The sequence below is a fragment of the Triticum urartu genome, chromosome 4A (assembly GCF_056163025.1).
Source record: "Triticum urartu cultivar PI428250 chromosome 4A, HENAU_Tu73, whole genome shotgun sequence".
NCBI lineage: Eukaryota > Viridiplantae > Streptophyta > Magnoliopsida > Poales > Poaceae > Triticum > Triticum urartu.
The window spans coordinates 616,514,411-616,567,352 of record NC_141876.1 but is presented as its reverse complement, the minus strand read 5'-3'; the positions used below and the strand labels follow the sequence as shown (position 1 = coordinate 616,567,352).

The following is a 52,942-nucleotide window of genomic DNA, read 5'->3' as shown; positions in this document are numbered from 1 at the left end:
GTTGCGTCCAGGTTTGCGCTTTTTGTTTGTTATGTATGTTTGATTACATACGCCGTCCAGGTAAGTTATATATTCTCTTTGTGGCGGTTGATCCATGCGTCGTGTTTGTATTCATGCTTTCTTGCTACGAATCTTTATATTTGGTTGTTGGATGGTGTGCGCGTGCTGGGGTTTCTTTTGTGGTTCCTGTTTTCGGTAGAGTGGTCAGAACCTCTTCGTAAGTGTTGGCCGTGCGAGGAGTAGGCCGGGCTCACCTGTGAAGCTAGTGAATACGCTGACGTGCTTGCCGAACCGGTAGAGCCGAACCAGGTAGGTCGTTTCAGGCAGACGGCCTGTTTTTGGTCGGACAGTCTCGTGTGGAGATGATGGTTAGTGCTTGCCTACTAACCTAAGACAGTCACAGACGTTTGGACATGTAGGCTACTTGTTTTTTGGGGGGTCAAAACTTTTGGTGACGGTGTGTTCGGTAATCGCTTGGATGGTAGGACGACCTGTGGTGGGCGGATGCTGAGTACAGGTCAAGCATATTGTGCCAACTGCATGTTAAACCTAGAATCATACTAAGTGCATTTGATTCAAGTTGAATGTTGCCATTTCAAGAAACAAATTGGTGTGATGTGTGCTGAATGGTTAACCTAGAAACATGGAAGACACACTTGACAAAAAAACCCAATAGAACTGGTGTCTCTTATAGATATTTTGCTTATTCCAGCATATTCTATCGATACTTTTACTTACACTAAAATAGTGCACTAGAAACCCATATCAAGTTTAGTGCTCTCTGACATGATATTTTAAAATACACACATGTATAGTTCATCGATGAGCCATAAATAATTATGTAAAGACAAATGATTTTGTTATTTTCCATGTTAACATGATCTAAACAATGCGGTTGAAAAAATAAATAATAAAAGGCAATGTCTCAAATATAAAACAATCAACATTACTTTCTTTAACGTATAAGTTTTAAATGCAGTGCAACGACATCTTCCCAGATTAATGTTAAAACTACATATAAAACAAATAATGTATCATAAAATTGAACAACATTGTTATGTGGTTAATTTCATAATTGAATAGAAAATTATGCTACTTACAATTGTACGTCAAAGTAATGAGTTCTAAATAAGTACAAAACAGTAATATAAATAAGTAATAAATGATTTCATTTAAATTGGTCTGGCCCCACTAATTTAGTATAGTTTCGGTAAAAAAAGTAGAGTCCAAAAATGGCCCTAAGGTTGTGATTGTTGCCTTAAGCTGGGCCGTCATGTCTACGTTTGCGTGAGACGATTATGATCGAGGACCTATGCCACGATTCTAAGGATATAAGTGCAGTACATGGCATTCAATTCATTCATAAATTTTGCTCTAAGGATATAAGTGAAGTACAAGAGTGTATAATAAACTATTCCAAAAAGATATAAGTGAAGATTAAAGAATACTTAAGAAAATTAAGTATGTATGAAAAGACTCTTCAGATAAAAAAAATCAGATTTAAGGATTATATCAAACAACAACAAAACAAAAAGACGCTCCAAGAAAAACACATATTATGTGACGAATAAAAATATGACTCCAATTGAAGTTACCGATAAATAAAGAGAGAATGCCTTCCGGGGCATCCCAAAGCTTACGTTTACCTTGGGGTGCCTTGGACATCCCCCAAGCTTAGGGTATTGCCACGCCTTATTCTCCTTCTATCATCATCTCACCTAGAACTTGAAAACTTCAATCACACAAAACTTAACGGAACTCATGAGATAGTTTAGTATGATAAAAAATAAATCATTCACTTTGGTACTGTCAAGACACGTTTCATAATTTTCCCCACATAATGCCTACGGTATTCTATAATTACCACAGATTATATCACTTAATATAAGCTATATGTAAACTCAAAAACAAGCAAACAAAGAAAACTAGACAAATCTGTCAAAAACAAAACAACACATAAAGGTCTAATTTCTTGTTATATTTTTGTAACTCCAAAACTACTGAAAAATTAAGGCAACGCAGACAAAAAATCAGCAATTGATAACATTGCAGTAGAAAAAGACTTAACTTCACATTATCGAAAGAAAAGATACAAAACATGATTACTACAGTAACATTAATCATGTAAAAACACAAAAACAATAAGGGTAAATATTGGTTTGCATCCCAACAAGCGCTTTTATTTAAGGCCTTTAAGATAGGCATTATAATTTTAATGATACTCACATAAAAGTAAAGAATTGATACATAAAGGAGAGCAGCGATTCGGTGCCCAACCTCATTCGCACCCGTGATGAAGAAAACATTCCAACAAATACTAGAAAAATTCAAAAAATTCCAATTTCTTACATGGTAGATAATTTGGTGCGTGAGGTGCACTCCAAATTTCAGATCATCTGGACATCTGGGAAGATCTCGGCAAAAAAGACAAATTTGGGGTCTGTAAAAAAGTTTACCATTCTGACCCAATTTGTCTTTTTTTGCTGAGAGCTACTGGCATGTCCAAATGATCTGAAATTTGGGGAGCACCTCATGCGCCAAATTATCTACCATGCAAAAAAGTTTGGATATTTTTGTTTTTTTGTGTGAATTTTTTCTTGACCGAGTGCAGTAGAGCCTGAGCTTAGAAATGAATATACACACATAAACAAAGCATTATGAAGCATATATCAAACACATTTAAGCCTAACCCACCTTCCTATGCGTAGGAATCTTATAAACAAACAATTTGTTGGAGAAAGAATTAACTAGCATAGAAAGGTAAAACAAGTGTAACTTCGAGCCCAGCCAGCGTGCTCAGGCTAGCAGCCCAAGCATGGCCCAGGGGTTTCAATCAAGCCCTTATTTTTTTGATTTATATTTCAATCATAGCCCCAAGCCCTCTTCATTCAGTTCCTTCCATTTGCCCATGAAACAAGGCGCACAAGTCCTATTGATGGTGACAGGTGGTCGAAATCATATGGTCAACAATGACAGTGATTGATTGATAAGGTTTGGGGATGGACATGGCGCCCCTATTCCCCTTATATTTGGGGATCAAAGGGAAATGTGGTTGCATAGAGGTCCTACAATAGGGAGGTGGACGAAGGGGGCGACTGGAGATGTCTTTCTGCTCTGAACCCCAAAAGGAATGTCAAAAATATGGGGGCATGGTTGTGTTGGGGAACGTAGCAGAAATTCAAAATTTTCCTACATGTCACCAAGATCTATCTATGGAGTCATCTAGCAACGAGGGAGGAGTGGATCTACATACCCTTGTAGATCGCGCGCGGAAGCGTTCAAGAGAACGGGGTTGATGGAGTCGTACTCGTCGTGATCCAAATCACCGATGATCCTAGCGCCGAACGGACGGCACCTCCGCGTTCAACACACGTACGGAGCAGCGACGTCTCCTCCTTCTTGATACAGCAAGGGGGAGGAGAGGTTGATGGAGATCCAACAGCACGACGGCGTGGTGGTGGAAGTAGCGGGATTCCAACAGGGCTTCGCCAAGCGCTGTGGGAGGAGGGAGATGTGTCATGGGAGGGAGAGGGAGGCGCCAGGGCTTAGGTTAGGTTGCCCTCCCTTTCCTCCACTATATATAGGGCCAAGGGAGAGGGGGGCGCAGCCTTGGCCCTTCCTCCAAGGAAGGGTGCGGCCAGGGAGGAGTCCCTCCTCCCCAAGGCACCTCGGAGGTGCCTTCCCCCTTTAGGACTCTTCCTTTTCCTCTTCTCTTGGCGCATGGGCCTCTTGGGGCTGGTGCCCTTGGCCCATATAGGCCAAGGCGCACCCCCTACAGCCCATGTGGCCCCCCGGGGCAGGTGGCCCCACCCGGTGGACCCCCGGGACCCTTCCGGTGGTCCCGGTACAATACCGGTGACCCCGAAACTTGTCCCGATAGCTGAAATAGCACTTCCTATATATAATTCTTTACCTCCGGACCATTCCGGAACTCCTCGTGACATCCGGGATCTCATCCGGGACTCCGAACAACTTTCGGGTTACCGCATACTAATATCTCTATAACCCTAGCGTCACCGAACCTTAAGTGTGTAGACCCTACGGGTTCGGGAGACATGCAGACATGACCGAGATGACTCTCCGGTCAATAACCAACAGCGGGATCTGGATACCCATGTTGGCTCCCACATGTTCCACGATGATCTCATCGGATGAAACATGATGCCAAGGACTTAATCAATCCCGTATACAATTCCCTTTGTCTAGCGGTACGATACTTTCCCGAGATTCGATCGTCGGTATCCCGATACCTTGTTCAATCTCGTTACCGGCAAGTCTCTTTACTCGTTACGTAACACATCATCCCGTCATAAACTCCTTGATCACATTGTGCACATTATGATGATGTCCTACCGAGTGGGCCCAGAGATACCTCTCCGTTTACACGGAGTGACAAATCCCAGTCTCGATTCGTGCCAACCCAACAGACACTTTCGGAGATACCTGTAGTGTACCTTTATAGCCACCCAGTTACGTTGTGACGTTTGGCACACCCAAATCACTCCTACGGTATCCGGGAATTGCACAATCTCATGGTCTAAGGAAATGATACTTGACATTAGAAAAGCTTTAGCATACGAACTACACGATCTTTGTGCTAGGCTTAGGATTGGGTCTTGTCCATCACATCATTCTCCTAATGATGTGATCCCGTTATCAATGACATCCAATGTCCATGGTCAGGAAACCGTAACCATCTATTGATCAACAAGCTAGTCAACTAGAGGCTTACTAGGGACATGGTGTTGTCTATGTATCCACACATGTATCTGAGTTTCCTATCAATACAATTCCAGCATGGATAATAAACGATTATCATGAACAAGGAAATATAATAATAACTAATTTATTATTGCCTCTAGGGCATATTCCCAATAGTCTCCCACTTGCACTAGAGTCAATAATCCAGTTCACATCGATATGTGATTAACACTCAAGGTCACATCCCCATGTGACTAACACCCAAAGAGTTTACTAGAGTCAATAATCTAGTTCACATTACCATGTGATTAACACTCGATGAGTTCTGGGTTTGATCATGTTATGCTTGTGAGAGATGTTATAGTCAACGGGTCTGAATCTTCCAGATCCGTATGTACTTCGCAAATCTCTATGTCATCTTGTAGATGCAGCTACTACGCTACATTTGGAGCTATTCCAAATAACTGTTCTACTATAGGAATCCATTTTACTACTCAGAATAATCTGGATTAGTGTCAAAGTTTGCATCGGCGTAACCTTTTACGACGAACTCTTTTACCACCTCCATAATCGAGAAAATTCCTTAGTCCACTAGTTACTAAGGATAACTTTGGCCGCTGTCCTATGATCCATTCTTAGATCACTCTTGTACCCCTTGACTGACTCATGGCAAGGCACATTTCAGGTGCGGTACACAGTATAGCATACTGTAGAGCCTATGTCTTAAGCATAGGGGACGACCTTCGTCCTTTCTCTCTATTCTGCCGTGGTCGAGCTTTAAGTCTTAACTTCATACCTTACAACTCAGGCAAGAACTCCTTCTTTGACTGATCCATCTTGAACACCTTCAAGATCATGTCAAGGTATGTGCTCATTTGAAAGTACCATTAAGCGTTTTGATCTATCCTTATAGATCTTGATGCTCAATGTTCAAGTAGCTTAATCCAGGCTTTCCATCGAAAAATACTTTCCAAATAACCCTATATGCTTTCCAGAAATTCTACGTCATTTCTGATCAACAATATGTCAACAACATATATTCATCAGAAATTCTATAGTGCTCCCACTCACTTCTTTGGAAATACAAGTTTCTCATAAACTTTGTATAAACCCAAAATCTTTGATCATCTCATCAAAGCATACATTCCAACTCCGAGATGCTTACTCCAGTCCTTAGAGGGATTGCTGGAGCTTTGCATACTTATTAGCATCTTTCAGGATTGACAAAACCTTCCGGTTGTATCACATACAACCTTTCCTCAAGAAAATCGTCGAGGAAACAATGTTTTTTTTGACATCCTATCTGCAAGATTTCATAAATAATGCAGTAATCGCTAATATAATTCCAACAGAATCTTAGCATCGCTACGAGTGAGAAAGTCTCATCATAGTCAACTCCTTGAACTTGTCGGAAAAAATCTTAACGACAAGTCGAGCTTTCTTAATGGTGATACTTACCATCATTGTCCGTCTTCCTTTTAAAATCCATCTGTACTCAATAGCCTTACGACCATCGAGTAGTTCTTCCAAAGTCTACACTTTCTTTTCATACATGGATCCTCTCTCGGATTTTATGGCCTCGAGCCATTTATCGGAATCCGGGCCCACCATCGCTTCTCCATAGCTCGTAGGTTCATTGTTGTCTAGCAACATGATTTCCAAGACAGGATTACGTACCACTCTGAAGTAGTACGCATCCTTGTCATCCCACGAGGTTTGGTAGTGACTTGATCTGAAGTTTCATGATCACTATCATAAGCTTCCACTTCAATTGGTGTAGGTGCCACAGGAACAACTTCCTGTGCCCTGCCACACACTAGTTGAAGAGACGGTTTATTAACCTCATCAAGTCTCCACCATCCTCCCACTCAATTCTTTCGAGAGAAACTTTTCCTCGAGAAAGGACCCGATTCTAGAAACAATCCCTTATTGCTTTCGGATCTGAGACAGGAGGTATACCCAACTATTTTGGGTGTCCTATGAAGATGCATTTATCCGCTTTGGGTTCGAGCTTATCAGCCTGAAACTTTTTCACATAAGCGTCGCAGCCCCAAACTTTTAAGAAATGACAGCTTAGGTTTCTCTAAACCATAGATCATACGGTGTCATCTCATCGGAATTACGTGGTGCCCTATTTAAAGTGAATGTGGTTGTCTCTAATGCCTAACCCATAAACTATCGTGGTAATTCGATAAGAGACATCATGGTATGCATCATATCCAATAGGGTGCAGTTATGATGTTCGGACACACCATCACACTATGGTGTTCCAGGCTGTATTAGTTGTGAAACAATTTCCACAATGTCTTAATTCTGTGCCAAACTCGTAATTCAGATATTCATTTCTATGATCATATCATAGATCTTTTATCCTCTTGTCACGACGATCTTTCAACTTCACCCTGAAATTACTCGAACCTTTCAATAATTCAGACTCGTGATTCATCAAGTAAATGTACTCAACATCTACTCAAACCATCTGTGAAGTAAGAACATAACGATGTCCACTACACGCCTCAGCACTCATTGGACTGCACACATCAAAATGTATTACTTCCAACAAGTTGCTTTCTAGTTCCATTTTACTGAAAAACGAGGCTTTCAGTCATCTTGCCCATGTGGTATGATTTGCATGTCTCAAGTGATTCAAAATCAAGTGAGTCCAAACGATCCATCTGCATGGAGTTTCTTCATGCATATACACCAATAGACATCGTTCGCATGTCTCAAACCTTTCAAAAACGAGTGAGCCCAAAGATCCATCAACATGGAGCTTCTTCATGCGTTTTATACCGATATGACTTAAGTGGCAGTGCCACAAGTAGGTGGTACTATCATTACTATCTTTTGGCATGAACATGTGTATCACTACGATCGAGATTCAATAAACCATTCATTTCAGGTGTAAGACCATTTGAAGGTATTATTCAAATAAACAGAGTAACCATTATTCTCTTTAAATGAATAACCGTATTGCGATAGACATAAGCCAATCATGTCTATGCTCAACGCAAACACCAAATAACAATTATTTAGGTTTTAATACCAATCTCGATGGTAGAGGGAGCGTGCGATGCTTGATCATATCAACCCTGGAAACACTTCCAACACATATCGTCAGCTCACCTTTAGCTAGTCTCCGTTTATTCCGTAGCCTTTTGTTTCGAGTTACTAACACTTAGCAACCGAACCGGTATCTAATACCCTGGTGCTACTAGGAGTACTAGTAAAGTACACATCAACACAATGTATATCCAATATACTTCTATCGACCTTGCCAGCCTTCTCATCTACCAAGTATCTAGGGTAATTCTGCTCCAGTGGCTGTTCCCCTTATTACAGAAGCACTCAGTCTCGGGTTTGGGTTCAACCTTGGGTTTCTTCACTAGAGCAGCAGCTGAATTGTCGTTTCATGAAGTATCTCTTTGTTCCCTTGCCCTTCTTGAAACTAGTGGTTTCACCAACCATCAACAATTGATGCTCCTTCTTGATTTCTACTTTCGCGGTGTCAAACATCGCGAATATCTCAAGGATCATCATATATGTCCCTGATATATCATAGTTCATCACGAAGCTCTAGCAGCTTGGTGGTAATGACTTCGGAGAACCATCACAATTTCATCTGGAAGATCAACTCCCACTCGATTCAAGTGATTGTTGTACTCAGACAATCTGAGCACAAGCACAACAATTGAGCTTTTCTCCTTAGTTTGTAGGCTAAGAAAATCAGCGGAGGTCTTATACCTCTTGACGTGGGCACGAGCCTGAAATCCCAATTTCAGCCCTCGAAACATCTCATATGTTTCGCAACGTTTCAAAACGTGCCTCAACTCTAAACCGTTTAACTGAACTATCACGTAGTTATCAAAATGTGTATGTCAGATGTTCGCAACATCCACAGACAACGTTCGAGGTTCAGCACACTGAGCGGTGCATTAAGGACATAAGCCTTCTATGAAGCAATGAGGACAATCCTCAGTTTACGGACCTAGTCCGCATAATTGCTACTATCAACTTTCAACTAAATTTTCTCTAGGAACATATCTAAACAGTAGAACTGAAGCGCGAGCTACGACATAATTTGCGAAGACCTTTTGACTATGTTCAGGATAATTAAGTTCATCTTATGAACTCCCACTTAGATAGACATCCCTCTAGTCATCTAAGTGATTACATGATCCGAGTCAACTAGGCCGTGTCCGATCATCACGTGAGACGGACTAGTCAACATCGGTGAACATCTTCATGTTGATCGTATCTTCTATACGACTCATGCTCGACCTTTCGGTCTCTTGTGTTCCGAGGCCATGTCTGTACACATGCTAGGCTCGTCAAGTCAACCTAAGTGTTTCGCGTGTGTAAATCTGTCTTACACCCGTTGTATGTGAACGTTAGAATCTATCACACCCGATCATCACGTGGTGCTTCGAAACAACGAACTGTCGCAACGGTGCACAGTTAGGGGGAACAATTTCTTAAAATTATTATGAGGGATCATCTTATTTACTACCGTCGTTCTAAGTAAACAAGATGCAAAAACATTATAAACATCACATGCAATCAAATAGTGACATGATATGGCCAATATCATATTGCTCCTTTTGATCTCCATCTTCGGGGCTCCATGATCATCAACGTCACCGGCATGACACCATGATCTGCATCATCGTGTCTCCATGAAGTTGTCACGTCATCTATTACTTCTACTACTACAGCTAACGGTTAGCAATAAAGTAAAGTAATTACATGACGTTTATGTTGACACGCAGGTCATAAATAAATTAAGACAACTCCTATGGCTCCTGCCGGTTGTCATACTCATCGACATGCAAGTCGTGATTCCTATTACAAGAACATGATCAATCTCATACATCACATATATCATTCATCACATCCTTTTGGCCATATCACATCACATAGCATACCCTGCAAAAACAAGTTAGACGTCCTCTAATTGTTGTTTGCATGTTTTACGTGGCTGCTATGGGTTTCTAGCAAGAACGTTTCTTACCTACGCAAAAACCACAACGTGATATGCCAATTGCTATTTACCCTTCATAAGGACCCTTTTCATCGAATCCGATCCGACTAAAGTGGGAGAGACAGACACCCGCTAGCCACCTTATGCAACTAGTGCATGTTCGTCGGTGGAACCAGTCTCACGTAAGAGTACGTGTAAGGTCGGTCCGAGCCGCTTCATCCCACAATGCCACCAAATCAAGATTGGACTAGTAACGGTAAGCATATTGAACAAAATCAACGCCCACAACTACTTTGTGTTCTACTCGTGCATAGAAACTACGCATAGACCTAGCTCATGATGCCACTGTTGGGGAACGTAGCAGAAATTCAAAATTTTCCTACGTGTCACCAAGATCTATCTATGGAGTCATCTAGCAACGAGGGAGGAGTGGATCTACATACCCTTGTAGATCGCGCGCGGAAGCGTTCAAGAGAACGGGGTTGATGGAGTCGTACTCGTCGTGATCCAAATCACCGATGATCCTAGCGCTGAACGGACGGCACCTCCGCGTTCAACACACGTACGGAGCAGCAACGTCTCCTCCTTCTTGATCCAGCAAGGGGGGAGGAGAGGTTGATGGAGATCCAACAGCACGACGGCGTGGTGGTGAAAGTAGCGGGATTCCAACAGGGCTTCGCCAAGCGCTGTGGGAGGAGGGAGATGTGTCATGGGAGGGAGAGGGAGGCGCCAGGGCTTAGGTTAGGTTGCCCTCCCTTTCCTCCACTATATATAGGGCCAAGGGAGAGGGGGGCGCAGCCTTGGCCCTTCCTCCAAGGAAGGGTGCGGCCAGGGAGGAGTCCCTCCTCCCCAAGGCACCTCGGAGGTGCCTTCCCCCTTTAGGACTCTTCCTTTTCCTCTTCTCTTGGCGCACGGGCCTCTTGGGGCTGGTGCCCTTGGCCCATATAGGCCAAGGCGCACCCCCTACAGCCCATGTGGCCCCCCGGGGCAGGTGGCCCCACCCGGTGGACCCCCGGGACCCTTCCGGTGGTCCCGGTACAATACCGGTGACCCCGAAACTTGTCCCGATAGCTGAAATAGCACTTCCTATATATAATTCTTTACCTCCGGACCATTCCGGAACTCCTCGTGACGTCTGGGATCTCATCCGGGACTCCGAACAACTTTTGGGTTACCGCATACTAATATCTCTATAACCCTAGCGTCACCGAACCTTAAGTGTGTAGACCCTACGGGTTCGGGAGACATGCAGACATGACCGAGATGACTCTCCGGTCAATAACCAACAGCGGGATCTGGATACCCATGTTGGCTCCCACATGTTCCACGATGATCTCATCGGATGAACCATGATGCCAAGGACTTAATCAATCCCGTATACAATTCCCTTTGTCTAGCGGTACGATACTTGCCCGAGATTCGATCGTCGGTATCCCGATACCTTGTTCAATCTCGTTACCGGCAAGTCTCTTTACTCGTTCCGTAACACATCATCCCGTGATAAACTCCTTGATCACATTGTGCACATTATGATGATGTCCTACCGAGTGGGCCCAGAGATACCTCTCCGTTTACACGGAGTGACAAATCCCAGTCTCGATTCGTGCCAACCCAACAGACACTTTCGGAGATACCTGTAGTGTACCTTTATAGCCACCCAGTTACGTTGTGACGTTTGGCACACCCAAAGCACTCCTACGGTATCCGGGAGTTGCACAATCTCATGGTCTAAGGAAATGATACTTGACATTAGAAAAGATTTAGCATACGAAGTACACGATCTTTGTGCTAGGCTTAGGATTGGGTCTTGTCCATCACATCATTCTCCTAATGATGTGATCCCGTTATCAATGACATGCAATGTCCATGGTCTGGAAACCGTAACCATCTATTGATCAACGAGCTAGTCAACTAGAGGCTTACTAGGGACATGGTGTTGTCTATGTATCCACACATGTATCTGAGTTTCCTATCAATACAATTCCAGCATGGATAATAAACGATTATCATGAACAAGGAAATATAATAATAACTAATTTATTATTGCTTCTAGGACATATTTCCAACAGGTTGGAGTTGCTCTTAAAGGACGACTTAACGACAAAAATTCTAGAGAACAACCACTGTGACCATGTCCTGTGTTTTATAATCCAAAAATCATAATTAATTATATGGATCTCCTTACAGAATCACACACATCAATCTAGATTAAAAAAAATGAGGTCATGGAAAAGTAAGTGAGCTAGAACCTACAAAATGCCCCCACCTAGAACCTACAGAATGTGTTAGGACATCTTCAAGGCGGACCCGCAAATCGCCTTCATCCGTCTGGACCACGGAAGCCACACGGGCCTGTATCGGTCCGCCGGACGGCGGGATGCGATTTCTCCAACGTGCGAGCATCTGTCTCTATGTACTAGCTGGGACGCAGCGAACACAGCGCGACAGGAACGTGGGCTTGAATGCAATCCGACGACCGAAAATGCTTAAATCTGAAGATCCAGTGGCCGGTGGCCGCGAACGATAGTATAGTACGATGGCTGGAAAGATGCGTGAGGTTGGCGCAGATTGCTCGGCGAAGATAGCTTGGTGCAGGAGTCGGTCGTCCGGTGTAGTTTGTCGGCGCGCTGGGTCATGGCGTCGTGCGCGACCTGTGATGCTTGAATTTTCTCCGCGACGTGGCTCGGCTGGTGATCTAGAGGCTCGGTGTAGATTCCTGCTCTTGTTCCCGGCGTGATGATGCATGCATGCATCTGCTGGCGCATGGGGGTTCGTGTCCTAGTGGATGATTGCATGGCTGGGAGACTCACCTGCAGTTCTCTGGTGATGGTGCTGGTTCAGCGATGAGTGCCTGCTCGATGCAAGGCGGCGGCGGCGGCTCGGAAAGTTGGAAGTCGACCGGTTCGGAGTAGATCGCCGGGAGCTCTGTCTCCTGTTTAATTTGCCGGCTTGTACGGCTGGCCGGCGTCGAGGCGTGGGCATGTACATGCATGGAGTCGACATAGTTGCAGGCAAGCAGCGTTGGAGCATAGTCCGATCGTGTAGATTGGATGGAGTCGGTGCCCATGCGTTCGTACGCACGGATGGAGGCGAAGCTGCCGATTGCATGGGTCGAAATCGTACGCGGTCGCTGCCGCTTGCACCAATTCCTGCTGGATTTACCGGATTTATTGGTGGCTAAGAAAAAACTAATCAGACGGAATTCTGATTATTATTACTTTGCGAGGTGGAATTCTGATTTTTTGATCTATAATCTAAGGAATCATTCAATTCTCTGATTGATCGGGCTATCACCAAAATGGCATACCCTTCTTAATTTAGGCATCCACGACTGGTGTTCTTCCCAGAGGCTACTCATTCTTCTCCCATTTGCGAAGCAGTGGCAGAGCTATGTGTGCTTAAGGCCATGTTCGGTTCCATAATATTTCAAGGGGTTTGAAGGGGATTAATTCCCTAGCAAGTTAAAATCCACCTTAAGGGATGTAAGCCCTGGCTCAATGGTAGACAGCACTATGGTTGATGTCTCTGGCCAGGGTTCGACGTCCCACTCTCTGAGTTTTCTCCTGTAAAGCGAAGCGGGGGGTGGCTTCTAATTCCCCTCCCCATCTCGTTTAAAATCCACCTTAAACCCCTCCAACATCCCCTTGTGGCGGGGATTATCCGAACAAGCCCTTAGGGGAGGGGTGGGGGGGGGGTCTTTGCCCCCCATCCTTGAGAAAAAAAAGTATTTGGGCCCCTCAAGTCTGCATGTTTTACTATTTACCCGGACAGATTACTATTTTGCCCCTCATCCTAGGAAGCGAATTTTTACTAACTCGTTGCGCGTGCAACTTATATTTGATCCACCCATCCATCCTAAACATCAAATCATCATGCAGCTGGTCCCATGCATGCATGTTAACATCAATAGGCCCTATACTAGAAATCTGACACAAGGTACGGAAGGCATCAGTGGTGGGCTACTTCACCATATTTGCTAGCAAAGTTAATATGTCACCATAACTTCTAAATAAACTATGAAAAATTGAATTCATTTATTTATTTGAGTTTCTCACGGCTAGTTCTATGAATGGGTTTTCGGGACCCACACTTGTTGAACCTTGCACTGTTAGGGAAACATGGCTGGAGGCTAATGACAAATCCTAATTCACTATGTGCAAGAGTGTTGAAGGCGAGGTACTACCCAGAAACTGATTTCATGAATGGTACTATTCCCAGGGCGGCTTCAAAAACTTGGAGAGCCATTGTTGCTGGACGTGAGGCTATTAAAACGTGTGGGTGATGGATCTTCAATATCCATCTGGACGGATAGTTGGATTGCAGGAACCTCTACGAGAAGACCCTGTTTAAACCAAATGGAACACAGCTCCAATTTGTGAGCGAGCTTATTAATACATAAAATTGGACATGGAGGACTGATCTTGTTCGGGACACTTTCATCACTCCGGACGCTGATGCTATACTCAACATCCCGTTGTGTGTAGGAGGAGGGGAAGATTTCTTGGCTTGGGACCATGACCGCTCCGGCGTTTATTCCGTCAAATCGGCGTACCGATCTCTAGTGACCAAGAAGAGCATGATGCTCTACGAGAAGGGACGGTAACAGGAACTTCGGCGAGTGACAGAGAAATGTGGACTAGGCTTTGGAAGCTCAATGTGATGCCGAAGGTGCGCATTTTTTGGTGGCGGGTAGTAAGGGGAATCCTCCCTGATTTGGCAACCTTGAAGCTCGTCACATTGCGGAAATAAGCAAGTGCAAGCTATGCCTTGCCGCGGATGAAGACCTCATGCATGCTCTGGTGCATTGTTCACATGCGCGCAGATTCTGGGATGAGGCTCAGATGTGGTTTGATTTTCGTCTTCCTCGGCTACACCCGGATACATGGAGCAGGGATATTTTTATGTGATGACCGGTTCTCAGAGAGGGTGAAGATTATAACTGTCATGTGATCGATGGCACTCGAGGAATAGGTGGACTCATGAGGAGGAAGCTATGAATCCGCGAGAAGCGCCATGCAAAGAATCAAAGAGGCGCTATCCTTGTTGGAAATCCCAAAGAAAGACGCCAAGGTTCTTCCAGGACACGGATGGCAACCCCCCGAAGTTGGACATATTACAATCACGTCCGATGGAGCGATAAACTCTGAGCTTGGTGTAGGGGGCGCTGGTGGTGTGGCGAGGTCGGCGTCCTTCTTTCTAGGAGCGTGGAGCAAGCCGTACCTCGACGTGTCGGATCCGCTGGTCATGGAGGTGCTAGCACTGCGAGGTGCTGTTAAACTTGCTAATATGTGTGGCTTCACGCAGATGATTATGGAGACTGACTGCCTTCAACTAGTCGAGCTATGGAATACCCGGTTGTCAGCGCGTTCTATGGTGGCACCGCTTTTAGATGAAATTAGAGAGCTCTCTCTTCAGTTTAATTCCTTTGTAATTCAACATATTGCCAATGTACCCGCACACTTGGTGCTAAGCTAGCATGCATGCTAAGTGTGTCCGAGAGTTGGATCGACAAAACTCAAAGCTTCCTGACCAGCACCCTTTTAGCGGACTGTAGCAGGAACGCTTTAGTTGAATAAAGCTCTCCAAGTTTCCCGCAAAAAAATTACGTGGCCTGCCGGGCGTGGGCGCGGGGGATGCGAGGCCGAGGCCGACACGTTCGCCTCTTCGGAGCCATTCGACGCACGGCAGGAGCTCCAACTCCTTGGGCGGCAGTTCCCCTGCGACCTACCCAGCGTGACCACAAGCTTGAGCGGTGGTTGCACCTAAGGAATCTCGTCGAGGGGTTGGGCGATGGTGCGGCTGCTACGGGGCGACGACGGCGACGTGTGCAATGGGGAGAGAGAAAATAAATAGATAAAAATGTGAATGAGTGAATGTCAGGTGGGCCAGACGGGGCATGCAGCGAACAAAGGCGGATGAAAAGGTCACAAAAAACATCCGTTTCGTGTCTGCCTCCAATCCAAATATGTCTCAAATATACGCTGGAAATGGGTCCGAGCAGACACAAATCGGAGTGAAAATAGGCATAGGTTGCTGCATTAGGCACTGATTTTTACCTGCGCGGACACATATGATTGATCGATCATTCCCATGCGCGTTGGCTGTACGTTCCTCCCTACCTCCTGAAATACACTAGGCCTCCTAACTCAGCAACTCCCCACCAAGACCTGCAGCATGCAGCATGTTATGCACTAGTACGCGGTTATAAGAGCAACTCCAACGCAGCGAACTCTCGCGTCCATATGGCAGCAAGCCAGCCAGCTTGCTTAAGTGCAGCTACAGCGAGGCAAGCGTCTGGGCCACATGCACACTCTTCGGCCAGCAGCACACGGAAGATTGCTCTTCGGCCAGGTCGTCTCGTCATCGGCCTAAATAAATCTGAAAAGAGCTCTCCGGCTTAAGGGACACCGGTGTCATATAATTGCAATTTACTACGAATTAGGTCATATATTAAGGGATTTTTTATAAATAGATTTTTTTTAAATCTGACCTAAAGAGGAGGAGAACACCAGCTGAAACTGCATATCCAAACTCCGTTGAAACCTGACAGGGGTTGCCTTCCCTTCTTCTGATCCTGCTTACTACTTATTGCCAAATGCATGGTAATTATGATAAATGGCAAACAACAAAGATGGCACAGCTCATAGTTGCCAAGGCCTAAATGACTTAGTAAACGAGTAATGTTGAATAAAGCTGACGGTACATATAGTATATGCTTAGACATGCAACCTGGGAAAAAATCATCAAACAATAAATATCACAATGTATTGACATACGGTTCTGCTAATAAATAAGTTAGATCCTGTGTGTTTTCCTGGAGGCGAGTGAGTTCGATCTTGTTGTTTGGCAGATTCCTCGACATGCCCACCAAAAACTTGACTAGTAGGTGCACATAATCATCATCATCTTGGTATATGATTTCACTGAGCCTAAGGTTGTTGCAACTGAAATGCACCAGATCCTTGGAATATGACTGGTGGCGTTCCATCACCTCCTTTGTAGGATGGAAATCGCAGACCTGTCGAACAGCACAAAGGATTCATTACTATTATACTACAGAATGTATTGAGCTATGATAATTAATAGTTGATGAAAGAAGTAGCAGTAGCACCTTGCAATGGTGCAAAGTGAGCTTCTGCAGGTTAGGCGAGTTGTGTAGGTATTGGCGCAGCCCGAGGAAGTCGTCGCTGATAAGACACTGGTCCAGGGACAAGCTTCTCATGTTCTCAAACTTGAATACGGGAAGATGCTCAAGACTCACAAAGAAGAGCAACTGAAAGAGAAAACCATACAGGCAGACAATCAATTTCTTATCTTTCAATTCAATGGCTCTAGATAGATATAGGACAAATAGAAGATTCGAAGTGAGGATATCAAGAAGAAGATATTACCGTGACATCAAAATCCAACAAGTGCAAGGTTGTCACATTAGACAGCGTGAGAAGAACATTCAGCTGTTCGATCCGGTCCATCCATGGCAGTAGGATCGAGGCATTGACAAGTGACGGCATGGTATGGGGTTCGGTCGTATCAACAAGGGGATCAGACGTGTCGTCGGCTAGGCGAAGAGAAACAAGAGCAGGGGCCTCTATAAACAACTTGAAAACTTCAAGTTCAGACACCGTGTGATCGCTATCAACAATGACCAATTTCTTGAGGGAGGAGGAGATTATCTTAGCAATGCCGGTGAGCAGGAAGGTACAGTTTTTGAGTTTCACCTCCTCCAGAGCAGGGCAGCGAGGGGAACTGATGTGGCTCGCAAGATCGTTCAGTTCCAACTCCAGGGTAGAAAGATGCAACTTTCTGAGCCGGCGGGGCCATGCATCTTGACCACAATGGCGGAGCCAGCGGTTCCCGACGGGAAGGGAGTTTCCGTGCAGCCGGAACTCTTCCAGGAGCGTAAACTCATGGCCGCGCAAGAGCTTGACCGGGAAGTCGTCATGAACACCGTCGCGTGTATACCTAAATCCACGGTCGATGTCGAGGCACGGCTCGGCGCGCCAGAGGTGCCTCCACCTCGTGGACAGCACGCACGTCTGCACCGTCTGCTGGGCCTTGAGGCGGGAGAGGATGGCGCGGAGGTGGTCGTCCGGCAGCGCGCTCAGCCGGTCATCGCCCGCATCACAGCCGCCGCCGTCGTCTGCATGGTGCGGACGCTTCGGCTCCGTGGAGGAGTCCGTGGAGCCAAGCATGTTCTGGATTGCTGGGCACAGTACGTAGGGAAGACGACTAATCTGCTGCGTGTGGCTGCGCCGCCGCAATGACCGGAGGAAGATTAGATCGGCCGATCGGGATTCGGGAGTGAGGAGAAAGACGGACCAGAGATACCCTAATCGGCTTTAGCTGAACAAAAATATATATAACTTGTCATGCTGTAAATTACTATAAAAATTGTCGTTCCATAGTGTAGTATGAAACTGGACAATTTTTTTTGAAAAAACTAACACCCACACGTGTGGCATCTTGCACATCACCCACACGCCTCCAATACCACTCATTTTGCCACATCAAAACAGATGACATCAGCAGAAATCTTTTTGGTTTTCGGCTTAAAAATATTTTATCTCCTAATTAAAAATCTAATTAAAAATCCGGTTTCACCATTAAATCCGTCTCGACGAGATCTTCAAAACTAGACCCCATGTTGATATGTTTTGATGAATTTTTTTTTGCCCGAAAGTTGCCATGATGTTTACACTGTAGTTGTCATAGTGGTTAAACTAAAGTTGCTATGTGGCAATTTTAGTTTGTAGAGCATGACAATTTTAGTATTTTGATGATGGCAATTCCAGTACTTTGCCTATGAAAATTATTTTTTGTATGAACCATGGCAATTTTAAGTGCATGTATCATGGCAATTTTAGTTTATGGTTCATGGCAAGTATAGTTTCTTAATTCCCCGTTTTATAATATGTCAAAATTTACTTTAAAATGTAGAAGAAAATAGCTGAAACATATCATGGCAACTTCAATGTAAACACCATGGCAATTCATGTGCAATAGACATGGTAAGTTTTAACCCAAAAAAATTCGTCAAAATATATTGATATGAGATCTAGTTTCGAAGATCTTGTCGCGAGAGATTTAATGGTGAAAACGGATCTTCAATCGGAATTTTCATTTAAGAGATAAAACATTTTAAAAACTGAAAATCCAAAAAGAATCCCATATACATGCATGGTGATGTGGCGCAATCCATGTGTTATAGGGTGTGTGTGTGGGTTTCGCTCCCACCACACGTGTGGGTGTTAGCGTTGTCCAAAACTTATCAGTTGGCAAAACGTATAACAAGTGTTATGGACGAGATGATATATGCAACTGGTCAAAAAAATTGAATTTATAAACATGTCACATGGAATTTTAAACATTTTCAAAATATATCATGTTTTTAGATGGCAAATTTCTTGTTTTTATGTTTTTTTGGGAAACATTAATAGTCTAATGGCAAATTTTACACATTGTCTTTTTTTAAATACAAATTTTATCTTCTAAAGATGGCAAAATTTAGAATTTTCCTCCTGGTCACAATGCAAATTCATGGCGAAATATAGTTCTCCCTGTAGTACTCCCATGAACACAAATATGCTCATGAAAGCAAATAGGCTAATAAAAAAATTAAAATTCTTATGAAAACAATCCAAGGGATATTCAAAATCAATGTTTTCATGGTGCACAAGAAAAAAAATAGAATGGCATGTTTCAACAATTCTGCAATTTTCCAAGAAATAATTAACCATGGGGCAAAAAAATGAATTTTCTAGGTACCAATATATAAACTTGCCATGGACTAAATATATAATTTGCCATGGGTTGTTTAATAAATTTTTGTGGTGCAAATACAAAAATGATTTTGTAGGGTTCAAAAAATAAATTTGCAAGGTTACATAAGTGTAAATTTGCCATGTTGCAATTTTTCTTTAAAAAAATTACGCGGTCCGTAAAATAAAATTGCCACGGCCCGTAACACTAAATTTGCCAAAGTCACATGGCAACTGTAAGGTAGATTTGCCATCATCTGTAAATTAAATTTTCCATGGCCCTTAAAGTAAATTTGCAATGTTGAAAACAATTGTAAAATAATATGGTTGTCATTTTTCATGGTTTGGAATAAGAAGAAATGTTTTGAAATTGCCATGTGACCGTAAGAAAATAAATTCAAAGTTTCCATGTGCATCTGATGAAATTCGTAGATTGCCATGAGCATTAAAATATGTTCTAACAATTGCCATAGGGGCTCGTACAACATATGGTCGTCGAGAGCTGCCAAGTGGATGAACCTCCTTGTTTTGCTCCTGATGGCGATCACCTACCAGGTCGTTTTGTACGTTCTGCTTCCTCTAGACGTGAGGAGACATGTGTGGCTTGGCAGGCATTCTTGCTGGCCCAGCATCCACACTAGTGCAGCTCCAGAGTGAGTTGTCCCTGACCCATTGGAAGACGTTTTTTTTGGTGTATACATGTATGATTCCTTCATAGGTAGGCATCTCTGACGCATGGAAAGCAGAAGAGAATTGGAGAAACAGATGTGCAACATATATACTGTATGTATCATGGTTAATTTGGGAACTAGAGAAATAAATCAAGATTTGGTTATGTGCTTTCCCTGTCCATTTTTCGGCACAAATTATTGCTTCTTTCCCCTTGTTGTCTCTCACAAGTTTTCTCTTCCTGGTTGGGTCGGGCAACATTGACGGTCGAGTAGCAATCCCCTCTTAAAGGTGTTGCCTTCCGAGTGCTGTAGATGATGGGGCTCGGGTGCGTGTGGGGCTGTGCCAACATGCATTTTCCATGTCAGTAGGTCTGTGGAATTGTAGATGATGCTGAATGTAGTCATTCAGGCCAGAGATGGAGCTTGCCATTAAATCCATTCCCGGTTCTAATTTCTGAATATAGCTACAGACAGTGGATGTTTGAGTCAAGAAAGGTTCTAACCTTGTAACTGTATAGGTGGACAATAGTCTCATTGACAGAAAATCAGTGACATACACTACGAGGAAAAGATGAGAAAATGTTATCCCAAATGAAAAAAAATCGTATGGACGATGGTATACAAGACACTTCCACTTGAACCAAGTAACCAATCTACACTCTAGTATAGAAGAAACGAGTTGGTGAACTCCAAACGAGCCAACCATCCGATAAATCAAATCCAAGGATTCCTGAATTTATTTTTGATGTGTCAATCCTCACTTAACATATACTCCCTCCGTTCCTAAATATTTGTCTTTCTAGACATTTCAAATGACTACTACATATGGATGTATGTAGACATATTTTAGAGTGTAGATTCACTCGTTTTGCTCCGTATATAGTCACTTGTTAAAATGCCTAGAAAGACAAGTATTTAGGAACGGAGGGAGTAGTTAATTAATCCTCGATTCGACACAACTCAAAATAGATATTTATTCCAAAGTACATTGCTCGTGCGATATATATTTGCACATTCCGAGGTACTAATAAAAAGGTAAAGCGGACGGATGATACATACGCTTAGACATGCAACCTGGGCAGAAATCAGCGAATGACAGACAGCATAGTGTTTTGCCATACAGTTCTTCTAATCGACACTTCAGTGAGTTAGACCTTGCTTTTCTTTTTCCTTTTTTTGAGCGAAGTGAGTTCGATCTTGTTGTTTGGCAGATTCCTCGACATGCCCACCAAAAACTTGACCAATAGATGGACAGAAGCATCACTGTCTCGGTATATGATTTCACAAAGCCTAAGCTTCTTGCACTTGAAATGCTCCAGGTCCTTAGAATATGATTGGTGGCGTTCCATCACCTCCTTTGTAGGCTGGAAATCCAAGACCTGTTTTACAGCGCATAGGAGTGGAATTAATATCACACAATGTATTGAGTTATGGTAATATATAGTTCGTGAAATAAGTCATAGTCACACCCTGCAATGGCGCATGGTGAGCTTCTGCAGGTTAGGTCAGTTCCACAGGTATTGCTGTAGGCCGAGGAAGTCATCGCTGATACGGCACACATCCAGGAACAAGGTTCTCAGGTTCTTAAACTTGAACAGAGGAAGGTTCTCATGACTGTCATTGAACAACAACTGAAACCCAGATAGATAGATATAAGATAGATAGACAGTCATTTTGTTATCTTTGAATTCTCCCGGATAAATTAATTAAGGAGATGCAAACTGAGTAAATAAAAGTGGGTATATATATATCAAGATTCAAGAAGAAGATATTACCGTGACCGCAAAATTCGACCAGTGCAAGGTTGTGACATTAGACAGCGCGCCAAAAATGCCTAATTGGTGCTTCACGTCCTCCTGGATCCAGCGCAGATGAAACGATATGTGGTTCGGTTGGGTCAACAATGTGATGGAGCTCCTCACCGAGGCGGAGAGAAACAAGCGCAGGGGCGTCTATAACCAACTTGAAAGCTTCAAATTCATTCATAATGTACTCGCCATGGACGACCAATTTCTTGAGCGAGGAGGAGGCGATCCTGATATTGCTGGTGAGCAAGAACCAGCATTTTTCCAGTCGCACCTCCTCCAGAGCAGGGCAGCGGGAGCTGCTGATGTGGCTCGCGAGATCTGTCAGTTGCAATTCCACGCTTGAAAGACGCAACCTTCTGAGCCCGCGAGGCCATGTATCTCCTATGTCGCGGCGGAGCCAATGATTCCCGATGGTGACGGTGGACCCGTGCAGCCGAAAGTCCTCCAAGAGCGTGAACTCATGGCCGCGCAGAAAGTTGGTCGTGAAGTACTCAGGATTGTAGCGGGTATAAAACTCCCGCTCGTCGATGTCGAGGCACGGCACGGCGCGCCAGAGGTGCCGCCACCGCGCGGCGAGCGCGCACGTCTGCACCGCCTGTTAGTAGTAATCTTGATTATACTAGTGGTTAGCGGCATGCATGAGTTAGTTGCTCGCCAGCCTGGTGGATATGCCTTGCATGTGTGCGTGTGCATGGGCTAGCCAGTTCGTTTGGCACGTCCGTGCGGTGCGGATCGTGGCCGCCGAGTCGTGGCCTGCATGTGCGGGAGAAGCTGGTCGAGTGGAGCGGCCGTAGCTGAGTCGTGTGTGTGTGCGCCTGTGTGAGCCAGCGGGTATAAAGACCCTCCTCATGTACTGATCAAAGTGCGCCGGTATGAGCCGAGCCTAGGACCAGAGATGAGGTAGTCTCTACCGGGACCGTGGTGTGCGCCCGGTCGGCTGTGAGAAAGAGCTCCTCTGGATAGGCTGCGGTGTGTTGCCACGCTCGGGTATGTGCCCAGTAAAGTGAGGTCGTTCGTGCGGCCGAGGCGCCGTTCGTGCGGCGGAGGCGTTTGTGCGCCGGAAAAATTGTATGCTCCATCTTCCACCTTCTTTTGTGTGAGTGAGAGAAAAAGAGCTATCTGGGTTTGTCCCAACACCGCCTGCCGGGCCTTGGGGCGCGAGAGGATGGCGCGGAGGAGATCATCCGGCAGCGCGCTCAGCGGCTCAGGCGGTCATCGCCTGCATCACCGCCGCCGCCGTCGTCTGCGTGGCATGGACGCTTCTGCTCGGTGGCGACAAGCATTTCTGTTGTTCTAGATTGGCGCGCGCAGTACGCAGCAGACAACTAATCTGCTGCTGGGTGTAGCTGCGCCGCCGCCGCCATGGCTTCAGAGAAAGATGGGATCGGGGGGATTCGGAAGTGAGGAGAAAGACCGGGAGAAAGCCCTTGGACTGTACTCTATATATGCATAGAACGGGCCCTTTCTATCTTGTTTTTCTTTCTTTATTACTACTATCTTTTCCCTCAAATGGTTTTCCTCCTTTTTCTCTATTTATTAGTTTTTTATTTATTTTTTATTTTCTTTCCCACCTCTTCTTTTCTTTTGTTTCCTTCTTAGTTCATGTCCACGGTAAATGTCTTTTGTAGTTTTATGTAGGCTTCACTAATTCATAACCCATTTGTGTTATTTTCTAAAATGTTCTAGTAATATATGGCAACGGTTTTATCACTAACTTTGATACCAAAACATTTGTACCATTTTCACGAGTCGTATAAACAGTTTAGTTGGAAAGAATGAACATAGTTTAGTTGGAAAGAATGAACATTTTGTTTGATGTATTCAAAGACTAGCTAAAAAATGCGGACCACCATTATTTTTTAACACAATTTCAGATTACCTATGTGATGTTTTCTATTAAATTTTGTGTACTAGTAGTTTTTTCTTTTGTACTAGTAGTTACTTTCTGCATGGAGCAACTCCGACCGTATTTTCCCCATATCAAGTTGTGGGTGTTGTGTGAGGGGGTAGTTTCTTATTTTCCCCATCAACAAAAAAACTCAAGGGGCCACAGATGGTGATAGATGGTCAAAAGCGTATGGTCGACCGTGGCGGGGAGTATCACTGGGGTTTGGGTAGGGATGGGGAGCCCCTATTCCCCCCCCCCCCCCCTGCATACGCGGATCACAGAAAAGTGGGGTCGCATAGAGGTCCGTTGAACAGGGAGGTGGGCTAGGTGAGTATTGGAGTGTGTTTTACGCGCAAAACTCACAAAAGGATGTAACGAGGACGGGGACCTGTGTTGGGTTGCTCTTAAAGGATAGATTAATGACAAAATTTCTAGAAACCAACCACCGCAGTCATGTCCCATGTTTATAATCCAAAAACCATAATTCTATGGATGATCGTACAAAATCCCACACATCAATCCGGAAAAATAAGGTCATGGAGAAGTAAATGTGCTAAAAAAAAAGAATGTATAACAAAACATATAAATGAAACCCTACAAAGAAATGCCATGCGAGATGAAGCTTTGTCCAGATTGACCCCCCAAACATCAAGAAAATAGATACAAGCACATAGAAACAATTGCAATGCATCGGAGTTCAGCAAATGAATCTTTGCATGCTTGCAATTTTGTTCCTTTTATTTTCCCTCATGTAGAAGAATACATTTAATTTAAACATAACACATTGAGAGTTCATGTCTCAAAATAATACTACGAATGTAACTTTTATTGAATATATGTTCTAAATTTAGTGCAAGTGTGTCATCCAAATTGACATTGAATTACATATTAAACCTTAATATTTAGATGCATTCTTATGCTCTTAAACTTGGTATATAAAATTGTACTCCCTCTGCCCCAGAAGTGTCAAAAAAACGTCTTACATTATGGGAAAGTGGGAGTACTATTTGAGATAGATGTCGAGAGCGAGTTATAGAAAATATAGAAGTTTAGTACCATGGTACTCCTTGACCGGGAGTAATGCTACATCGACGGGATATTACGGGGGGAGGGATGTTACGGAGTGCTTGTGACTTGGCATGCTGTGACTGATATAAGGGGGAGGGACGGGCCCCACCCACCTGAAATTCAGAGTAGGGGATAGTTCGTAATGAGCCCGTTAGTTTAGCATTTTAACCTTGATCGGTGTCGGAGAACCACTCCAATCCGACCGTTTATTCAAAGAGTAGTTCTAGGTTTTCAGTAGTCTATGTTGCATCTATTTTTCATATCTACATTCCATGAAAAGCCGAAATTAATAAAAATAAGGTTAGATCATCCTATCCAAACCAGAGCCATCACAACTCTCTTTTCAGTGCATTTCAACTTTGAGTTTACTTCTACATCACCATGTCAAGTTTCTAGTCATAGGGCTTAGTCCTTTAGAGTTTCGAGTTATATTCACTTTAGTCATGTCGCCGCCGCATCATTATCCCATCCATTGCCGACCACCACCATCTATCGTATTCCAGAACGTCTCAGCACTGCATCTACCATAATCATACTTGAGGTTGCTTGCATCTTTGCTTGGTCCAATTGGATCCTCTGGCTTTGATTCAAAATAAAGGCATAAAAAATCGGATCCCACCAGATTAGAATTAGTCTCACCATTCGGACCAGAATCGGCTTTGGGCAGTGTTCACCAAAATAGGCACAACTTTGTCACATGGACTACTTTCCGGCTCCACGAATACTCAAAATGATCGCAATGATCGTGCACATCCAAAAAGTTCTCCCTGTGTATGCCAAGAGCCCTGGAAGGCCTTCATAGCATTGTCTTGTAACTTAGAAATTTTGCCCTAATTTCAGAACACGATTCATTGCAATTTTTCATATGATAGTAGAAATTATTTGACCATTCATATGAACTCCCATTTGAGTTATTCTTCATGCGTTGTAAAGCTTATGTCAATACACAGCTTGAGAAAAAATATAAATAAATGTATTTTTAAGTGAAGTTGCATAGAGAAACTTTAGTGTATTTCACTTTGTGATCTTCATTTATATCTTGTTGTTCAAGGCATTGTCCTTAATTTTTTCACAACTTTTTACATTATATTTGGAGTTTATTCCTAGGCACTGTCTTAACTGACTTTGCAATCTTGGTTTATATCTTCTTGTTCAAGGCTACTGCATATAATCTGTTGATGCTAGGTGCGTAGTGCCGTGGCCCCATGAGTGTTCTAGGATAGGATCACGTCTCTAGTCCATTCTAGTCCAGGACCAGCACATTACCGTTATTGTGCATTTGTGCAACTTGCATATCTGAATTGATTATGACTAACATGTTGGAAATATGCCCTAGAGGCAATAATAAAAGTATTATTATTATATTTCTTTGTTCATGATAATTGTCTTTATTCATGCTATAACTGTATTATCCGGAAATCGTAATACACGTGTGAATACATAGACCATAATAAGTCCCTAGTAAGCCTCTAGTTGACTAGCTCGTTGATCAACAGATAGTCATGGTTTCCTGGCTATGGACATTGGATGTCATTGATAACGGGATCACATCATTAGGAGAATGATGTGATGGACAAGACCTAATCCTAAGCATAGCACAAGATCGTGTAGTTCGTTTGCTAGAGCTTTTCCAATGTCAAGTATCTTTTCCTTTGACCATGAGATCGTGTAACTCCCGGATACCGTAAGAGTACTTTGGGTGTATCAAACGTCACAACGTAACTGGGTGACTATAAAGGTGCACTACAGGTATTTCCGAAAGTGTCTATTGGGTTGACACGGATCGAGACTGGGATTTGTCACTCCATATAACGGAGAGGTATCACTGGGCCCACTCGGTAATGCATCATCATTATGAGCTCAAGGTGACCAAATGGTTGATCACGGGATCATGCATTACGGTACGAGTAAAGTGACTTGCCGGTAACGAGACTGAACAAGGTATTGGGATACCGACGATCGAGTCTCGGGCAAGTAACATACCGATTGACAAAGGGAATTGTATACGGGGTTGTTTAATCCTCGACATCGTGGTTCATCCGATGAGATCATCGTGGAGCATGTGGGAGCCAACATGGGTATCCAGATCCCGCTGTTAGTTATTGACCGGAGAGTCATCCCGGTCATGTCTGCATGTCTCCCGAACCCGTAGGGTCTACACACTTAAGGTTCGGTGACGCTAGGGTTGTGAAGATATGTATATGCAGTAACCCGAATGTTGTTCGGAGTCCCGGATGAGATCCCGGACGTCACGAGGAGTTCCGGAATGGTCCGGAGGTAAAGAATTATATATAGGAAGTGCTGTTTCGGCCATCGGGACAAGTTTCGGGGTTATCGGTATTGTACCGGGACCACCGGAGGGGTCCCGGGGGCCCACCGGGTGGGGCCACCTGTCCCGGGGGGCCACATGGGCTGTATGGGGTGCGCCTTGGCCTAGATGGGCCAAGGGCACCAGCCCCAAAAGCCCATGCGCCTAGGGTTCCACTTAAGGGAAGAGTCCCAATGGTGGAAGGCACCTCTAGGTGCCTTGGGGGGGAGGGAAACCTCCCCTTGGCTGCCGCACCTAGGAGATTGGATCTCCTAGGCTGGCACATCCCCCCCCCCTTGGCCCTCCTATATATAGTTGAGGAGAGGGAGGACTTCATACCTCAGCCTTTGGTGCTTCCCTCTCCCCTGTTACATCTCTCCCTCGTAGTACACGGCGAAGCCCTGCTACTGTGACGCCCTGCATCCACCAACACGCCGTCGTGCTGCTGGATCTTCATCAACCTCTCCTCCCCCCTTGCTGGATCAAGAAAGGAGGAGACGTCATCCGTTCCGTACGTGTGTTGAACGCGGAGGTACCGTCCGTTCGGTGCGAGGATCTCCGGTGATTTGAATCATGTCGTGTTCGACTACATGAACCCCGTTCTTCGAACGCTTCCGCTCGCGATCTACAAAGGTATGTAGATGCATCTAATCACTCGTTGCTAGATGAACTCCTAGATGGATCTTGGTGAAACGAGTAGGAAAATTTTTGTTTTCTGCTACGTTCCCCAAAAGTGGCATCATGAGCTAGGTCTATGCGTAGTTCTCTTGCGCGAGTAGAACACAATTTGTTGTGGGCGTAGATGTTGTCAATTTTCTTGCCGCTACTAGTCTTATCTTGCTTCAACGGTATTGTGGGATGAAGCGGCCCGGACCAACCTTACACGTATGCATACGTGAGACCGGTTCCACCGACTAACATGCACAAGTTGCATAAGGTGGCTGGCGGGTGTCTGTCTCTCCTACTTTAGTTGGAGCAGATTCGATGAACAGGGTCCTTATGAAGGGTAAATAGAAGTTGACAAATCACGTTGTGGCTTTCACGTAGGTAAGAAAACGTTCTTGTTAGAACCCTACTTCAGCCACGTAAAACTTGCAACAACAATTAGAGGACGTCTAACTTGTTTTTGCATCAAGTGCTTTGTGATATGATATGGCCAAAGTTGTGATGAATGATGAATGATCTATATGTGATGTATGAGATGTTCATGCTATTGTACAAGGAATCACAACTTACATGTCGATGAGTATGACGGTGACAGGATGATCATGGAGCCCCAAGATGGAGATCAAAGAAGCTATGTGATATTGGCCATATCATGTCACTATTATTATTTGATTGCATGTGATGTTTATCATGTTTTGCATCTTGTTTACTTAGAACGACGGTAGTAAATAAGATGATCCCTTACAACAATTTCAAGAAGTGTTCTCCCCTAACTGTGCACCGTTGCTACAGTTCGTCGTTTCGAAGCACGCCGTGATGATCGGGTGTGATAGATCCTTACGTTCACATACAACGGGTGTAAGACAGTTTTACACATGCAAAACACTTAGGGTTAACTTGATGAGCCTAGCATGTACAGACATGGCCTCGGAACACAGAAGACCGAAAGGTCGAGCATGAGTCGTATAGAAGATACGATCAACATGAAGATGTTCACCGACGTTGACTAGTCCGTCTCACGTGATGATCGGACACGGTCTAGTTAACTCGGATCATGTAATACTCAGATGACTAGAGGGATGTCTAATCTGAGTGGGAGTTCATTAATAATTTGATTAGATGAACTTAATTATCATGAACTTAGTCTAAAATCTTTACAATATGTCTTGTAGATCAAATGGCCAACGTTGTATTCAATTTCAACGCGTTCCTAGAGAAAACCAAGCTGAAAGACGATGGCAGCAACTATACGGACTGGGTCCGGAACCTGAGGATCATCCTCATAGCTGCCAAGAAAGATTATGTCCTACAAGCACCGCTAGGTGATCCACCCGTCCCACAGAACCAAGACGCTGTGAACGCTTGGCAGACACGTACTGATGACTACTCCCTCGTTCAGTGCGGCATGCTTTACAGCTTAGAGCCGGGGCTCCAAAAGCGTTTTGAGAGACATGGAGCATATGAGATGTTCGAAGAGCTGAAAATGGTTTTTCAAGCTCATGCCCGGATCGAGAGATATGAAGTCTCCGATAAGTTCTTCAGCTGTAAGATGGAGGAAAATAGTTCTGCCAGTGAGCACATACTCACTATGTCTGGGTTACATAACCGCTTGACTCAGCTGGGAGTTAATCTCCCGGATGACGCGGTCATTGACAGAATCCTCCAGTCGCTTCCACCAAGCTACAAGAGCTTTGTGATGAACTTCAATATGCAGGGGATGGTAAAGACCATTCCTGAAGTATTTGCTATGCTGAAATCAGCAGAGGTAGAAGTCAAGAAGGAACATCAAGTGTTGATGATGAATAAAACCACTAAGTTCAAGAAGGGCAAGGGTAAAAAGAACTTCAAGAAGGACGGCAAGGAAGTTGCTGCGCCCGGCAAGCAAGCTGTCGGGAAGAAGTCAAAGAATGGACCCAAGCCTGAGACAGAGTGCTTTTATTGCAAAGGGAAGGGTCACTGGAAGCGGAACTGCCCCAAATACTTAGCGGACAAGAAGGCCGGCAACACCAAAGGTATATTTGATATACATGTAATTGATGTGTACCTTACCAGTGCTCGTAGTAACTCCTGGGTATTTGATACCGGTGCCATTGCTCATATTTGTAACTCACAGCAGGAGCTGCGGAATAAACGGAAACTGGCAAAGGACGAGGTGACGATGCGCGTCAAGAATGGTTCCAAGGTCGATGTGATCGCCGTCGGCACGCTACCTCTACATTTACCTACGGGATTAGTTATAAACCTCAATAATTGTTATTTAGTGCCATGTTTGAGCATGAACATTGTATCAGGATCTCGTTTAATACGAGATGGCTACTCATTTAAATCCGAGAATAATGGTTGTTCTATTTATATGAGAGATATGTTTTATGGTCATGCTCCGATAGTCAATGGTTTATTCTTAATGAATCTCGAACGTAATACTACACATGTTCATAATGTGAGTACCAAAAGATGTAAGGTTGATAATGATAGTCCCACATACTTGTGGCACTGCCGCCTTGGTCACATAGGTGTCAAACGCATGAAGAAGCTCCATGCAGATGGACTTTTAGAGTCTCTTGATTATGAATCATTTGACACGTGCGAACCATGCCTCATGGGTAAGATGACCAAGACTCCGTTCTCAGGAACAATGGAGCGAGCAACCAACTTATTGGAAATCATACATACTGATGTGTGCGGTCCAATGAGTGTTGAGGCTCGCGGTGGCTATCGTTATGTTCTCACCCTCACTGATGACTTGAGTAGATATGGGTATGTCTACTTAATGAAACACAAGTCTGAAACCTTTGAAAAGTTCAAGGAATTTCAGAGTGAGGTTGAGAATCAACGTGACGGGAAAATCAAATTTCTACGATCAGATCGTGGAGGAGAATACTTGAGTCATGAATTTGGCACACACTTAAGAAAATGTGGAATAGTTTCACAACTCACGCCGCCTGGAACACCTCAGCGTAACGGTGTGTCCGAACGTCGTAATCGCACTCTATTGGATATGGTGCGGTCTATGATGTCTCTTACTGATTTACCGCTATCTTTTTGGGGCTATGCTTTAGAGACTGCCGCATTCACTTTAAATAGGGCTCCGTCGAAATCCGTTGAGACGACACCGTATGAATTATGGTTTGGGAAGAAACCTAAGCTGTCGTTTTTAAAAGTTTGGGGATGCGATGCTTATGTCAAGAAACTTCAACCTGAGAAGCTCGAACCCAAGTCGGAAAAATGCGTCTTCATAGGATACCCTAAAGAAACTATTGGGTATACCTTTTACCTAAGATCCGAAGGCAAGATCTTTGTTGCCAAGAACGGAATCTTTCTGGAGAAAGAGTTTCTCTCGAAAGAAGTAAGTGGGAGGAAAGTAGAACTTGATGAGGTATTACCTCTTGAAGCAGCAAATGGCGCAACTCAAGAAAATGTTCCTGAGGTGCCTGCACCGACTAGAGAGGAAGTTATTGATGATGATCAAGATACTTCAGATCAAGCTCCTACTGAGATTCGAAGGTCCACAAGGACACGTTCCGCACCAGAGTGGTACGGCAACCCTGTCTTGGAAATCATGTTGTTAGACAACGGTGAACCTTCGAACTATGAAGAAGCGATGGCGGGCCCGGATTCCGACAAATGGCTAGAAGCCATGAAATCCGAGATAGGATCCATGTATGAAAACGAAGTATGGACTTTGACTGACTTGCCCGTTGAACGGCGAGCCATAGAAAATAAATGGATCTTTAAGAAGAAGACAGACGCGGATGGTAATGTGACCATCTATAAAGCTCGGCTTGTCGCTAAGGGTTATCAACAAGTTCAAGGGGTTGACTACGATGAGACTTTCTCACCGGTAGCGAAGCTAAAGTCCGTCCGAATCATGTTAGCAATTGCCGCATTCTATGATTATGAAATATGGCAAATGGACGTCAAAACGGCATTCCTTAATGGTTTCCTTAAGGAAGAAATGTATATGATGCAGCCGGAAGGTTTTGTCGATCCTAAGAATGCTGACAAGGTGTGCAAGCTCCAACGCTCGATTTATGGGCTGGTGCAAGCATCTCGGAGTTGGAACATTCGCTTTGATGAGATGATCAAAGCGTTTGGGTTTACGCAGACTTATGGAGAAGCCTGCGTTTACAAGAAAGTGAGTGGGAGCTCTGTAGCATTCCTCATACTATATGTAGATGACATACTTTTGATGGGAAATGATATAGAACTCTTGGACAGCATCAAGGCCTACTTGAATAAGAGTTTTTCAATGAAGGACCTTGGAGAAGCTGCTTATATATTAGGCATCAAGATCTATAGGGATAGATCGAGACGCCTCATAGGTCTTTCACAAAGCACGTACCTTGATAAAATTTTGAAGAAGTTCAAAATGGATCAGTCCAAGAAAGGGTTCTTGCCTGTTTTGCAAGGTATGAAATTGAGCTCGGCTCAATGCCCGACCACGGCAGAAGATATAGAAGAGATGAGTGTCATCCCCTATGCCTCAGGCGGTCAGGCGGTCCGGCAGCCGACTCTACACAGGGCGTCTCATCATCGACGCTCCCGCCTGTCTGATGGCCCAAGGAGATGATGCAACCTGGAGGTGGCACGCACGCATGGGACACCTGCACTTTCGTGCACTCCGCACCATGTCAACGAAGCAGATGGCGCGTGGCATGCCCGTCATCAATCGTGTGGAGGAATAGTGTGATGGATGTGCACTTGGGAAGCAGCACCGAGCCTCATTTCCCCAGGCAACTGCATACCGCGCAGAGCGCGCGCTAGAGCTTGTGCACACGGACCTTTGCGGGTAGTTGATGATTTCAGTCGCTACATGTGGGTAGAGCTCCTGAAGACCAAGGACAAGGCATTTCAATGCTTCAAAAGGGTCAAGGCTTTGGCAGAAGCAGACGGCCGATGCAAGTTACGCGCCTTCCGCTCGGATCGCGGGGGGAGTTCAACTCCGGTGAATTCAAGGCGTACTGCGAAGAGGTCGGAGTCAAGCACTACACCACGGCCCCCTACTCACCTCAGCAAAATGGGGTAGTGGAACGGCGAAATCAAACCGTGGTGGAGATGGCTAGGTGCATGTTGAAGAGCATGAGCATGCCGTCGTTCTTCTGGGCAGAAGCAGTCAAGACAGCCGTCTACATTCTGAACCGCGCCCTCACATGCAGCCTGGATGGTGTCACCCCATACGAGGCGTGGCACGGCCGTAAACCCAGCGTGCATCATTTGCGTACGTTTGGGTGCACGGTTCATGTCAAGAGAGTCGGGCCTGGCATCAACAAGTTGAGCGATCGTTCGACGCCGATGGTCTTTGTTGCATACGAGGAGGGGTCCAAGGCCTACAGAGTGTACAATCCTGCGACGAAGAAGGTGCAGATCACGCGAGACGTGGTCTTTGAGGAAAACAGGCCGTGGACGTGGAGCGTCCAGAGCACGGGCGCGGACATGGCTGCACCGGCAACCTTCAGTGTGGTTTACACCACGGCACATGGTGTGCATGAGCTGGACAGCGGCATGGCAACACCGATGCACTCGCCGCATGCCAGCCCCAAGACCCCGGCACCTGCATCGTCATCGGCATCCCCCACACAGCCCGCATCAAAGGCGAGCGTGAGCGGCTCCTCACCCGAGTCGAGCGTGCTCAGCTCACCTCAAAGCGAGACGGAGACGCCATTTGCAGGATGGGAGATTCACTGGGCCACGCCACCAAGTCATGACGAGAACCTCCGTGATGTAGACACCGGAAATATTCGGTACCGGCGCATCTCCTGTGTCCTTGACGAGACAGAGGGCGAGGCAGTGCGTGAGGCGATGCTGCTCTGTCTGCTCAGCGCTGAGGAGCCGGCGAACGTCAACGAAGCACTGTCTGATGCTGTCTGGAAGGGTGACATGGATGCTGAAATGGATTCCATTACCGAGAGCTGCACTTGGGAGCTCACCACTCTTCCTCGTGGGCGCAAGGCGATTGGGCTCAAGTGGGTCTATAAAGTGAAGCGTGATCCTGACGGCAATGTGATCAAGCACAAGGCACGTTTAGTGGCAAAGGGCTACGCGCAGAGAGAAGGCATTGACTTCGAGGAGGTATTCGCTCCTGTTGCAAGAATGGAGACCGTACGCATCTTCCTTGCTCTCGCTGCGCACTCAGGCTGGGAGGTGCACCATATGGATGTGAAATCAGCCTTTCTGAATGGTGAACTCTCTGAGGAAGTGTATGTGGGACAGCCACCAGGCTATGTCATTGCTGGAAGGGAAAGTCAAGTGTTGAAGCTGAATAAAGCACTATATGGTCTGCGTCAAGCTCCGAGGGCATGGTATGCAAAGCTCGACGAGACACTGAATACACTTGGGTTCACTAGAGGCCCTCTAGAGCATGCTGTTTATAGGAGAGGGGATGCACACTCATACCTACTTGTGGGAGTGTATGTCGATGATCTGATAATCACTGGCACCAGCAGAGATGACATTATTCAGTTCAAGAATCAAATGCAGCAGCTCTTTAAGATGAGTGATCTTGGTCTCCTTAGTTACTACCTGGGGATAGAAGTAGCTCAAACAGAAGGCTCAATTACATTGAGCCAGCGTAGCTATGCAGAGAAGATCCTTGAACTAGCTGGGATAGCAGAGTGCAACACTTGTCACACACCAATGGAATGCAGACTCAAGCTGAAAAAAGAAGATGAAGCCAAGCCGTTTGATCCCTCTCTCTACCGCAGTGTCATTGGAAGCTTGAGGTACTTGACTCACACGAGACCTGACATCACTTATTCAGTGGGCTTGGTGAGCAGATTCATGGAGAAACCGACGATGACTCACTGGACGGCAGTGAAACAGATCCTACAGTACGTGCAAGGTACACTCAGCTACGGGTGCTGCTATACACGAGGAGGAACTGATGGGCTGGTCGGATACAGTGATAGCGACCACGCCGGTGATGTTGGCGACAGGAAAAGCACTTCTGGTCAGGTGTTCTTCTTCGGTGGGAACCCTGTTTCATGGACCTCGCAGAAACAGAAGGTGGTAGCAATGAGCTCGTGTGAGGCGGAATATGTGGCAGCTGGAGCCACAACTTGTCAAGGCCTCTGGTTGAGCAGATTGCTTACTGAAATGAAGCGTGAGGTACCAATGAAGTTCAAACTTCTGGTTGATAATAGGTCAGCAATTGCTTTGGCAAAGAATCCTACTCACCATGACAGGAGCAAGCACATAGATGTGAAGTATCACTTCATACGGGAGTGTGTGGAAGAGAAACAGTTGGAGCTTGATCATGTTGGTACTAATGATCAACTTGCTGACATACTGACAAAAGCTTTGGGTCATGTGAGACATGTTGAAATGCGGCAGAGGCTGGGCATCAGGGAGATCAGCAAGGCGAATGGAGATTAAGGGGGAGAAATGTTGACCTAAGCTCCATCACACGTGAGAGTGCGTGTGTCTTCTAGTTTGCTTTGATTAGAATAAGCAATGCATAGCTGTTGATGTGATGTCCACATGCAGCATGCACGTAGGAGTAGGGAGAGCGGGCCGAGTCTTGCACGATCGCCCCGTTTCATTTTCTGTTCTGGTTTTCCCGGTCAGCGTGGCACGCTAGCGTTGTGGAGGTCGTGGGATGGCGCGACAACTCCGGATCGCAGCGGGCTGGCCGGGTTAGTTAGATAGGTTGCTTGTAAACACAATAATCAGATCAATAGAACTACGGAAAAGCTGGGGAGTCCGCCCGGCGCAAAAACACACTATCTTCTTCCTCTCATTCATCTCTCTCGCCCTACTCGATCACCTCAACAACGACAAGAGGTAAATTTTAGAGATGTAATTGGGGATTGATATAAGAGATGCAGGCTCATGGCCGAGGTCATTAACGCCATCGAAGGGAAGGTGCTCCTGGATGGCACAGTGCGCCCGCTGGATGGTGACGCACATGCCCTACTCCAAGAGGCGGGTGGAGTACAGCCGGGGCACCAGTGCCATTACCTTCTGGAGTTTTCTTACTTGGTCTTGTTCTGTTACAGCACTTCTCAAATGCTGAGTTTCCATGTTCAATCATGCAAAGTCCATCTGACCACTTCCTGAGAGCAATCAATACAGACTTCGACAGAATCATAGCCATGTGCAAAAATCTGCAGGTATCTTTTGATTTTTACTCTGACATAATTTCTGATATTATCTTTAGTCATTTTACTCAATTTGATGGCAAAATGTTCCTTTGTTGTGAGAGATAAAAAGCTTTGTAGTTATTAACAGGATGATCAAGGGGATTTCTCATGAGTGAGCATGGACACTGCTGTGGCAATCCGGACACTAGAAGCAACATACAAATCATCGGCTGAAGCTGCCTCTGTTGAATTGATGATTGCAAATTGATTGAGAAGGTACTAATGCTCCACACCCTAGAATAATGAAAATGCCATCTATGTCACCCCTTCCACAAACACATAATTGATACTTATATTCCTGAGTAGGAATTCTACAATCAACCATGTTAGATTGAGAAATAGGACACTGCAATATCCATGAACCATGATAGTGAATAAACTATTGTCTACATGGTGTGATGCAGGAAGGTCCTTACTTGAAAAGCAAAGGCAAAGCCAGTGATGCAGCGAGAATTGGGATTCTCACTTGGAGATCATTGCTAATTATGTCAAGAGACTGGAAGTACTTCTGGAGCAGGCTTGTCTTGTATATGCTGCTTGCCCTCTCAATTGGCACCATATTTATCGACATTGGTCATTCATTGTCATCTGTAGTGGTTAGTGTCACTGCAGCATTATGTTCCGATTTACTGGATATTTTTATTTCTTGATTAAATTTACTGTTTTTGTGATTTGAGGCTCAATGTTCACTTTGTTTTGACAGGTTAGGATTTCTGCGATATTTGTGTTTGTTTCATTTCTCGTCCTTTTGAGTGTTTGTGGAGTACCTGCTCATATTGATGAGATCAAAGTCAGTTTGTTTTTAATCTTCCAAGCAGAATCGCAACATTATGGCCACATCCTTCCTAATAAATTTTATTTCTAAAATTGTGATTTATTGCTGAATGATGTCTTCTTATTCACCGTAGACTTTGTAAAATCATAGCAATATTAGGTACTAACATTTAATTCCGTCTATGCAGATATATTCCCATGAGGATTCAAATCGGCAATCTGGGACATTGGTTTTCCTGCTGGGCCACTTCCTATCCAGCATCCCCTTCCTATTTCTGGTGTCCATTTCGTCGTCGTTGGTTTTCTACTTCCTGATAGGCCTCAGGAATGAGTTCAGCTTCCTTATGTACTTTATAATCACCATCTTTACGTGCCTGTTGGCTAACGAGGCACTTATGATGATTGTTGCCTACATCTGGCTTGAAACTTACAAGTGCACCTTAACCCTGATTTGCTTATATGTGAGTTTCCATCTTGGTCTTCTTTCAAGTGGGCACAAATATCGAATGTACAACCATTAAATAACCATGGCTACTTCAGGTTGTCATGATGCTGGTGGCTGGGTATTTTCGGATCCGAGACGCAATACCAGTGGCCGTGTGGAACTATCCGCTATCCTACATTTCATTCCATACATACGCCGTCCAGGTAAGTTATATATGGCCATCGTATGTAACCTACATAAACTCTATGCCCATCTTGCTTCAACTGGGTCAGGCGTGCTCACGAGCAATGCTGCTGCAGGGCTTGGTCGAGAACGAGTATGTCGATACATCATTTGCAGTTGGGGCTACAATGACGATACCCGGTGTGCAGGCTGTCCGAGGCTCGTATGGCATATCATCATCGACAGGTGCAAAGTGGATGAATCTCCTTGTTTTGTTCCTGATGGCGATCGGCTACCGGGTCGTCTTGTACGTTTTACTTCGTCTAGATGTGAGGAGACATGTGAGGCTTGGCAAGTGCTCCTGCTGGCCCAGCATCCACACTAGTGCAGCTCCAAAGTGAGTTAGCCCTGAGCGGCCGAGTGTGCTGATGCTGTAAGAAGACTCTTTTTGTGTTTGGGTGTGACTGTTCATATGCATGTATACATGTGTGATTGCTTCCTAGGTAGGCATATCTGACGCATCCAAAGTAGAAGAGAAACATGAAGAGAATTGGGGTAACATATATACTGTATGTATCATGGTTAATTTGAGAACTGAAGAAATGAATCATGATTTGGTCATTTACTCTCTTGTCCATTCCTTTTTGGCACTGAGTATTGCTTCCTTTGTGGCCTTGTTGTCTCTCACAAGTTTGATCTTCCTGGTTGGATCTGATGACATTGACGATTGAGTAATGATCCCCTCTTGAAGGTGTTTTCTTTGAGTGTTGTAGACGATGGGGCTCGGCACGTCTGGGGCTGTGCCAACAGGCATTTCCATGTCAGTAGGTTTGTGGCATTGTAGATGATGTTGAATGTGCCTGAGATGAAGCTTGGCATTGTAGTCATTGAGCAATAACAGATTGTCTCTTGTTAAATCCATTGGTGCTTATGAATATACTCCCTCCGTTCCGAATTACTTGTCTTGGATTTGTCTAGATACGGATGTATCTAGACTCATTTTAGTGCTAGATACCTCCGTATCTAGACAAATCTAAGACAAGTAATTCGGAACGGAGGGAGTAGTTGGAGACAAGTGGATAATTGAGTCAAGATATGAAAGGTTCTAACTGTGTACATGGAGAACAATCTCACCGGGGGATAATCTCAGAGGTATCGGTGACATACACGATCAGCAAAAGATGAGAAAATGTCATCCCAAATGAAAAAGAAATCCATATATATAGACGAGGGGATCATGACACTTCCACTACCCTAGTACAAAAGGTACTAGTTGCTGAAATCCAAACGATCTCAACCATCTGACATAATCAAGCCCAGGGACTCATGATGAATTTATTGAAAAGGTAAAAATGATGACACATGTGCAACCTGGTTTACTGAAATCAGCAAATGATAGACATCATAGTGTATTGCCATGCGGTTCTTCTAATCGGCCATAGTGAGTCTGGTTATGTTTTTCTTCCTCTTGAGCGAAATGAGTTTGATCTTGTTGTTTGGCCGATTCCTTCGCATGCCCCTGAAAAACTTGACCAACGGATCGACAGAAGCATCACCATCTCGGTGTATGATTTCAGTAAGCCTGAGGTTGTTGCACTTGAAATGCGCCAGGTCCTTAGAATATGATTGACGGCGTTTCACCACCTCCTTTGTAGATTGGAAATCCGAGACCTGTTGAGCAGCGCAGAGGAATGGAATACCAATATATTACGGAAAGTTTCGGGTTATGGTAATTAGTTGTTGATGAAAGAAGTAGCGGACCTTGCAATGGTGCAGAGTGAGCTTCTGCAGGTTAGGCGAGTTGTGCAGGTATTGGCGCAGCCCAAGGAAGTCGCCGTTGATATGGCACCCGTCTAGAGAAAAGCTTGTGATCAGGTTCTCAAACTTGAATACAGGAAGATCCTCATGACTCCCAAAGAACAGCAACTGAGAACAAAATCAACCATACAGGCATTCATTTTAATGGCTCTTGAGATATAGAAAAATGCAAACTGAATAATAAATAGAAGTGGTATCAATCAAGAAGAAGATATACCGTGACCGGAAAATGCGCCAAGCGCAAGGTTGTCACATTAGACACCGTGAGAAGAATGTTGAGTTGTTCTTCGGCGCTCTGGTAAATCCAGGGCACATGAATGGACGCATCGAGAAGAGACGGCATGGTATGTGGCTGAGTGGTGTCAAGAATGTGCTCAAACTGCTCGCCGGTCAGGCGAAGAGAAACAAGAGCAGGGGCCTCTATAATCAACTTGAAAACCTCGAGATCTTCCACGGTGTGCTCGCCATCGACGATGGTCAATTTCTTGAGGGAGGAGGAGATGATCTTAGCATTGCTGGTGAGCGAGTGGCAGCACATGTTGAGTTTCAGGTCCTCGAGAGCAGGGCAGCCGGAGCTGATATGGCTGGCAAGGTCGTTCAGTTCCAACTGCTGGCGGGAAAGATGCAACTTTCTGAGCCGGCGGGGCCATGCATCTTGACCTATGTCGCGGCGGAGCCAACGGTCGCCGACGACAACGGTGGCCCCGTGCAGCCGGAGCTCTTCCAGGATCGTGAAGTTATGGCCGCGCAGGAGGTTGGCTGTGAAGTCGTCAAAACCGCGGCGGGTATATCTACGGTCGATGTCGAGGCACGGCACGGCGCGCCAGAGGTCCCTCCACCGCGTGGACAACACGCACGTCCGCCCCGTCTGCTGGGCCTTGAGGCGCGACAGGATGGCGCGGAGGAGGTCGTCCGGCAGCGCGCTCAGCCGGTCATCGCCCGCGCCAGCGCCACCGTCCCCGCCGTCTTCTGCATCGCGTGGACGCTTCAACTCCGCGGAGGCGTCCGTGGAGCCAAGCATTTCCATTGTTCTGGATTGCTGCGCCAAGTAGTTAAGGGAGACGACTAATCTGCTGGGTGTGGCTGCGCCGCCGCCGCCATGACCGTGGTCCGTGGAGAAAGATGGGGATCGGGGGATGAGAGACAGGTTAATGGGCGTTGGGTTTGGGGCCCTTTCTGGTGGGCTACTGTATAGAACGGGCCCATTCTATCCTCTTTTTTCTTTCTTTATCTTGTTTCAAAGTTTTTTTTCTACTTCCCCTTTTTCTCTATTTCCTTTTTATATTTTCCTAATTTTTTATGTTATTATGTTTCCCTATTATTAATATAATACAGCCCTCTCCACTTGTCAATCTTAAATGTCTTTTATGGTTTTCTAGAACTTTCCTATAGTATTTGTAAACAATATTATTATTTTATGTGATAGCAAAAACAAATTTATCTTCCAATAGTTTTCAGGAGCCGTGAGAACGTTTTATTTGAAAAGCATGAACCTTTTTATTTTACGTACATAAATGGTGGAACATATATCTAAGAAAAATGTGGACCATCATTCTTTTTCAAGACTATCTCTGAATCTCGTTAGTGTTTTTCATTCACCTTTGCGTGCTAGTACTTAGTTTCCACACCGAGCAACTCCAACCATGAAGAAAAGCTCAAGGCCACAGAAGGTGATAAGCTACCAAAATCATATGGTCAACGGCGACGGGGAGTGATCAACAGGGTATATGGAGAGGGATGGGGATCCCCTATTTGCCTCTGTATTTGGAATCAAAGCAAAATGAGGTCAGAATGGAGGTTTATAGAACATTTAGGTGAGGATTGGAGTGGGTTTTGCTCTCAAAACCCCCAAAATGTAGGATGACACGAAGACATGGGTTTGCTTGGAATTGCCCTTTAAAGATAACTTAATGCCAAAATTTCTAGACATCAATCATTGAGGCCATGTCACATGTTTATATTCTAAATAGTCATAAATTTAAGGATCTCATGATAAATTATAAATATTTAGTCACGCATATGCACACATCAATCCAGGAAAATGGGGTCATGGCAAAAAAAAGTGTGCCAGAGATTACGAAATGGTACCAAAACATATAAGTTTCTTGTGGTGGGACCAACCCACCAGGGTTCAAATTTTAGATTTGGCATTGGTAGTAGCATTTTCGGTTCTTACACGTCAATGTAAGTTCTTACTTCGGTTCGTTCCGTGTGGATGTGTCGTGAATTTGCGATGGGTTGATCATCGATTTTTCTTCTTGAGAGGTATGTTTGCTTCGTGCCGATGAGAGCGCTCGCTGGTGGTTTTGTTTGATTGGGTGAGCCGTATATCGTGGCCACTGCCGTTCGTTGCGTCCAGGTTTGCGCTTTTTGTTTGTTATGTATGTTTGATTACATACGCCGTCCAGGTAAGTTATATATTCTCTTTGTGGCGGTTGATCCATGCGTCGTGTTTGTATTCATGCTTTCTTGCTACGAATCTTTATATTTGGTTGTTGGATGGTGTGCGCGTGCTGGGGTTTCTTTTGTGGTTCCTGTTTTCGGTAGAGTGGTCAGAACCTCTTCGTAAGTGTTGGTCGTGCGAGGAGTAGGCCGGGCTCACCTGTGAAGCTAGTGAATACGCTGACGTGCTTGCCGAACCGGTAGAGCCGAACCAGGTAGGTCGTTTCAGGCAGACGGCCTGTTTTTGGTCGGACAGTCTCGTGTGGAGATGATGGTTAGTGCTTGCCTACTAACCTAAGACAGTCACAGACGTTTGGACATGTAGGCTACTTGTTTTTTTGGGGGTCAAAACTTTTGGTGACGGTGTGTTCGGTAATCGCTTGGATGGTAGGACGACCTGTGGTGGGCGGATGCTGAGTACAGGTCAAGCATATTGTGCCAACTGCATGTTAAACCTAGAATCATACTAAGTGCATTTGATTCAAGTTGAATGTTGCCATTTCAAGAAACAAATTGGTGTGATGTGTGCTGAATGGTTAACCCAGAAACATGGAAGACACACTTGACAAAAAAACCCAATAGAACTGGTGTCTCTTATAGATATTTTGCTTATTCCAGCATATTCTATCGATACTTTTACTTACACTAAAATAGTGCACTAGAAACCCATATCAAGTTTAGTGCTCTCTGACATGATATTTTAAAATACACACATGTATAGTTCATCGATGAGCCATAAATAATTATGTAAAGACAAATGATTTTGTTATTTTCCATGTTAACATGATCTAAACAATGCGGTTGAAAAAATAAATAATAAAAGGCAATGTCTCAAATATAAAACAATCAACATTACTTTCTTTAACGTATAAGTTTTAAATGCAGTGCAACGACATCTTCCCAGATTAATGTTAAAACTACATATAAAACAAATAATGTATCATAAAATTGAACAACATTGTTATGTGGTTAATTTCATAATTGAATAGAAAATTATGCTACTTACAATTGTACGTCAAAGTAATGAGTTCTAAATAAGTACAAAACAGTAATATAAATAAGTAATAAATGATTTCATTTAAATTGGTCTGGCCCCACTAATTTAGTATAGTTTCGGTAAAAAAAGTAGAGTCCAAAAATGGCCCTAAGGTTGTGATTGTTGCCTTAAGCTGGGCCGTCATGTCTACGTTTGCGTGAGACGATTATGATCGAGGACCTATGCCACGATTCTAAGGATATAAGTGCAGTACATGGCATTCAATTCATTCATAAATTTTGCTCTAAGGATATAAGTGAAGTACAAGAGTGTATAATAAACTATTCCAAAAAGATATAAGTGAAGATTAAAGAATACTTAAGAAAATTAAGTATGTATGAAAAGACTCTTCAGATAAAAAAATCAGATTTAAGGATTATATCAAACAACAACAAAACAAAAAGACGCTCCAAGAAAAACACATATTATGTGACGAATAAAAATATGACTCCAATTGAAGTTACCGATAAATAAAGAGAGAATGCCTTCCGGGGCATCCCAAAGCTTACGTTTACCTTGGGGTGCCTTGGACATCCCCCAAGCTTAGGGTATTGCCACGCCTTATTCTCCTTCTATCATCATCTCACCTAGAACTTGAAAACTTCAATCACACAAAACTTAACGGAACTCATGAGATAGTTTAGTATGATAAAAAATAAATCATTCACTTTGGTACTGTCAAGACACGTTTCATAATTTTCCCCACATAATGCCTACGGTATTCTATAATTACCACAGATTATATCACTTAATATAAGCTATATGTAAACTCAAAAACAAGCAAACAAAGAAAACTAGACAAATCTGTCAAAAACAAAACAACACATAAAGGTCTAATTTCTTGTTATATTTTTGTAACTCCAAAACTACTGAAAAATTAAGGCAACGCAGACAAAAAATCAGCAATTGATAACATTGCAGTAGAAAAAGACTTAACTTCACATTATCGAAAGAAAAGATACAAAACATGATTACTACAGTAACATTAATCATGTAAAAACACAAAAACAATAAGGGTAAATATTGGTTTGCATCCCAACAAGCGCTTTTATTTAAGGCCTTTAAGATAGGCATTATAATTTTAATGATACTCACATAAAAGTAAAGAATTGATACATAAAGGAGAGCAGCGATTCGGTGCCCAACCTCATCCGCACCCGTGATGAAGAAAACATTCCAACAAATACTAGAAAAATTCAAAAAATTCCAATTTTTTACATGGTAGATAATTTGGTGCGTGAGGTGCACTCCAAATTTCAGATCATCTGGACATCTGGGAAGATCTCGGCAAAAAAGACAAATTTGGGGTCTGTAAAAAAGTTTACCATTCTAACCCAATTTGTCTTTTTTTGCTGAGAGCTACTGGCATGTCCAAATGATCTGAAATTTGGGGAGCACCTCATGCGCCAAATTATCTACCATGCAAAAAAGTTTGGATATTTTTGTTTTTTTGTGTGAATTTTTTCTTGACCGAGCGCAGTAGAGCCTGAGCTTAGAAATGAATATACGCACATAAAGAAAGCATTATGAAGCATATATCAAACACATTTAAGCCTAACCCACCTTCCTATGCGTAGGAATCTTATAAACAAACAATTTGTTGGAGAAAGAATTAACTAGCATAGAAAGGTAAAACAAGTGTAACTTCGAGCCCAGCCAGCGTGCTCGGGCTAGCAGCCCAAGCATGGCCCAGGGGTTTCAATCAAGCCCTTATTTTTTTGATTTATATTTCAATCATAGCCCCAAGTCCTCTTCATTCAGTTCCTTCCATTTGCCCATGAAACAAGGCGCACAAGTCCTATTGATGGTGACAGGTGGTCGAAATCATATGGTCAACAATGACAGTGATTGATTGATAAGGTTTGGGGATGGACATGGCGCCCCTATTCCCCTTATATTTGGGGATCAAAGGGAAATGTGGTTGCATAGAGGTCCTACAATAGGGAGGTGGACGAAGGGGGCGACTGGAGATGTCTTTCTGCTCTGAACCCCAAAAGGAATGTCAAAAATATGGGGGCATGGTTGTGTTGGGGAACGTAGCAGAAATTCAAAATTTTCCTACGTGTCACCAAGATCTATCTATGGAGTCATCTAGCAACGAGGGAGGAGTGGATCTACATACCCTTGTAGATCGCGCGCGGAAGCGTTCAAGAGAACGGGGTTGATGGAGTCGTACTCGTCGTGATCCAAATCACCGATGATCCTAGCGCTGAACGGACGGCACCTCCGCGTTCAACACACGTACGGAGCAGCAACGTCTCCTCCTTCTTGATCCAGCAAGGGGGGAGGAGAGGTTGATGGAGATCCAACAGCACGACGGCGTGGTGGTGGAAGTAGCGGGATTCCAACAGGGCTTCGCCAAGCGCTGTGGGAGGAGGGAGATGTGTCATGGGAGGGAGAGGGAGGCGCCAGGGCTTAGGTTAGGTTGCCCTCCCTTTCCTCCACTATATATAGGGCCAAGGGAGAGGGGGGCGCAGCCTTGGCCCTTCCTCCAAGGAAGGGTGCGGCCAGGGAGGAGTCCCTCCTCCCCAAGGCACCTCGGAGGTGCCTTCCCCCTTTAGGACTCTTCCTTTTCCTCTTCTCTTGGCGCACGGGCCTCTTGGGGCTGGTGCCCTTGGCCCATATAGGCCAAGGCGCACCCCCTACAGCCCATGTGGCCCCCCGGGGCAGGTGGCCCCACCCGGTGGACCCCCGGGACCCTTCCGGTGGTCCCGGTACAATACCGGTGACCCCGAAACTTGTCCCGATAGCTGAAATAGCACTTCTTATATATAATTCTTTACCTCCGGACCATTCCGGAACTCCTCGTGACATCCGGGATCTCATCCGGGACTCCGAACAACTTTCGGGTTACCGCATACTAATATCTCTATAACCCTAGCGTCACCGAACCTTAAGTGTATAGACCCTACGGGTTCGGGAGACATGCAGACATGACCGAGATGACTCTCCGGTCAATAACCAACAGCGGGATCTGGATACCCATGTTGGCTCCCACATGTTCCACGATGATCTCATCGGATGAAACATGATGCCAAGGACTTAATCAATCCCGTATACAATTCCCTTTGTCTAGCGGTACGATACTTTCCCGAGATTCGATCGTCGGTATCCCGATACCTTGTTCAATCTCGTTACCGGCAAGTCTCTTTACTCGTTCCGTAACACATCATCCCGTGATAAACTCCTTGATCACATTGTGCACATTATGATGATGTCCTACCGAGTGGGCCCAGAGATACCTCTCCGTTTACACGGAGTGACAAATCCCAGTCTCGATTCGTGCCAACCCAACAGACACTTTCGGAGATACCTGTAGTGTACCTTTATAGCCACCCAGTTACGTTGTGACGTTTGGCACACCCAAAGCACTCCTACGGTATCCGGGAGTTGCACAATCTCATGGTCTAAGGAAATGATACTTGACATTAGAAAAGATTTAGCATACGAACTACACGATCTTTGTGCTAGGCTTAGGATTGGGTCTTGTCCATCACATCATTCTCCTAATGATGTGATCCCGTTATCAATGACATGCAATGTCCATGGTCTGGAAACCGTAACCATCTATTGATCAACGAGCTAGTCAACTAGAGGCTTACTAGGGACATGGTGTTGTCTATGTATCCACACATGTATCTGAGTTTCCTATCAATACAATTCCAGCATGGATAATAAACGATTATCATGAACAAGGAAATATAATAATAACTAATTTATTATTGCCTCTAGGGCATATTTCCAATAGTCTCCCACTTGCACTAGAGTCAATAATCCAGTTCACATCGATATGTGATTAACACTCAAGGTCACATCCCCATGTGACTAACACCCAAAGAGTTTACTAGAGTCAATAATCTAGTTCACATTACCATGTGATTAACACTCGATGAGTTCTGGGTTTGATCATGTTATGCTTGTGAGAGATGTTATAGTCAACGGGTCTGAATCTTCCAGATCCGTATGTACTTCGCAAATCTCTATGTCATCTTGTAGATGCAGCTACTACGCTACATTTGGAGCTATTCCAAATAACTGTTCTACTATAGGAATCCATTTTACTACTCAGAATAATCTGGATTAGTGTCAAAGTTTGCATCGGCGTAACCTTTTACGACGAACTCTTTTACCACCTCCATAATCGAGAAAATTCCTTAGTCCACTAGTTACTAAGGATAACTTTGGCCGTTGTCCTATGATCCATTCTTAGATCACTCTTGTACCCCTTGACTGACTCATGGCAAGGCACATTTCAGGTGCGGTACACAGTATAGCATACTGTAGAGCCTATGTCTTAAGCATAGGGGACGACCTTCGTCCTTTCTCTCTATTCTGCCGTGGTCGAGCTTTAAGTCTTAACTTCATACCTTACAACTCAGGCAAGAACTCCTTCTTTGACTGATCCATCTTGAACACCTTCAAGATCATGTCAAGGTATGTGCTCATTTGAAAGTACCATTAAGCGTTTTGATCTATCCTTATAGATCTTGATGCTCAATGTTCAAGTAGCTTAATCCAGGCTTTCCATCGAAAAATACTTTCCAAATAACCCTATATGCTTTCCAGAAATTCTACGTCATTTCTGATCAACAATATGTCAACAACATATATTCATCAGAAATTCTATAGTGCTCCCACTCACTTCTTTGGAAATACAAGTTTCTCATAAACTTTGTATAAACCCAAAATCTTTGATCATCTCATCAAAGCGTACATTCCAACTCCGAGATGCTTACTCCAGTCCTTAGAAGGATTGCTGGAGCTTTGCATACTTATTAGCATCTTTCAGGATTGACAAAACCTTCCGGTTGTATCACATACAACCTTTCCTCAAGAAAATCGTCGAGGAAACAATGTTTTTTTTGACATCCTATCTGCAAGATTTCATAAATAATGCAGTAATCGCTAATATAATTTCAACAGAATCTTAGCATCGCTACGAGTGAGAAAGTCTCATCATAGTCAACTCCTTGAACTTGTCGGAAAAAATCTTAACGACAAGTCGAGCTTTCTTAATGGTGATACTTACCATCATTGTCCGTCTTCCTTTTAAAATCCATCTGTACTCAATAGCCTTACGACCATCGAGTAGTTCTTCCAAAGTCTACACTTTCTTTTCATACATGGATCCTCTCTCGGATTTTATGGCCTCGAGCCATTTATCGGAATCCGGGCCCACCATCGCTTGTCCATAGCTCGTAGGTTCATTGTTGTCTAGCAACATGATTTCCAAGACAGGATTACGTACCACTCTGAAGTAGTACGCATCCTTGTCATCCCACGAGGTTTGGTAGTGACTTGATCTGAAGTTTCATGATCACTATCATAAGCTTCCACTTCAATTGGTGTAGGTGCCACAGGAACAACTTCCTGTGCCCTGCCACACACTAGTTGAAGAGACAGTTTATTAACCTCATCAAGTCTCCACCATCCTCCCACTCAATTCTTTCGAGAGAAACTTTTCCTCGAGAAAGGACCCGATTCTAGAAACAATCCCTTATTGCTTTCGGATCTGAGACAGGAGGTATACCCAACTATTTTGGGTGTCCTATGAAGATGCATTTATCCGCTTTGGGTTCGAGCTTATCAGCCTGAAACTTTTTCACATAAGCGTCGCAGCCCCAAACTTTTAAGAAATGACAGCTTAGGTTTCTCTAAACCATAGATCATACGGTATCATCTCATCGGAATTACGTGGTGCCCTATTTAAAGTGAATGTGGTTGTCTCTAATGCCTAACCCATAAACTATCGTGGTAATTCGATAAGAGACATCATGGTATGCATCATATCCAATAGGGTGCAGTTATGATGTTCGGACACACCATCACACTATGGTGTTCCAGGCTGTATTAGTTGTGAAACAATTTCCACAATGTCTTAATTCTGTGCCAAACTCGTAATTCAGATATTCATTTCTATGATCATATCATAGATCTTTTATCCTCTTGTCATGACGATCTTTCAACTTCACCCTGAAATTACTCGAACCTTTCAATAATTCAGACTCGTGATTCATCAAGTAAATGTACTCAACATCTACTCAAACCATCTGTGAAGTAAGAACATAACGATGTCCACTACACGCCTCAGCACTCATTGGACTGCACACATCAAAATGTATTACTTCCAACAAGTTGCTTTCTAGTTCCATTTTACTGAAAAACGAGGCTTTCAGTCATCTTGCCCATGTGGTATGATTTGCATGTCTCAAGTGATTCAAAATCAAGTGAGTCCAAACGATCCATCTGCATGGAGTTTCTTCATGCATATACACCAATAGACATCGTTCGCATGTCTCAAACCTTTCAAAAACGAGTGAGCCCAAAGATCCATCAACATGGAGCTTCTTCATGCGTTTTATACCGATATGACTTAAGTGGCAGTGCCACAAGTAGGTGGTACTATCATTACTATCTTTTGGCATGAACATGTGTATCACTACGATCGAGATTCAATAAACCATTCATTTCAGGTGTAAGACCATTTGAAGGTATTATTCAAATAAACAGAGTAACCATTATTCTCTTTAAATGAATAACCGTATTGCGATAGACATAAGCCAATCATGTCTATGCTCAACGCAAACACCAAATAACAATTATTTAGGTTTTAATACCAATCTCGATGGTAGAGGGAGCGTGCGATGCTTGATCATATCAACCCTGGAAACACTTCCAACACATATCGTCAGCTCACCTTTAGCTAGTCTCCGTTTATTCCGTAGCCTTTTGTTTCGAGTTACTAACACTTAGCAACCGAACCGGTATCTAATACCCTGGTGCTACTAGGAGTACTAGTAAAGTACACATCAACACAATGTATATCCAATATACTTCTATCGACCTTGCCAGCCTTCTCATCTACCAAGTATCTAGGGTAATTCTGCTCCAGTGGCTGTTCCCCTTATTACAGAAGCACTCAGTCTCGGGTTTGGGTTCAACCTTGGGTTTCTTCACTAGAGCAGCAGCTGAATTGTCGTTTCATGAAGTATCTCTTTGTTCCCTTGCCCTTCTTGAAACTAGTGGTTTCACCAACCATCAACAATTGATGCTCCTTCTTGATTTCTACTTTCGCGGTGTCAAACATCGCGAATATCTCAAGGATCATCATATATGTCCCTGATATATCATAGTTCATCACGAAGCTCTAGCAGCTTGGTGGTAATGACTTCGGAGAACCATCACAATTTCATCTGGAAGATCAACTCCCACTCGATTCAAGCGATTGTTGTACTCAGACAATCTGAGCACAAGCACAACAATTGAGCTTTTCTCCTTAGTTTGTAGGCTAAGAAAATCAGCGGAGGTCTTATACCTCTTGACGTGGGCACGAGCCTGAAATCCCAATTTCAGCCCTCGAAACATCTCATATGTTTCGCAACGTTTCAAAACGTCTTCGGTGCCTCAACTCTAAACCGTTTAACTGAACTATCACGTAGTTATCAAAATGTGTATGTCAGATGTTCGCAACATCCACAGACAACGTTCGAGGTTCAGCACACTGAGCGGTGCATTAAGGACATAAGCCTTCTATGAAGCAATGAGGACAATCCTCAGTTTACGGACCTAGTCCGCATAATTGCTACTATCAACTTTCAACTAAATTTTCTCTAGGAACATATCTAAACAGTAGAACTGAAGCGCGAGCTACGACATAATTTGCGAAGACCTTTTGACTATGTTCAGGATAATTAAGTTCATCTTATGAACTCCCACTTAGATAGACATCCCTCTAGTCATCTAAGTGATTACATGATCCGAGTCAACTAGGCCGTGTCCGATCATCACGTGAGACGGACTAGTCAATATCGGTGAACATCTTCATGTTGATCGTATCTTCTATACGACTCATGCTCGACCTTTCGGTCTCTTGTGTTCCGAGGCCATGTCTGTACACATGCTAGGCTCGTCAAGTCAACCTAAGTGTTTCGCGTGTGTAAATCTGTCTTACACCCGTTGTATGTGAACGTTAGAATCTATCACACCCGATCATCACGTGGTGCTTCGAAACAACGAACTGTCGCAACGGTGCACAGTTAGGGGGAACAATTTCTTAAAATTATTATGAGGGATCATCTTATTTACTACCGTCGTTCTAAGTAAACAAGATGCAAAAACATTATAAACATCACATGCAATCAAATAGTGACATGATATGGCCAATATCATATTGCTCCTTTTGATCTCCATCTTCGGGGCTCCATGATCATCAACGTCACCGGCATGACACCATGATCTGCATCATCGTGTCTCCATGAAGTTGTCACGTCATCTATTACTTCTACTACTACAGCTAACGGTTAGCAATAAAGTAAAGTAATTACATGACGTTTATGTTGACACGCAGGTCATAAATAAATTAAGACAACTCCTATGGCTCCTGCCGGTTGTCATACTCATCGACATGCAAGTCGTGATTCCTATTACAAGAACATGATCAATCTCATACATCACATATATCATTCATCACATCCTTTTGGCCATATCACATCACATAGCATACCCTGCAAAAACAAGTTAGACGTCCTCTAATTGTTGTTTGCATGTTTTACGTGGCTGCTATGGGTTTCTAGCAAGAACGTTTCTTACCTACGCAAAAACCACAACGTGATATGCCAATTGCTATTTACCCTTCATAAGGACCCTTTTCATCGAATCCGATCCGACTAAAGTGGGAGAGACAGACACCCGCTAGCCACCTTATGCAACTAGTGCATGTTCGTCGGTGGAACCAGTCTCACGTAAGAGTACGTGTAAGGTCGGTCCGAGCCGCTTCATCCCACAATGCCACCAAATCAAGATTGGACTAGTAACGGTAAGCATATTGAACAAAATCAACGCCCACAACTACTTTGTGTTCTACTCGTGCATAGAAACTACGCATAGACCTAGCTCATGATGCCACTGTTGGGGAACGTAGCAGAAATTCAAAATTTTCCTACGTGTCACCAAGATCTATCTATGGAGTCATCTAGCAACGAGGGAGGAGTGGATCTACATACCCTTGTAGATCGCGCGCGGAAGCGTTCAAGAGAACGGGGTTGATGGAGTCGTACTCGTCGTGATCCAAATCACCGATGATCCTAGCGCTGAACGGACGGCACCTCCGCGTTCAACACACGTACGGAGCAGCAACGTCTCCTCCTTCTTGATCCAGCAAGGGGGGAGGAGAGGTTGATGGAGATCCAACAGCACGACGGCGTGGTGGTGGAAGTAGCGGGATTCCAACAGGGCTTCGCCAAGCGCTGTGGGAGGAGGGAGATGTGTCATGGGAGGGAGAGGGAGGCGCCAGGGCTTAGGTTAGGTTGCCCTCCCTTTCCTCCACTATATATAGGGCCAAGGGAGAGGGGGGCGCAGCCTTGGCCCTTCCTCCAAGGAAGGGTGCGGCCAGGGAGGAGTCCCTCCTCCCCAAGGCACCTCGGAGGTGCCTTCCCCCTTTAGGACTCTTCCTTTTCCTCTTCTCTTGGCGCACGGGCCTCTTGGGGCTGGTGCCCTTGGCCCATATAGGCCAAGGCGCACCCCCTACAGCCCATGTGGCCCCCCGGGGCAGGTGGCCCCACCCGGTGGACCCCCGGGACCCTTCCGGTGGTCCCGGTACAATACCGGTGACCCCGAAACTTGTCCCGATAGCTGAAATAGCACTTCCTATATATAATTCTTTACCTCCGGACCATTCCGGAACTCCTCGTGACGTCCGGGATCTCATCCGGGACTCCGAACAACTTTCGGGTTACCGCATACTAATATCTCTATAACCCTAGCGTCACCGAACCTTAAGTGTGTAGACCCTACGGGTTCGGGAGACATGCAGACATGACCGAGATGACTCTCCGGTCAATAACCAACAGCGGGATCTGGATACCCATGTTGGCTCCCACATGTTCCACGATGATCTCATCGGATGAACCATGATGCCAAGGACTTAATCAATCCCGTATACAATTCCCTTTGTCTAGCGGTACGATACTTGCCCGAGATTCGATCGTCGGTATCCCGATACCTTGTTCAATCTCGTTACCCGCAAGTCTCTTTACTCGTTCCGTAACACATCATCCCGTGATAAACTCCTTGATCACATTGTGCACATTATGATGATGTCCTACCGAGTGGGCCCAGAGATACCTCTCCGTTTACACGGAGTGACAAATCCCAGTCTCGATTCGTGCCAACCCAACAGACACTTTCGGAGATACCTGTAGTGTACCTTTATAGGCACCCAGTTACGTTGTGACGTTTGGCACACCCAAAGCACTCCTACGGTATCCGGGAGTTGCACAA

The 52,942-nt window shown here is 44.5% G+C and overlaps 2 protein-coding genes, 1 long non-coding RNA gene and 2 pseudogenes across 3 annotated transcripts; 2 read left to right on the top strand and 3 right to left on the bottom strand.

Moving 5' to 3' along the window:
* Positions 1-16,398: 16,398 nt before the first annotated feature.
* LOC147977412 (MEIOTIC F-BOX protein MOF-like) lies at positions 16,399-17,874 on the bottom strand. The gene is made up of 4 exons (XM_087521161.1): positions 17,074-17,874; positions 16,794-16,955; positions 16,459-16,700; positions 16,399-16,411 (listed from the first exon to the last, which is right to left on the bottom strand). The coding sequence occupies exons 1-4, from the start codon at positions 17,872-17,874 to the stop codon at positions 16,399-16,401; spliced, it is 1,218 nt and encodes a 405-aa protein (XP_087377287.1).
* A 3,147-nt stretch (positions 17,875-21,021) lies between these two features.
* On the bottom strand, positions 21,022-22,893 carry LOC147977411 (uncharacterized). The gene is made up of 3 exons (XR_015602223.1): positions 21,887-22,893; positions 21,581-21,742; positions 21,022-21,490 (listed from the first exon to the last, which is right to left on the bottom strand). It is a non-coding gene; the product is annotated as an uncharacterized LOC147977411 (long non-coding RNA).
* Positions 22,894-34,482: 11,589 nt separating this feature from the next.
* Positions 34,483-35,220, top strand: LOC147977410 (secreted RxLR effector protein 161 pseudogene; annotated as a pseudogene).
* Positions 35,221-35,676: 456 nt separating this feature from the next.
* Positions 35,677-37,769, top strand: LOC147977409 (ABC transporter G family member 3-like; annotated as a pseudogene).
* Positions 37,770-38,796: 1,027 nt separating this feature from the next.
* Positions 38,797-40,213, bottom strand: LOC147977408 (MEIOTIC F-BOX protein MOF-like). Its single transcript, XM_087519978.1, has 3 exons — positions 39,404-40,213; positions 39,130-39,294; positions 38,797-39,039 (listed from the first exon to the last, which is right to left on the bottom strand). The coding sequence occupies exons 1-3, from the start codon at positions 40,211-40,213 to the stop codon at positions 38,797-38,799; spliced, it is 1,218 nt and encodes a 405-aa protein (XP_087376104.1).
* Positions 40,214-52,942: the final 12,729 nt, after the last annotated feature.

Excerpts from the sequence above, each read along its gene's own strand:
- LOC147977412 (XM_087521161.1), bottom strand. The coding sequence starts at position 17,874 with ATGCTTGGCTCCACGGACTCCTCCACGGAGCCGAAGCGTCCGCACCAT. Across the intron at positions 16,956-17,073 it reads TGTTGGATTTTGATGTCACG|TTGCTCTTCTTTGTGAGTCT; the intron begins GTAATATCTTCT and ends TTTCTCTTTCAG. Across the intron at positions 16,701-16,793 it reads TCACTTTGCACCATTGCAAG|GTCTGCGATTTCCATCCTAC; the intron begins GTGCTACTGCTA and ends GCTGTTCGACAG.
- LOC147977408 (XM_087519978.1), bottom strand. The coding sequence starts at position 40,213 with ATGGAAATGCTTGGCTCCACGGACGCCTCCGCGGAGTTGAAGCGTCCA. Across the intron at positions 39,295-39,403 it reads TGGCGCATTTTCCGGTCACG|TTGCTGTTCTTTGGGAGTCA; the intron begins GTATATCTTCTT and ends TTTTGTTCTCAG. Across the intron at positions 39,040-39,129 it reads TCACTCTGCACCATTGCAAG|GTCTCGGATTTCCAATCTAC; the intron begins GTCCGCTACTTC and ends GCTGCTCAACAG.